At 46.3% G+C, this 58,456-nt stretch overlaps 2 protein-coding genes and 1 long non-coding RNA gene across 4 annotated transcripts; 1 reads left to right on the top strand and 2 right to left on the bottom strand.

Annotated features, from left to right (window-relative positions):
• Positions 1–3,397: 3,397 nt before the first annotated feature.
• Positions 3,398–36,917, bottom strand: IFT52 (intraflagellar transport 52). 2 transcript variants are annotated; one of them, XM_035006350.1, is made up of 14 exons: positions 36,765–36,917; positions 33,285–33,409; positions 32,543–32,630; positions 28,471–28,600; positions 28,124–28,199; positions 26,507–26,578; positions 22,125–22,251; positions 17,882–17,968; positions 16,466–16,534; positions 13,109–13,263; positions 8,627–8,714; positions 7,487–7,595; positions 5,315–5,460; positions 3,398–3,673 (listed from the first exon to the last, which is right to left on the bottom strand). In XM_035006350.1, the coding sequence occupies exons 1-14, from the start codon at positions 36,783–36,785 to the stop codon at positions 3,626–3,628; spliced, it is 1,341 nt and encodes a 446-aa protein (XP_034862241.1). In that variant the 5' UTR covers positions 36,786–36,917; the 3' UTR covers positions 3,398–3,625. The 2 variants fall into 2 exon arrangements, with proteins under 2 accessions (XP_034862241.1, XP_034862242.1); XM_035006351.1 differs by lacking the exons at positions 22,125–22,251; positions 26,507–26,578; positions 28,124–28,199; ... (2 more) ...; positions 33,285–33,409; positions 36,765–36,917 and adding an exon at positions 18,146–18,331.
• Positions 36,918–37,137: 220 nt separating this feature from the next.
• On the top strand, positions 37,138–38,509 carry LOC118011503. Its single transcript, XR_004679486.1, has 2 exons — positions 37,138–37,307; positions 38,294–38,509. It is a non-coding gene; the product is annotated as an uncharacterized LOC118011503 (long non-coding RNA).
• A 31-nt stretch (positions 38,510–38,540) lies between these two features.
• SGK2 (serum/glucocorticoid regulated kinase 2) lies at positions 38,541–54,743 on the bottom strand. The gene is made up of 13 exons (XM_035006352.1): positions 54,708–54,743; positions 54,266–54,315; positions 53,666–53,723; positions 53,380–53,463; positions 52,384–52,515; positions 51,192–51,304; positions 50,870–50,906; positions 49,778–49,864; positions 47,360–47,455; positions 46,271–46,426; positions 44,039–44,128; positions 40,003–40,202; positions 38,541–38,907 (listed from the first exon to the last, which is right to left on the bottom strand). Exons 1-12 carry the CDS (start codon positions 54,741–54,743, stop codon positions 40,038–40,040), a joined length of 1,104 nt encoding a protein of 367 aa, XP_034862243.1. The 3' UTR covers positions 38,541–38,907; positions 40,003–40,037.
• Between the last annotated feature and the right edge of the window lie 3,713 nt (positions 54,744–58,456).

Genomic DNA, 58,456 nt, shown 5'->3' with positions numbered 1-58,456 from the left:
GTAGATGAGTTGTATGAATAAAAACTCTCCAAAAGCTCATCAGCTAATAGGGTAAATGAGCAAACAATTAGATCTATTAGGGTAAAGATAAACTGTAGGTGCTGTGGGTGCCCCCCCAAAAGGGTCACTGAAGGCTCTTTAGGCCTTGGTGATTTAGGAATTTGCAAGGTAGCCAATGTGGGGAATAGTACTTCAGGCAGAGGGAACAGCCAGTGCATGCCAGGGAGAAGAAATATTAGTAAGTCCTCAGGGATTGGCAGTCATTTTTTACTCTTTTCTCACATCACTTACCTGATCCACCTGCAAATCATATTGGCTCTACCCTCAACCTCTACCTTCAAAATATATCCAGGGGCAAGAGCACATAAAAAGATGCTCAATACCATATCATCAGGGAAATGCAAATTAAAACCATCCAGTCATATGGAGCCGAGAAAAATGAGTGCATATGTCCACACAGAGATTTTTACATAGCTTTATTTGTAATAGTCCCAAACTGGAAACAACCCAAATGTCCACCAACAGATGACTGGATAAACAAATAATAGATATAAAATAAATATATCCATACAGTGGAATACTACTCAATAAAAAGGAATTATAATACAATATGAATCTCAAAATAATTTTTCTGAAAAAAGCCAGAGTGGATACTGTATGATATCATTTACATACAACTGTAGAAATTGCATAACAGAACCAATTAAAGTGAAAATGGTTACAGAAAAGGGATTACAAAGGGACACAAGGAATTTTGGATGTGTTCTATTTGTAAGATTCTGGGGGTCCCTCTTCGATCACTGGGAGAGGTGTGGGGAATCAACTCTGCCTGGGTTTGTCCAGATCATGCCAACCCCTGCTGTGTCCTCATTTATGCACCTGCATAGGATAAGAATTTGATCTTAGAAGCCACCGAATCCAAATTTCTTGCGTTCCTGTAAGGGGGAGGAGACTCCGAGACGAGCGCCAGGGCCCTGGGCTGCTTTATACACACACCATGTCCAGCCCACACCCCTGACCTCTACCCTGGGCTTTCTGGGCATCAGCTTTTGCAAACTTAGCTTTCTTTTTCAATGTGGCCACTTGTCCAGGAACCAAGCAGAGAAGGACTCGCAGGTTACGGAGTTCCGGCACAAAGTCGGGGATGGAACCGCCGAGGGACGCCAAAGCCTTGTCCAGCGGTGGTGGAAACCACCGCCACAGCCTGGCCAGGCCCCGCGGCCGCAGATGACACACGGCGGCATCACCGCCCTCTTCTGTGAAGATGGAGGGAAAATCAGGCTCTGGAGTCCATCTGGCAGTCTGCCACCGCCGCTGCGATTCCGGACGAGCGACGCGACCTGTTTCCAGGAGCCCTCCTCGTAAACGGGGCCGCACCAAAGCCCAGGCCCTCTGACTGCCGGGCGCGCGCTCCGTTTCGGGCGCGGCGCGGCGCGGCGCGGAGCATCGCGGGAGTCGCGCCGCCTGACGTCACCAGGGGGCGCCAGACGGGCCGCCGGGCTGTGGAGCTAAGGCAGCCTTGCCCCGCGCTACTCCTCGGGCGCAGTCACGCTAGCCCCGCACCCTCGGAGCTGTCGTCGTTGGGAGGCTTCCCCAGACGCCTGCTCTTTCGGGTCGTGCGAGGACGGGTGAAAGAAAGGACCAGGGGTTGAGAGCGGGGCAGATAGGTGGTCGACCTCCGACATCATGGCGGACGGGGGTAGGCGTCCCCAGTCGCCCCGGCCCAGAGCCCTGTTGACCCGCTCTGCCTCCACCTGGCCCTGACTCCCCGAGTAGTTCGGCAGCGCTGGACAGGCTCCTGACGCTCCAAGTTTCCTTCGTGCAACCTGTAACCATTTGCGACTCTACGAAGTTAATTTCTCTCCCAGGTAGATTGTGAGCTGTAGGAGTAGAGCGCTAGGATAAAACGATGGTGGGCTTCACGGTAAAATTTGGTATAAGCAAGATATATTATTATTTTCAAAGTAAATATTTCTTCCTGTCTCTTGAAGTCAGCGGAAGAAACTGATAACACTGGTAGCAGAAAGGGGAACTGAATTTACCCACTTCAGTGGCTGAAGAGGGTAAAATTCTTTTCAATATCTGTCAATTCCGTGCTTGGTATTACCTAATTTTAAAAAATTTCATTAGAGCATATTTGTAGCGCTCTCGAACATTTTAGGGAACAGAGTTTGAATAAAACCCCTCATACTTGGCTTTATAAACAAGAAGTTACCTAGCAAAAGCCACACCGTAGATCTATGAGTCATAAGAACCACAAATTTTCCTTCTTGGTCTTGGGGAGAGAGACCTTTGTCCCCAACACTTTAGCTCCCCTTTCTCATTATTCCTCTTCGTTTTGACACTCAAGTTTCTCTCATCAGAGACGTATTTGAATTCAACACATAAAATCTCCAATATTTTTATGCTGTTACCTGCTAGGACTGCTACCATCATCTTTGTGTGTGTGTGTGTGTGTGTGTTTTAAGAGTGAAGTTAAAACATTTGTTCAAGTCCATTAACTTTTCATGTTTGAATTTAAAAACACCCCAGTGTTTTTAAACTTTCACCAGTCGATTGAACTTAATTTCACTAATAGAGGACCAATCTGACATACACAGCACCAGCTATGAGATACTCTTGCCAAAAATGTCTAAATCAAAGCCAGTCAAGCCTTTAAACCGAACTTCAATTTGCAGGAAAGGAGATAATGGAGTAATAGACACCATAAGGAAACCATCAGAAAAATCCAGAATGTGGGACACCTAATAAGAATTTTTTTAAAATGACACTTCTCCTACAACAGCACCATTTCACATCCCCATTACTTCCTCTTGAGGTTATATCACACTCTCTGTAAATGGCCTTCCTTCCATAGTTGCCATCTGTATAGAACCCACTAGCTAAGCTGTTCCCATTGCATCACATCCCTTACACACTGGCATTAGTTCTGCAATCTTGTATCTGGCTTTCAGGGTTCCCTAAAGCTGGTTCCCAGTATATCCAGTACACTGCTGTGCATTTCCACATCAGCTGCCCCATTCCAGCAGGTACAGTCTCCCATTGACCTTGGGACAGATGATCATATTATAACCCAAATGATGATGGAATTCAGTGCTTCAAGAGCTCAGAGGAGGGTGACCTAGTATGGGTAGACACGACAGCCTCCAAGTGGTTGTGTCCTATGGACGGCTGGGAGACGAAGGGGTGAGTGATCCATGTAAGGAAGGTATCTGGTCTACTATTTTATCTTTTGCATTAGGCACATGGGGCAAACACCTTGTGGGTTGTTTTATATCCTGAGTTAGTCCAAAAGCTGAACAATATTCATAAGCTTGACAGTTATTTATGCCTTTGATAAAAGAGACTCAAATTCAGAACTAGAGTTCAAAGAAAAGACTTCAGTGAAAGACTTTCATAAATTATAAAAGTAGGGATTCAGTCAGGTTTAATTTTAAAAATGGAATGTATCTCACATAAGGATCTTGTTAGAAATGTTATATCTATCTGGGCACTACAGGAGATGCACCGACCTACAACTCATGGGGTAAAGAGTGTACAGACAATTTTGATAAGGAGTTGAAGAATTCAAAAATAGTTTACAAAGAGAATCAGGAGGCAGAAGATGCTTCAAGAGGCAGGGTCCTCAGAAATTGTTCTGGAATGCTGGTTCACTTGTATCAATGTCATGTTCCTGGATAAGGGAGTAAGACAGAATTTTAGTATTTCAGTATGAAATGTGAACTCTGGTGTTTTGCACTTTAAGATTCTGAATCATTAATTGGGACACAGGTAATCTCTGGCTTGAAGGCTGAATCCAGCTGAAGGATCAAGTTTTCACTATCAGGACAGGGCTTTTGACTACTGCCCACCATCCACAAGGAGTGGGGAGCAAATACAGTTGAAGGCACCAATGCAAAGACCACACCAGACTACTTACCTTGGCCCTAGGGGCCTGTCTCTGCCCTGCCAGCAGCGTGAGTACTGTTGAGAACCTACCGGAGCCCCATCCCACATTTCAGTGCTCCAGCAGTTAAATCAACTCCCTTCTGGGTTCCCTTCATGCCATTTATCTCAGAGCACTGTAATTACCCATATAGTATTCCTGTCTCCCCCTACAGCACGTGGCTCAGAAAGAGACAGCAAAGGCCGCATTCATCTTGTTCACTACAACAGCCCCAACATCTAGCACCATGAGTACGAGCAGAGCCAGCCCCTGCCAGTAGAGGATCTAACCTTTCCACTCAGCATCTAAACTAAGCATGTACATACGTACGTATGTATGTAGAATGAATGGATGGCATATATACATATGCACACACCCACATCTATGTATATGAAAAATAGTCTCTTCTCTTTATACTGTTTTATAGCCCTTCCCCCCCGCAACCCCATTTACTATATCCTGAATGTCTTCCAAGTCCTTAAACATTCTTCTAAACATTTTTAATCTTATGGATATACCCTAGGTACTTAACCAGTTCCCTACTGATGAAGATTCTTCTTCTATTAAAACAATGCTACCCTGAGCATCCTGGTTGGTAAATCTATACACGTTCAGGATTATATTACTACAACAAATTCTGAGGATTAGAATTACCGTGTCAAAGGTATATACATTTTGGGGGCTTTTGAACAATATTATAAAACAGATCTCCAGAAAAGTGGGACAAATTTATTCTCCCATCAGGAGTATATAAATGCCCATTTACCAATAGTGGCTGAACATTTAATTTTAGAAATCTCATCAGGAGATAGACAAAATGAAGACCAGGCATAATTTTAAAGTCCTTGGTCCTCAGTCCAGAGAATGATGATTTCCGACATAAGGTGCTGACCACGTGGCGGCTTCTCTAACCTTTGCTCAGGTCTCTCTAACCACACGGGTTGACACCACTGCTATGCCACAAACATGCCAGGCAAAGCCCAGCCTCAGGGACTTTGCACAGGTCTTCCCTCTGTCTGGGACACTTGTCTCCCAGCTATCTGCATGGCGAAATCCCTGAACACCTTCAGGTCTTTGCTCCAATGTCACCTTTGTAGTGAGACCTACCCTAACCATCCTCCCTATTTAATACTGCCACATTCAGCACACTTGATCCCTGCCCTACCTTTTTTATACCATCATCTTGTAGCATACTATGTTTAGTCTACTGTCTAGCTCCTCCAGCTAGAACAGAAGTTCCATAAGTGCAGGGATCGTTGTCTGTTTTGTTTACTTAGTAGATGCTTAATAAATCCTTGTGGAATGAATGAACAAAACACGAGAAGTCCAGTTTAGGGAAGATACCAGTACTCGAAGGGCTCCCACTTCAGTGGGATTTCTAGGCTCTACCTGGTTCAATTTCTTGAACTCCACCACTTGGAAGAAGATGTGCTCAAGGATATGTTTGGCATCTTGTTGGTCCTTTGGTAGTTTATTGGTTACTCCAAGAATGTCACCACATTTTCTGACATAGAATTCCAGGTCTTCTTCAGTACCTAGGCACAGTTGGGGCAGTCAGATGAACCCTTATCTCCTGTCCTTCCCCAAATACAAACTTACTGTGGTTTAAGTATCCCCTCGTCAGATTCCTTTGCCTCTCAAGATCACTCACCTTTTCCTAGGGTAATGTGACCGCAGGACTTAAACAAACTAAAGAGATCTCTGATGTGCTGCTTTTATAAATTAGGACAAAAGTGTGACACTTCTAATTAGAATAAAGCTGGACTTGTTCTGACTCTACTACTCCCAGAGCCAGCATTCCTACATTACAAAGAACAGGAAGAACTAGTAGGAAATCAAATTACCATTCTCTGCAGCAAGGACCATTATGAGAGGGGCATATGGGTATTTTAAATAGCATTTATTACAGCAATATTATAGAAAAGGAAATTGAAGAAGAAAAAAAATCACTCATAATTCCATCCATAACATATCTCTGTGCAGCCATCCCCAGCAGCCCGATATCAAGGACGGATAGCTATTACAGCCCTTCTTACACTAGACTATAATTCCTTTCTTTGTTTCCCCTTCTGAATGTACATTTTTAAAAATTATAGAAATGTAAATTTTTATTAGAATATTCAAACCAAAATTCTCTTGCTCTAACTCTATCCTCACCAATACCACCTAAGGTAATTACTGCCATGTGCGCTTATGAATTTACATATGTGTAAACAATTGGGATCAAACTACAGTAGCTCTGTAAGTTGCTTTCATCATTTAACGAGGTACCATGGACATGTCATATGAAAGCTTAGGCTCTGTATCTTTCTTTTAACAGATGTATGTATAATATTTCACTGTATTTCATATTTTTTAAAAACGGATCCCTCTACTGATGGGGCATTAGACTACTGCCAGTTTTTTTAATGCTACAATTAATATATCTATAGCTATATTTTTTTGTTTCTTTCTACAAGGATTTCAATAGGATAAATTGCTAGAAACAGAAGTGCTGAATCAAAGCATCTGACTCTTCACAGGTCTGTTATTTCTACTGGACCAATCACTATGTCTTGCTAATTTTTGAGTCCTCAGCACCTCCCACAATGCCTGACACAGAAGACAGATGCAGTGAAGGTGCTTCACACTGAACTGTTTTCATTTTTGCATACTCCTTCCTGGTCTTTGGGCACATACAGATGTTTTTCACATAGTTAGGAACCTCCTGAACATGCAACTTTCTATCTTGCCTTTCTTCACTTAGGATTCTCACTTAAGTTCTATCAGTGTCACTTCCTGGACTTTGGAAACCTTTTTTATAATGACATGTTGTCCCATCAAATGAATGTGACATAATTTACTACCATTCCTCTGCTAGTGAACACTAAGTCCAATTGTTTAAATAATTTTTATTCCCAATCTTAAAAATAAATAACATAGCAGTCATCTGTGTACCTTCACTTATCTCCTTAGATTAGATTCCCAGGAATTTAATGCCTCAAAATGGATGGGTAATTTTATGCCCCTGAGCACATGTGTGCAGGCCCATTTGCTTTGCTGGAGGCAGGGTATCTCAGGAGGAGCAGTGAGCTCGGAGTCAGGAGAACCACTCACCATGCAGCTGTGTGGCTTGGGGCCTCATGTCCTCATCCACATGTCAAGGCGGGCACACATAACTCCTTCCAGGATCCCTTCCAGTTTGAAGTCTCTATAATTCTTTTGGCCCTGACTTAGGTTTCTTATTTAACTGCTCCTATGACCAATGACCTAGATCTGCTAAGCGGCAGCCAGGGTCAGAATCCATCCTCTGGTTACTCAGTAGGTCAGAACTAAGGACCTACAGGGATTAAAGCTGAGACCTTGGCTTCTGCTTTGCATGTTCTAAGTCACTGAATTAAGTGGCCCAAGAGAAATGATCGACATCACTTATGTGAAACAAACGGAAACTGTCATTTTATGTTGCCATTCATATTTTGTTCCCCCTGAACAAACTCTAGCTTTCTCTCATGGCAGATTTCAGAAGTTCACAATTAAGTAAAACTTACAAAAGAAAACAAACAAAAATTTGGCCAAACTTACACTTATTGGTAATCTGAGCAAGGCGGGCCTTCTCAGAAGAGAACGTCTCATCTAAGTCAAATAGCTCCAGCGGAGGAGGTGGTAATTCCCTGAAACTGGGAGGGAAAACCTAAAAGGAAATAAGGTCTTTCATGAAAGAACATATGCAAAGCCATAACTGGCAGTGATAAGATGGAAGGGAAATGAGAAGCCAACTCCCAGCTCTTCCCTGGGATGAACCACCCAAATGCCCATCACCTCCTCCTGCCCTAACCCATTAGACCATATCAAGCGAGATGACTAGCCCAATGTAAAAAAACAAGCAGAGCCAGCACTAAACTAAAACACCCCTAAACCGATCAAACTGACATACCAGTTCCCATTAACTTGTGCAAGGACGAAAGCTTGGGGCTGATTAGGCTTATTTGTTTTGAACGTTTCTCTGTACAATGTGTTTCTCATTTACCCATGAGTTCATTAGGGACAGAAATTGGGGAAGCAGATCTATAGATTCATGTAGAAAGTGCTAAACCTGGAGCCAGAATTCACAGGTATGAGCCAGTGGTGTGCTGAGAAATGTTGCACTATCAGCTTTCAAGACAAAACACACAGGTCTGCTCTGTAGCCTTTGTCGTTTTCTGCAATGTAAATACTCCCACCATGGCCCACTTCAAGCTACCAAAATGAAGCCAAGTAGTTCATAACATTCCAGAATGTGGTGGGATAGGATGGTTTTGAAGGTAAGGTGAGTTCCTGCTGGACTGGAATGTTGAAAGTAACTTGTGAACACCTGCCCCCCCCCCGGCCCAGGGCGCTATGAATCTGTGCCATGAACCTGAGCACCTGTTGCCTGGAAAGCTGCAGTACAAACCATTTCCTCCTTTTCACCAAGGACTTCTCCTCTCATATAGGCCCTCCAACTACACAAGATGGGAAATGCTTAACAGCCACCAAAGTCCACACCCTTGATCTCTCGGTTGGGAGCTACAGCCAGTGGAAGGCCTTACAGAATACTAATGGTCTGGTCCCTGCCTGTTCAGAGCCAGAGCAATGTGACTCTGTGAGAACTGCTGTAACATAAGGTGTACATATCCACATGCTTGGCGGAAGAACCCAGCTGATGGCCTAGTTGGCAAGGTAAGGGCAAGCACACCTACTCACCGCTGGCTGAAGGGCTGGCAGCGGCGTCTCAAACTGAGGCTGGATGAGCTGGAGAGGTTCATGTTTCACATTTAGCTGTTCGTGGGCCCTGTGTTAATAAGAAGACACAAAAGCAAGGATCAACATGAGACACTGTGGCAAAGCGCCATCTAACTGACCACTCTGTGCTCTTCTCCATCAAATCAGGTGGTTCAACACTTTTGTAGAAAAACACACAAAATGCATTGTTATAGGTAATATAATGATCCTTTTGTGAATCTTCTCTACTGTATCGTATGGCATTAACTATATTGAGAACTGAAAGGGAAAGTTCTTTCAAGTTTCATATCAGGATTCTCCTAAACAGGCTTTTTATTTTTACCCAGTGGACAATGTGGATCTTGTAACTCACTCTGTTTCCTTGTTTTTACAACCAAGAGACAGGAGTCAAATCTAAAGTCGGCTTCTGGCAACTGAACAGATCTGTACAGTGTACACTTCTTTCTTTCTTTCTTTTTAATTATTTATTTTTAGTAATCTCAACACGCAACATGGGGCTGAAGCTCACGACCCCGAGATCAAGAGTCACATGCTCTTCCGACCGAGCTGTCCCTGTAATATACACTCCTGTGTGCTCATTCACTCAGCAAATATTTACTGAATATGTACCAGACAGTTTTATACATCAGGAGAACAGCAATGGTGAAAACAAGAGACCAAGGCAGCCTCCTGAACTTACATTCTACATGAGGAGAGCCACACAAGAAACAAAACCTAAGATGCCAGGTATCAATATGTATTGAGAAGAAAAACAAACCAGGAGAGATGGACAGAGACAGGGAGGAGGCATGGGGTACAGCCTGTCAGAGAAGCCCTGAGTGAAAGGGAGGGAGAAGTCATGTACTTACTTTCACAAGTATCCCAGGAAGAGGCAAGAGCAAGGAGACCAGGAATAAGGGTGCGAGGGGTTTTCACAGGACCTTGGGGCAGCCAGCATGGGCACAGCAGGGGGACAGTGCTAGTGAGGAGTTCAGAGTCAAGTGCTGATCTTACCCCTGTGTTTCTTTTTGATTGTGGCTTCCCCTCTGCCTCCATTCTCTCAAACTTTGCTTTTATGCTTTTGTACTGTACATAATTTTGTAAGCGGGCTGAACTCCTCTGGGAATGAGGCATATTAAAATATACTCACCTAATTTAAACTATATACACATCTGTGACCTTTTAAAATTAAGCTGAACAAGCAAATACCAAAGGGTGTAGACAAAGTTCATGCCTGCTTCTGTGGATGGGTGATTTTGGAAAGGAAAGAGGTCTGTGACTGAAGAAAGGCGCTTAGCTGAGCTTATTTCCATCACCTCCTCACTATTCCCAGGTGCCTGGGGAGAAGCTTTCCTGGCAGTGCAGAAGATCCCTATGGAGAGAACAGAGCACCTGTTGCATGTCACATATGCCTGACCCTGTGGTAGGCACTTAAACTTATTTCACTTAATGCTCAAAACAACCCTGGACTGGGGGTATAATCTTTTACGAAAAGGAAGCAGAGGTATAGAGATGAAACAGCTTCCCAGGGTCACATGGTTAAGAAGGAACAAAGACAAGATTAGAACTCTGAGCTGGCCAATCCCTGCCAACCAGAGGCCCCAAGACTCAGTCTATACTGAAGGCAGAATGTCGTTAAGGGCAGTATCTAAGCTAAAGGTCCCACCACTGGCACACAAAGAATCCTGCTGCCAAGCCCTGGCCTCTGCCATCCCACCCATGATTTTCTGCTTTCTGTCCCTACATGCAGCCGGCTATACTGAAGCCCTGTGGGAACAATAAAACAAGTCCCATTGCCTCAACCCTTTCTCGCTCAGCTCACCGCCTACCCAAATCTTCCTCCACCTATTAGCCAAGGGCAAGCGCATTCTTGATGGGGGTGGGGGATGGGTGGAGAAACTAATCTTAAAACCAAGAAAACCTAATTCAGAAAGCTATTTCCAGAACACTCTGGCCTGACCTGTGGCACTGCGTTTTTATCACTCTGTGTCTCAGTCCCCAACCCATCAGCCCGTGAACTCAGAAGGCAGGGACTCCACAGTCTCTTCCTCACCCCCACAGACATTGATAAATAGCAGATGGACGAATGAAGTTACTACAGAGCAACATTCTACAGACTACATAAATATTTAAAGACTAATCGAATTTTTACCCAGAAAAAAAGACACTGCATTCAAAAGATGTTACTAGCAAATATGAGAATACCTAGGAGCACCATATGGAAACTGGCCTGTAACTACTGTCCTTTGCTATGGTATGAACGATAAATACAATTAAAAGAGACGTCCAAGCTCCAAAATATCTACAATACTTGACTCTGCTGGCACTAAAATAACATGGTTCCAGTCAAGCCTGCATTCAATGCCAAAGCACAGTCACAGTGGCCTGATCTAATAAACCGCATCAGGAGAGAAGCAGACCAAACTAAAGGCAGAAGCTAGATGGACTGTAACTGGCTGAAGGAGCAGCCCCAGGTGCCTTGTTATTCTGAGAACAGCAAAAACGGCAGAGGAGGAGCCATGGGCCCACCTCCAGATCACCCCCGCTTCCCTGTTCTTTTGCCTCCCTTGGCTTCCTGGGACTCCGCTGAGGCTCATGCTCCCTTGCCCCTCCAGCTGCTTTTCCCCAGCTTGTCAAAGGCCCTCCTCTTCTGCCTTGAAAGCCAGGGCAGCTGTGAAGCCCTGTCTCTAGCCCAATCCCCACTCCAGGGCTGCTCCTGAGGGTCCCCAGCCCCTCCCCCACTTCTCTACTCACCTTATCTAGGCCTCTTCATCATCTACACTTAACCCTGGTGGGTTGGCCTACACTCTTCACTGGGCAACCTCTCAGCGCCATCAGATGGAGGCAGAGCAGAACTTCTTTCTCTCTCCTCTCCCCACAGCATGAGCACTAGTCGCCTGCACCGCCCAGACCCTCAAGGGAGAAACCCCCGCCCCTGACCTCACCGTCATAGCCTTCCATGCACGGCCCGTGGCTCCTGATTCTTTCTTACCAAACACCACTTGGAACCACAGGAACTGCTCCCACCAGTCCTGCCAGTCAACCCTCCAGTCCGCTGTTAACAGTCTCCTAGCCGGTTTCTTCACTTCTACTTTTTCTGTTTTCCAATTAATTATACAAACTGCTGCAAGGCATCGTTTTGTCTGGTTTCAGAAAACACAGAGTCAATCAAGTTTCTCTCCTAGAGGTCTTTACTAGCATCCCATTCACAAATCTGGCCTTTGCCCTGAGCCTCAGGCTGTTTGCCTTGGCTTCTTATTTCAGTAATGGGCAGGGTGTCTCCTCAAGTGCGGGCTGGAGAACACAGAACAGATTGTTGCAGGGCACTTCAGAGGACCAAGTTTTCAACTATTAAGTTGGCCTTGTTCGAAGTCAAGGCTACATGCAGTTCAAAGGGCAATTAGGAATAAACTTCCTTACCTGGACACGCGTGCACGTGTGAACATGCGGGCTTTGCCCATAGAAGCTACATCGTTGCCCAGCTGTCTCTCTGAACATCCCTGCCAGCTCCTGAAGCCTCTTTACCCCTGACGGTGGAGCACCCAGCATCGTGCCAAGCAGACACAAGGCCCCCCAAAAATGTTTGTTGAAATAACCAATGCCTAGCTACAAGGGCCCCCCTTTCATAAGTCTTCCCTGCTCACTGCAGTGAGTCAAATTCTCCCGCTTCATTATGCCCATGGCCTCCAGGTTTATATTTCACATTTGACATTAATACAATAACTTCGCCTCACAGTCTCTGTCCGTCTCCTCCATAAAACCATTAACCTTGGACATAGTGCCTGGCACAGGAGGAGCTCAGTCAGTATTTGGGGAACTTGAACCTAAAGACAGCAGTAGGAAGTCAGACACTCAGCCTTTGGTTTATTCAGATGTAGACCCCATGTCAGGCCAAAGATGCTGAAGATGTTGGCCTCGGTCCCTGTCCCTGTCATTAGGAATGGACAACAATGACGAGCAGGCAACAGGGCAGGCAATCAAACAGGGGAAAGCCTTGGTCTGAAAGGCATTCAGGCTCCCACCTTGGGAGAAGACCTGACCCTCCCTAAACCAGTTTCCTCAGCTGGAAATCTGGCAAGTGATTCAGAGGACAAACGAAGTACGGTGTGGAAGTAACAATGTGGGGTGCCTGCAGGGCACCTCGCCTACCCTATTCAATTTACTGGGGGTTCCTGGGGTATGGGACTCTCCATGCTAAAACCAGAAGTCCCAGGCAAACCAGAACACGTTGGTCACCCTAAATGCCTGATATGGAGCCTCGAACACAACAGGCTACCGCAGTTTCCTCTCCATCTACCCCCACCCCAATTTTCCCAACTGTCTTTGTTGGCCTCATCACAGACCTGAGAACATGTTTTGCACACCACATAGGCCATGACCCTAACTCCTGTCCCCAGGCTCAGGTTTTCAAACCAAACACTCAGAATGGAGTGCAGGGCAGCTCTGAGAGCTACAGGTACTGACTTGATGACCTTGGGGAGGGAGGTGGTATCCAGCTGGTAAATGGACAGGTCGAAGAGGGTGGTAAAGTCTCTTGGGTTCTCATCGCCCTCCTGGAGACACACTCGAAGCCTCTCTGACAGGGTGGCTGTGTCGGGCAGCATCATGTAGTCGGAAATCTGAAAGCCACAAGAGGGTTCAAACAGCACAGTGGGAGTGAGAATTTCGCCTAAGTCCGCAGTATTTCTACTCTCTTACCAAGAGATTTCACTATTCCTGGTCACTAACAACTAAACCTTAAACAAACCACTTCATGTGGAAAGAGGAACAAAAGTCACTTGGCTAAACCCCAATGCTGGCTAAATCCAACTCTGTAATTCCTCACGCGGTACTGAACACAGGTGGAGAAACAAGCACACTGACTGGCCTCCTTTTAGTTTCATGATCACTGATCTTGAGTGGTCAGCAATCAACTGTATTGCTAATTTTTAAAACTAGGTGGTGGCGAATACAGTGTCTATATACCATTTGTGTAAAACAAGGGGAAAGGAGATACACGCACATATTTACTTATATGTGTATAAAATATCTCTGGAAGAACATACAAGAAACAGCTAAGACTGCTGTCACTGGGGAGGGGAACAAAGTGGTTGGACAAAGACAGGGGGGAAACTGTTCATTGTGTATGCTTTTGAATTCCAAACTGTGAATCTATTACCTACTCAAAAAGTACATTTAACTTTAAATAAATGCATGCTGGCAACAAGAAGTTTATTCCTAATTGCCCTCTGGGGTCCCCACAACAATGTGTTCTATATTCTCCAGGGCCAGCACGGGAGGAGACATGCCTGAGCATTACAGAAATAAGCCTAGACAAACAGGCTCACTTTTTCTATATACCAAGAGTCAAAAAACTCCTCTAATCTTCAAACTTTTTTTTTTTAGATAAGGAACAGGAGAGGAACATAAATAAATAACTGCTTTTCCCTGCAGTCTTTGTGTTAGAGGCTTCACCCCGCTAACAGGATGGGGATTGGAGGTGAGAGCAATCACAGAGGCACTGACCGCACCAGGACACGCACCTAAACGCAGCAGGAGGATGGGTAAGGGCCCAGCAATCCCAAAGGTCCTGAGGCTGGTTCGCATCTCTGCACAGAGACCTGCTACACAATCCTAGTTCAGGAAACTATCAAGGCCTTCGATGTCCAGGCAGAAACTAAGAGGACTCCCAAGATCACTGGTTTTCATGACTTCCTGGCAGATTTGGAGGTTAAAACTTGTCATGGAAATCCCCTCAGCTCTTTATTGAGCTACATTTTATTAAGTATCATTTGAAACTGAACTGTTATTTGGGTTTGAAACCCACTCCAACATAAGATTCGATCCGAAATCACAGAAGTTTGGATATTCAGAATTTCTTACTTTGCAGTGTTACTGGGTCCAGAATTTTACTTTCCAGAGCCTTACAACACAAAGGACATTTGCGCCAGGTCTCCCGTGCAGAACTACATGAAACCACGTGCTTTTAGAGAAAGGCCATGGCGACACCATCTTCCTCTGGTGCCCTATTGACATGGCCCTCCAGAACCAGTCCCATGTCATAGGCAGAGCACAGTGAACAAGAGAGCAGCAGAAAAGCGATGGGCTCCAGAATCAGCCTGACATGGACATTAGTAATGGCTAGCCAGAGATCAGTCTCGGCAGGGACCTTGAAGAACGTACTTACTTCCACTTCCTCAGCTAGGAAACAGGAATGACAGAAACTGAGTAAGAGCAAGGCGGCCGCACAGACCAGGAGCCGATGCGGCTGCTTCCCTGACCCCCCACACTAACTAGGACTGGCAGCTGACCAAGTCACAATCCACTCAAGACTTGGGTCCTGTGAGATCTGAAAAGTGAATTCCTGACTGTCCTCCAATTCTTTTCTTAGGGGGGTTTATATCACTTTTTGGGAGGAATTTAAACAAAATATCCATACATTTCATGTTTCCACATGAGGGAATATTTTAGACACAGGGCTCTCCTGTTTCCTAACCCAAGTCAACGACTGGGAGGCCACACCCTCAGCTGAGGGAGGAAGCAGGCAGTAGGCCACCATTTCTGACCATCTTCTCGCCCACTCCCTGCTACCTACCCACAGCCAGGAAATCATTTTCCTGACACTTCAGAGTTTAAGAAACAGAGAAGCAGGGTGCCTGGGTGGCTCAGTCAGTTGAGCGTCTCTTGATTTCAACTCGGGTTGTGGTCTCAAGATCCGCGTGGGCTCTGTGCTCAGCAGGGAGTCTGCTTGGGACTCTCTCTCTCCCTCTGCCCCTCCTGCCTGTGCAATCTCTCTCTCTCTCTGAGAATAAATAATAAATAAATGAATAATATGAATAATAAATCTTAGAAAAATAAATAAAGGAATGAATGAACAAATAAATCTTAGGAAGGAAGGAAGAAAGGAAGAGAAAGAGAGAAAAAAAAGAAAAGAAAGGAAGGAAGGAGGAAAGGAGGAAAGAAACAGAGAAGCAATTATAGAACAAGTAGACTTTGAATCAAGAGAGCTGGGTTTGGGTCCCAACTCTGCAGTTACTTGCTATTTGGGCAAATTGCAATCTTGGAGAATTTCAGTTCCCTCATCTCTAAAATGAGAATAAGACCATCTCCTTCCCAAGGCTGTTGTAAAGATTACATAAGATGATTTATGTGAAGATATATGATACCTGGTGCTTGTATATAATAAATACAAGAGTTTTAAGAAGTCTGACAGCTATATCACTTCCTATACCTTTTAATTTGGTTAGTCAGTATACATCTATTAATTGAGGCCTCACAATCATCCTGTGAGACAGAGAGTACAGGTACTGGCATCCCCACTTCACAGATGAGAAAACCAAGATGAAAAAAGGCCAGAAATAGCCTGCTTGAGGTGCAAGGGCCAGAGTGGAGTGGGACCTGGAAGGCAAGCTACTGGCCCTATTCCCACACTGGTCTCACTCTCCATCGCCTGATAAATAGGATCCTAATGCCTTTAGGAATATTGTCCTAAAGACACCAAAATTATAGTTTAAAACTTAAATTTTGATGACCTTTGTTTATTCACAAAAATTATTTTTATATCCTTCGTATTTCTGAAAGAAGTATTTCTCTACAGATAATGATTTTGAAAGTTTGGCCAGGTAGCATATACATAGAGAGGGATTCCCATCCCAATTAATTCTATAATTTCTTAATTTATTATTTTTTATAATGTGGGCTTCATCACCCCTAAAAGCATCACTTCTTTCCATCTGTCTTACAGATAAAGTAAGAAATACATATTCCTTTGAAACTGTTGGAAGTGGTGCCTTTTTTTTTTTTTTTTCCCTTCAAAGTTTTTTAATGATTCACAGCCCCTACCTCTGGGTCCTCAGCATCTATCTGGTTTAGGTGGATGTCTCCCGTTGTGAGCCACTGGAAAACAACATCCTGTATTTAAAAAATAAACACAGAATTAGACACTTGGTTATTTGAGAAAACCAAGGCAGGACTAGAGAATTAAATCAACCAAGAAAAAATGATAAAGGGAAAGAGACTACATAGCAGTGTTTCAAAAAAGAGTAGCTACCCTTCTCTTGGTGAAATCATATGAAAATGTCAAAGTTTTCCTAACCCTAATGCCACTTTTACCATTGGAAATTGAGCATTTATCTTAGGGCACTTTCACTTTTAACCACAGGCCAAAATTTATTAAAACTTGCTCATGATCCTGAAACAACCCCTGTTTAAATGTGCCAATGACACTCTGAACTTAAGGGTAGACTATATCTAGATGCCCCTGGAATGTGTCTAGAGACTAGAATTTCATGTGGATTCTGCAGAAACAAGATCTTAATCAATCTCTCAATACAGTAACAGTGCTTAAGGCTGAAAGAATTTGTTTCATTAATGAAATAGTTCAGTGGGACCTTCTTCCTCTGGCTAGTGAGTCACAGAATCACACCAGTGTCCAGCTCTGGCATGCGCCATCTGTCATCCTTCACAAGACATGTTTCCTTCACACTATGCTGACAAGCAACTGCAGTGCCTTCCCCTATTCCCCACATCGACCAGTCCTGTCATAACCCCTCCCGACACCATGTGCCGGCCGGCCCCCTCCTCATTCCCCCCTTCACTACCTTCACTCAGGTCATCGTCCCCTCTTGGCTGGCTGACTCTGCCGACCTCCTAACTGGCTTCACGTTGCCTCCTCCCTCTCACCTTCCACATGCCTGACAGAGGAGTCCTTCTGAAACACATATCTAACTATGCCCAAGGCTGCTGGACATTCTACAAGGGCTCTCCATAGCTTCCTGCAGAAAGTTCAAGTTTCTGGGCTTTATACATGAGGCCCTGGTTGAGCCTGCTCCTCACCTTTCCTCCAAGATTGGCTCCCACCCCAAGCTGGCATGCTTAAAAACGTTCACCACATCCTTCTAAATTTACGTCTCTGTCTCTCACATTCTCTCAATGTACTATAAATGTTTTCAAAGCAGGGACTGTGCCTGACTCAACCGTGTATTCTTAGTGGCAGGCATATAATGGGTTCTGAGGAGCTGGTTTTATTTTTTACTTTTTAATTTTTTTAAAGTTTGTTTGTTTTAGTAATCTCTACAGCCAATGTGGGGCTCGAACTCATGACCCAAGATCAAGAGTCGCATGCTCTTTTGACTGAACCAGCCAGGTGTCCCTGAAGATCTGGTTTTAAATGAATAGATGACCTTAGCAGTATTTTTTTTTTAATGACATGAAAATCATACACATTATACATTAATGTAATGAAAGAGAAGAACCTACCATGATTTTGCTGTTTTCTTCTTTATCCAAATATTGGTCACTGAACATGTGACATGAGCCAAGCACTGCCAGCTTCCCACCTTGGTTCTGTCAATGACAAAGTAGTGTTAGACACTCAGATCCCAAAATGCACCACATGCATCCTAGTCCCCAAAAACTTATTATCAGAATCATGTGAGCAACTGTCAGTTATACTAAGTGCCAATTCACATCAGGATTTTAATGACCTAAAAATATCAACTATGATAGCAACTATATTCCCACCTGCTTCTCACTTTAGACACTTCTATATCCTTCTATTTGACTTTAACAAAAAGCAATGTGAATTGGTTCGACAGCATTTTCCCAGTTAACTCATAAATGAAGATTATAATCCTAAAGGAAAAAAGAATCCAAAGTCAATCTGTAAAGATATAAAGATATTTTATGAGTATCAAAAGACAGCATTCAGGGCTCCTGGGTGGCTCAGTTGGTCAAGCGACTGCCTTCGGCTCAGGTCATGATCCTGGAGTCCCGGGATCGAGTCCCGCATCGGGCTCCCCGCTCAGTGGGGAGTCCGCTTCTCCCTCTGACCCTCCCCCCTCTCATGCTCTCTCTCATACTCTCTCTCTCAAATAAATAAAATCTTTAAAACAAACAAACAAAAAAAGACAGTGTTTAAGATCCAAACAGAAAATTAATCCATGAGCATGAAAAATTCACAGAAGAGGACACCTGGGTGGCTCAGTTAGTTGAGTGTCCAACTCTTGATACTGACTCAGATCATGAGGTCATGATCTCAGGGTTGTAAGATCGAGTCCTGTGTCAGGCTCCATGCCCAGCACGGTGCCTGCTTAAGATTGTCTCTCTCCCTCTCTCTCTGCCCCTCCCCCCTTCCCTCTTTCTCTCTCAAAAAAGAAAAAAAAATTCATAAAAGAAATAACTGGTTAGTAAGAAAAAAATTTAGAGGCGCTTGGCTGGCTCAGTCGTTAAGCGTCAGCCTTTGGCTCAGGTCGTGATCCCAGGGTCCTGGGATCGTGCCCTGCATCGGGCTCCCTGCTCAGCGGGAAGCTTGCTTCTTCCTCTCCCACTTCCCCTGCTTGTGTTCCCTCTCTTGCTGTGTCTCTGTCAAAGAAAATCTTAAAAAAAAAAAAAAAATTAATCAGTAATTAGAAAAATCAAAACAAAGTACTTTTGCCTATCAGATTAATAAATATGAAAAAGATGACTACAAACAGTGTCAGGTTTCAACGAAATAAGTTTTTTCACACATTGCTGAAACTGTCAATGTATGCAACAGAACATATAAAACTCTATGGACAATTTTACAGTCATAATCACAGAAACTCAGAAATAAATTCAAATGTTCAGCCACAGAACCAGTGGCTAAGAATAAGAGAACCTTCTCCAGTGGTGAAGTCATATGCTACAAAGGGTTTTCAGTAACCTGGAAGAAGGTTTCTGTCATAACATGAGGCGCTTTTTATCTTTTTAACATGAGGTTAAAAAAAAAAAGTATACCATAAATTGTACAGCCACCCTAGCTTAAAGCCCGGTGAGGCAAATAAATTAAATGAGCTGCAAGAAAGAGTAGGAGAAAATGATCAAAATGTCAGTTTTGTAATGAGACATTCTTTTTTTCCCTTTCATCTCTGTAATTTTCAGTTTTCCTACAATGAGCATAAATTATTCTTGTAATGAGGAAAACAGTACAACGTTAAAACTACAAAATGAATTCAGTTTTTCTAGCAACATCACATACAGGATATAGGCATAGTTGTGACGGTACTACGTTAAGAATTACTCTCAAGCCAGACAAATAAACAAATTTCATAAATAAAACAAGATTTGCAAAACAAACTGTGACTTGTACCATATTAAAAGCAAATGGATCATAGGAAAAATAACACTATTGCTATAACATAACCATCGAAAGCACATCAGTTACTGAGAACAGAAAGTGAATTTGGTGAAATTCCACAGAAAGAGTGTTGAATGAACTCTGTTGCATTTGAACGTAAGTAAATACAGGAAGAGGAAAGGACTTTCCTTCTTACTACTACCCACAGTTAGGTCTGTATTTTTTCTTTAGTATTCTTTTTTTCCCCTACCTCATTTATTTCAAATGGACTATAGATCTTCCCTTAATCCTTTTATTCTGGACAGAGATTCTACCAGTGTCTTCAGTTTCTTTTTCCAGCTTTTGCCTATAATTTGTTCCAATTAAGTAAGAGTATATCTACTTAAGGACTGATTTGTTCCTTTGATATTAATGAGTTTATCCTAGTAAACTAAAGACCTAGAAAGGATCATGACAAGCTCAAGAAGGCAATGGCCGTGGGCGAGGAGGCAGAACACATCCCCCAACCCTGTGCTAGCCCCACCCTGCTTGGGGTGCCCTGCTTGGGGTTTCCAGGAGTATGGGAGTGGCCCCTCTAAGGCATCACTGGTTTATCTCACAAACTTAAAAGGGACAGGTAAAAACCTCTCAAAGATTGTGTTTATAAGGCAGGACTAAATGCTTGTTAGGAGGGGCCCCTGAGTGGCTCAGTTGAACGGTTGAGCATCTGACTCTCAATTTCAGTTCAGGTCATGATCTCAGGGTCCTGGGATCCACCGGCATCAGGCTCCCATGCTCAACAAGGAGTCTACTTGAGAGTCTCTCTCCTTCTCCCTGTGCCCCTACCCCCACTTGCATGTGCTCTCTCTCTAAGCAAATACATAAAATGTTTTTTAAAAAATAATAAAAGCGGGTGGGGGGTTGAGTTAGCCTGGTGATGGGTATTAAAGAGGGCACGTACTGAATGGAGCACTGGGTGTTACACGCAAACAATCATGGAACACTACATCAAAAACTAATGATGTAATGTATGGGGATTAACATAACATAATAAAAAATAAAAATAAAAAATAAAAGATAATAAAAGCTTCTAAGGAAAAGAAAACAGGCTTTAAATAGCTAGGCAATGAGCAGATGAAAATCTCATGCATTCTTGAAGAATCACCACAGTTAGAACAGAACTCTGTACCTAATAGATGTTCCATAAAAATCCACTGAGGAAGCTGGGTAAAATCTCTGTGCACAGTTAAAAAACAAAAAATAATAGGGGTGACTGGGTGGCTCAGTCGGTTAAGTTTCCAACTCTTGATTTCGGCTCAGGTCATGATCTCAGTGTTTCGAGATCAAGCCCCAGCCCACATCAGGCTCCATGCTGGGCATGGAGCCTGCTTGAGATTCTCCCTCTCTAAATACATACATACATACATACATACATACATAAACAACAAAATACTACCCAGAGGCCCCTTAAGATAGTTATCTCATTACTTTTGCGACTACAAACTGACCGTTTATATAAACCAATTATTTCCACATCTTGAATCATTTTATACTTTAATTTTAAAACAGTATTTCCAGTTGTTTGGGAGAAACTAATTACCATAATAACTATTATGAATTTTGTCTAAATATCTTCTTTCATAAACAGGATAGATATTTATTTACTTCCTAATAAAATGAAGTCAGACCTTTGAAATATGGGAGGGAAAAGTAATACCTAAATCCCACAAAGAAAAATAGGATGTGAGGAACTAGAGAAAAACTGGGAGGTCAGCTGGTGAATTCTAATCCTGGTAGACAAATAAAGGTGAATTCAGCAAAACATGAATTAAAAGGCAGTGGATGGGGCACCTGGGAGACTCACTCAGTTGAGCGTCCGACTCTTGATCTCAGATCTTAATCTCAGGGTCACAAGCACCAGTCCTGAGTTGGGCAGTGGATAAGTGAGGTCACAACGAGAGGGGCTATGTCCTCTGGGACCACCTGCTCCCACATTTTGTGGGGTCTCCAGGATGAGAACTGAGCAACTAGTCTTCTGGTATGTTGCCCTGGGACAAACTAAAATAACAGCAGTACAATTGTGTGCATTTTGGTATGGTGTGTTAACTCACCCTTTCCCTGGATGGATTCTTACACTGAGGGTAAGAGCCCGTAGTCATAGACGGTTATAATATAGGTAGCCTCATGCTACCATGGGATAGCTTTGGATTTAGAATGGTAAGAGCTAGGTTTAGGTCTTGACTCCATCGATTACTGGACAATCTGCTATTTACCCATAAATAAAGTGTAATTAACTGAAATACTACCTCACAGGGCTGCTGTAAAGATCGATGAGAACACATAAGAAACCCCTCTGGAAACAATAGTTTTTATTACTTTAATAATAAAAATAATGTATCCACCCACATCTAAGAAAGGCTGTACCTTCGAGTGATAGAAAGCCAGAATGGGTCTGTTAAGCGGGAAACAGACAGAGCCTGTGGACAGAACAGCCACTGCTGGTTTCATGACACTCAATGTGGCACCAAAAGGATAGACAAAGGTGAGAGCCCTGTAAGAAAGTAAAGAAACACTCAAAATTTTTAAAAAATGAATAAATTTTTTGAAGATAATTTCAGTGCTTCTTGAGCAATTCAAGACCTAACAAAACATTTTTTTGGGGGGGGTGTCAGGAGTAAAAAACCAAAGTTTTATTATATACACATGGAGGCCCAATAATGAAATTGAGACCCAAAGAAATGACCAAGGCAGGCAGCTTTTTATACCTTTTATACAGAAAAAATAAATGTGTGAGGAATTGACAGGATAAAGAAAATAGGTATTTGAGGGCTTTAGTTAGTAAGGAATTCTAAGTGGAATCTGGGCTGAGGTAGTAGATAAGTAAAAAAGTAGCAAGGTTTATTTCTATAGCTTTCACAAATTTAAAGTCCCTACCTCTGGTGATAAGGATGTCTATTACTTCTCTTTTTTTCTTTTTCAAATTTTTATTTAAATTCTGTTTAACGTACAGTGTAATATTGGTTTCAGGAGTAGAATTTAGTGACTCATCACTTACATAGAACACCCCAGTGCTCACCATAACAAGTGCTCTCCTTAATGCCCATCCCCCACCCACCTCTCTCAATCAACCCTCAGTTTGCGCTCTCTCCTTAAGAGTCTCTTACACTTGATCTTAGCCAAGAGGCCGAGAAGCGATGGAGTTTCCCTCTCTTTTTCCCCTTCCCATATGATCATCTGTTTTGTTTCCTAAATTCCACATATGAATGAAATCATACAGTATTTGGCATTCTCTGACAGACTTATTTCACTTAGCATAATACACTCTAGCTCCATCCATGTCGATTGCAAATGGAAAGATTTCATTCTTTTTGATGGTTGAGCAATATTCCATTATGTATGTATGTGTATATATATGTTTATCCATACACACCATATGTTTATCCATTCATCAGTCAATAGACATTTGGGCTCTCTCCAAAGTTTGGCTATTGTTGATAATGCTGCTATAAACATCAGGGAGCATGTGCCCTTCTGAATCGGTCATTTTTGTATTCTTTGGTAAATACCTAGTAGTGCAGTTGCTGGGTCCTAGGGTAGTTCTATTTTTAACTGTTTGAGGAACCTCCATACTGTTTTCCAGAGTGGCTGCACCAGTTTGCATTTCCACCTATAGTATAAAAGGGTTCCCTCTTCTCTGCATCCTCACCAACATCTGTTGTTTCCTGTGTTGTTAATTTTAGCCACTCTGACAGGTGTGAGGTGGTGGTATCTCATCACAAACACAAAACTTAAAAAAAAAAAAAACCACAAAATTTTGTCTAAGCTTTGGTTTGTCAACTTAAAAATTGGTATAACTCTAGCTACTAGTTTAATAAAGCACTTCAAAAATCTGAGAGCAAATTAACAACTTATAATCTATGTGTAAATGATTGTAACTGGAAGAACTAAAGAAACCCCTATGGAGGAGGAAGAAGAGGGGCCCTCATCTTAGAGCTGAACTGGAGCTATAAATGAGCCTGCTCTGTACGACAATGTCTTCCTGGTAAACATTTCCCTCTTCCTTACAGATGTGACTGGTATCATCTCCAGGAATGAATGGCTGTCATTAGAAGGCCATGTTACCAGTCGAGCCTTATATGAACACAGACCTGACATCGAACACTTCTACACACACCTGCCTTGGCCTCCTTCCCCCACTCTGTCCTAACAAACACTTAAAAGAGTATCTAGAGTGAATCAGTCTGACCTGGGGCAATGTACTCGTAAAAAGGGTGTGGGATGGAGGGGTAAGGGTGGGGTGCAGACCCTAGGGTGTGGCCAACCCCTGCAGGAGGGGCTAAGCAGCAAAATGGAGCTCTGCAAAGGTAGTTGTTTGAAGGGAGTGCTCTCAGAATGGAGAGAAACAGGAATCTTATAACAAAGCATGAAGTTAGAAATTGGGGGAGGGGAAGCACCCATGAAGAGCTCCCTATAAAGACAATGTGAATTTTCCTTTCTTAGACCATGAGAAAATTCTTTTTAGCTTAAGTTTAAAATGATTTCCTTCCAGAGTTAGTTTCCCCCTCACTTGAGTCAAGTCTCACCTACCCTCTGACTTCTTTGTCATATTGTGGGTGAAAAGGGGCACCTGCCCCACGTCCTCTATTCTCCCCTTTGAGCCCTGCCCCAGCAGTAGCCCAGGAAAGGGGACTGAAGGCCACGAGTCCCAGGCCAGAAGGAGAAAGAAACGAGCAGTTGCCATGGAGGAAGAAAAGGGATGTGGGGGAAATAGCTACATGGATGTCAGTGCACATCTTTGCCCCACACTTACCCCCAACTGCACGCCAAGGAGATGACTCTCAAGGAGGAAGGGAGAATGGACACTCGAGTCATACAATGGAAACTGTCAGCTATTATTTACACTCCTCTAGTCCTTTTATTATTACTAAGAAATCAATTAGACTGACATTTTGATAACACTAGGCATGAGGCTAAACATCCACCCAAAAACCAAAAACAGAATTTTTCCAAACTACATGTGAATGAGTAAGATTAGCTGGGTGAATAGCTGGGAAAGTGTATTCCTGGGACAGGGCACAGAAATGTGCAGGCCCAAAGGCGGGAATAAGCTTAGCATATTTAAGGAGCGGAAACAATGTCAGCGTGGCTACAGCTGAGAGACAGAAAAAGGGACATGATAGAAAATGGGCTAAATGAGAACCTCAGACTTCAACAGGTCAAGCTTTTTCAAAACACAAAGCAGGACTAGTTCTCCACATCTCAAAGCCCACCCAGAAACTGCTGCTTCCAGGATAACCTAGGAAACAGTCAACCAGCCATTTGCTCTTCACAATTACTAAGGACTTAATAACACAACAGCAGGTAAGGTACTATGCATGTAACTTATGAAGAACTTTTACAAGTATGGCCTCACTGGAGTTTCCAACAACTTTGTAAGATTCATATTGTCTCCATTACACAGACTCAGAAACAGAAACCAAGAGTAACTTGCCTGGGACACCCTGCAAGTAAGACATGAAAATAAAAACTTCTGGGATGCCTGGGTGGCTCACTCAGTTAAGCAGTTGCCTTCAGCTCAGGTCATGATCCCAGGGTCCTGGGATGGAGCCCCACATCGGGCTGCTTGCTCTGCGGGGAGTCTGCTTTTCCTTCTGCCTGCCGCTTCCCCTGCTTGTGTTCTCTCTCTCTGACAAATAATAAAATCTATTTTATTTTGGGTAGATAATAAATAATAAATAAATAGATTTTATTTATTTGAGAGAGAGAGAATGAGAGAATGAGAGAGAGAGCATGAGAGGGGGGAGGGTCAGAGGGAGAAGCAGACGCTTAACCAACTGAGCCACCCAGGCGCCCAACTGGAAAACTTTTGACCCAGAGATTCTAATGCTAAGAATCTAGCCTTGCTAAAATGTTAGCATAAATGCACAAAAATTGCATGTACAAAGACATTCACTACGTGCTTTATTTATAGTAACAAGTATAAAATTGTTTATAATAACAACATGGAGCAGAAGTTAAGAGTATAGGCCCTGGGGGGCGCCTGGGGGGCTCAGTCGTTAAGCATCTGCCTTCGGCTCAGGTCATGATCCCAGGGTCCTGGGATCGAGCCCTGCATCGGGCTTTCTGCTTGGCAGGAAGCCTGCTTCTCCCTCTCCCACTCCCGCTGCTTGTGTTCCTGCTCTCGCTATCTCTCTCTCTGTCAAATAAATAAATAAAATCTTTTAAAAAAAAAGAGTATAGGCCCTGGAACAGACTGCCTAGGTTTGAAACCAAGTTCTGAAACTTATTAGTCATGTGACCTTGGGCAATTAACCTCTCTGTTATCTCATCTATAACCTTAGTGTGTTGCTATGATGATTAAATAGGTAAAAATGCCTCTCTCTCTCTCACACAGACACACACAAATGCCTGTCATATAGTAAGTGCTCAATAAATGTTAGATTTAACTATTAAAACAAAGTATCATAAATGACCTCAATGTTCAACAATAGGAGATTGGTTACATAAACTGGGATAATTCCAATTTAATCTAGTCATTTAAAAGGATATGGTGCCTATCTATATTTTTATATATGAAAAAAATCTAGAAATCTAAATACCATAATGTTAAGAATAATTATCTTTGGGGAAAAGGGCATACATTTATAGTGGAGGACTTCTATTTTCTTCCTTTTGAACTGCTCAAATTGTTTTTTTTGGTGAGAATGACTTTTATAATCAGAAATGATAACTCCTCACTTTGAAAAAGGAAACTCTTCAAAATGACAAATGCACCCTCTTTAGGTAGCCTCAGAAAACACACTCACTGGGCATTGTTTCCACTGCTTTCCTCATCAATGATTCCAGGCACGGCCTTCCCTGCAGCTCGGCTAATTTCCCTTGAAGAAAAAAAATTAAATCTAGTAAACAAAAAAAATTTAGGAATTTCACACACCATTCATTAATAGTAAGTATGAACTAACTGCAAGGATTTTGCAGACTTATTTAAAATATAATTCTTAAAACTTAAATAAAGGTACACCTACACACCTATACCTCTTTGGGTAGCTTGTGAAAGTTAACATTTAAGTATGAGGATCAGGGGTGCCTGCGTGGCTCAGTCATTAAGCGTCTGCCTTCGGCTCGGGTCATGGTCCCAGGGTTCTGGGATCTAGCCCCTCATTGGGCTCCCTGCTCCGCACAAAGCCTGCTTCTCCCTCTCCCACTCCCCCTGCTTGTTTTCCCTCTCTCGCTGGGTCTCTCTCTGTCAAATAAATAAAATCTTTAAAAATAAATAAATAAATAAATAAATATGAGGATCAGTTCTTCTTTCTTGAGTCCTGAAGGAAGGATCAAAATTCTAGACCACATTCTAGACTAGACCCACATTCTAGTCCTATATGCTCGACTCTGTATCATCAGACCCAGCAGAGTGCCTGGCATGTAGCAAATTCAAGTGTGGAATGAGTAACTTTTTTTTAAAGTTTTTATTTATTTATTTTGACAGAGAGAGACACAGCAAGAGAGGGAACACAAGCAGGGGGAGAGGGAGAGGGAGAAGCAGGCCTCCCGCTGAGCAGGGAGCCCAATGTGGGGCTGGATCCCAGGACCCTGGGATCATGACCCGAGCCGAAGGCAGACGCTTAACGACTGAGCCACCAAGGCGCCCCGAGGAATGAATAATTTTGAATATAGGGAAAAGCCCACAGAGAGGGCACCTGATGTTGCTTCTCTCATGCATTCACTTCCCACTTCTCCAAAGCCCCTAATTTATCCTTTAAGATCCAGTGAAACAGAAAAAACTGACTTCATCCCAGGCTCCAGGGGTAGAGAATATCACCTAGCTATACCACCATCAGGGCATTCTATGCCCTCTGCCACAGTGACCAGTTCAGGATGGGCATGTGGCCTAGGCCAGCTCAAACAGCAAATCTTGGGACTACTCTTGCTGGAAATGCTGGGACCAAGGCAGGCTCTCTTGCCCTAGACAGTGTGGCATGTAGATATAAATCTGGGCACTACTAAAACTATTCAGCCCATACACACAGGAGAGCAGAGCCAAGAGAACTATAGAGCAATGGAACTGGAGCTCTGACAACATCATGAATTTTCAGTTAATCCACACCCAAAGCCTGCCCTATTTCTGGGGTTTTCAATTACATGAATCAATAAAATCTCTTTATTGTTTCATATTGAGAGGCTAGGGTTTTCTATGCTTGCAGCTGAACGCATTCTGACAAAAAGGTGAATGTGGAATAAGGTTTCAAAAGATGGGAGGAATATAATTTGAGGAATGAGAAGTAATATAATAAAATAAATTATAATATAGTAAAATAAAACAAAAGAGCAAAAAAGGAAGAAAGGCCAGTGAAAAGAATGTGTGAGAAGAGACAAGAGAAGATAGGAATCATTTGTAAAAACATTTCTGTTTTCAACACGCTTACCTATTCAGGACTCCGTTGGAAACTAGAGCTTCCTTAGGATGGAAATACTTATAATATACATTTCTAACCACAGCATCTTTAAGGGGAAAAGAGAGGAAGTTGCATCTTAGATTAGAAATAGGTTTGATATTATAGACACATATAAACTTTGACCTGTAAGGAACCCTAGAACTCTGTTCCAATTCCTCCCATTTTATGCATGGAAGAAGCCTAGCCCCAGAAGCCTCAGGACCATGCACCCTCAGCCCAGGGCTCTTTCCATTGTATTATTAGGTCCATACGGCTACAATATGAATAATAAATAGGAAAAAACAGCCTCTACTAAAATAACAATAATAATAAATTACCATTATTAACCATGATTCCATATTCTTCTAGAAGAAAGTTAATATTGGTGTCAAATCTGGATTCCCCACCCTCTCCTAGCATCACAAGGATATCACCGCCACCGTCAAGGTATTTCTTCAGGACTTCAAACTACACAAAAGAAAGAAACAATCTATGAATACACCCGAAAGACTTTTGTCCAAAGTACTATGAATAAGACCTTAACTACCTGAAAAATAAACAACTCTGTAAGGCACTTAAGTATAAATGTATATAAGATAATATAAAATTACTCTCTACATAGGATTTCCAAGCTTGTCTTTAAGCATAAAGTTCCAAAATACTCAAACTGAATTGACATTTTCCACACTATCTGGAAAGAAACCAAAAGTGGAAACCATTAGCTAAAGGAAGCTCACAGGTCATTGAGCAACAGTGCCGGTCTCAGCCTAGAGGAGACAGAATCAGCCCTGGTTGAAAATGATTGCTCCAGACCATACCCTCCCCTCACTGCCAGCCATGGACATCAGGATGAAGGCATTGCATTGCATACCACCCCCAGGGAGGAATTCTGTTCCAGTCATTGACTGATCAAGCCATAGTGAGAAATGCATGTTATCTGCTTATCTCCTGGGAGCCTCTCTCTTGCTTTCCCAAAACTGGGGAGGGAAGAAAAATCTAGCACTGATCTTGTTGACCCAGCCTGAGAAAACCTGGGGTGAGTGGTCTAAACCAATAGTCTCTCAACTTTTTCTCAAGCACCCTGTAAGAAAATGTGAACACACACTCTGATAGGTATATAAAGTATGTATATTTATATAATTATAAAACATCCTCCCAAAAAGGGAAATTTTCAAGGATAATAAAGATATGACAAATACAATTTCCTTCTGGCACCTCAGTGATTCACCACATACATCCCACTTTGGAAACACTGGCTGAGCCCAGCTCTGCAACAGCAAAGCCTCCTGCTCTCGCACACGCCCTAGATTTCCTTCTCTCCTCCAGCCCCCTCAATATAGAAAACATAGTGCAACAATTAACATCACCAAGGGGGTTTGCTCCCAAATGAGACATAACTTCACAGATCCTGGACTCTCCACAAGACTGTCCCACTCATGGGGATCCTACATACGTATTTTTAGCCTTTGTTTCAAAATGTCAAATATAAAGAAGCACTCTAGTGTATGTACTACTAACGCTCAAGTGTTAGCAAACCGAAATATACATACTCTTCTAGTGCCTACGTGCCCAAAGATTGACAATTTGAAGTACACATATTCTTTCATAAGTCATCTTCCTTTAACTTCTTTACATTACAGTTAAGACACTTTTTTTTTTTAATGGTCGTGGGTTATACTATCTAGGCTTCTCAATTCAGAATAAAGGTACATTTATAATATAGATAGCGGTGCCTGGGTGGCTCAGTCGATTAGGCATCTGACTCCTGGTTTCGGCTCAGGTCATGATCTAAGGGTCGTGGGATTGAGCCCCACATCAGGCTCTGTGCTCAGCATGAAGTATGCTTGAGATTCTCTCCCTCTCCCTATGTCTCTCCCCCCATTTGCACGTGCTCTCTCTCTCCCCCAAATAAAATAAATAAATAAAATCTTAAAAAAAATAATATAGATAGATGTTGAGCTGACAGAGTTGGGAAGCATGGTCTGGGCCAACTGGTGGTAAGTGAATACCACCACCAAGCAAATATGTAAGACAATGAAGCTGAAGTGGGAACAAAGAAAAACTAAATTCAGTCTAGCTTCTAGCTTGATTCTCACATCTAATATCAGACATATTATGTCCTGTCATAGAAGTTTCTGGAGGACAACATCAAAGAGGGATCATATAGTCTATGAGGGGTGAACTGACCCCTTTATTGGTCGTAGGAGGCCAGCAACAGTGCCCAGGAAGGCAGCGATCTCTGCCTGGAGGAAGACCTCTGCTAACCATCTGGATCAGCTTAATGGAAGAATAAAAACACAAGGGAATGTTGGTTCTTAGAAAGAAGTTAAACGTTTTTCTGCCTTTCCTTCCCACCTCACTCTACCTCTAAAGAGAAGGCATGGTGCAGGGAATGGTCTGGTGGGAGAACATTTTATTAGGCTAAATATGCCTCTCAAGGGATTCTATCTTTTGAAAGCCACTGCCTTCCACCCATAAGAGCCTGAAGTAAGGTTTGACCTAGTGCCTGTTCCCTGTTGGGAAAAGGACCAGGCACCGGTCTCGGATGCCCTGGCTTTTCTGAGGCTGCTTGTTCCTCAGCAAAGACCTGATCACCTCTCTCTTTGTCTTCACTAGGCAGAGAAGGGAGGTAGCAAGGGAGAAACTACTGGAGTGTGAGGCTAAAAACCAACAAGGAATATGGTATTCCTTCACATGTCACTGCCCACTGTGTGTACATTTCCCTCAGGGTCTCATTGGGTGGGGGCAGCTGGCCAACTCCATGTTCCTAATAGGAATTCCTGCTCCTTCTCTCAATTAACCTGATCAGTTATGTCTCTCTCCATGCCCTTCTCTAGAAGGTGGCCTTGCAGTCAGGTCAACAAAAAAAAGAACAATAGAAATGCTTCCGTAGACCTCCTCCCTGTGTCCCCACCCAAAGTCAGAGCAAAAGACCGTGGACTGCCCCAGTCTAAGGACCACACCAGTTCCACCCTGCCTCAACCTCCCTACTCCCCATAACCCTCCCTAAGCACCAAAGCACTTGCAAGTTTCTATGAGAAGAGCTCTTGCTGTGTTCTGGGGTTTCTGTTTAGTACACATAACATTTACCATCTTAACCATTTTTAAGTGTGCAGTTCAATAGTTCAGAACATTCACGTTACTGTGGTGCAATGGATCACCACCATCCATCTCCAGAATTCTTTTCATCTTGCAAAACTGAAGCTCAATACCTATTAAACAACTCCTCATTTCCTTCCTCACTCTAGCCCCTGGCAACCACGATTCTAACTTTACATGAATTTGACTACTCTAGGTACGTAATATAAATGAAATGATGTAGCACTGGGGTCTTTTTGTAATTGGCTCCTTCCATTTAGCATAACGTCCTCAATATACACCCATGTTGTAGCATGTATCAGAATTACCTATGTTTTTAAGGCTGAATAATAATTTACTGTATGTATATACCACATTTTGTTTATCCATTCATCTGTTGGTAGACTGGGGTTGCTCCTACTTTTGGCTATTGTGAATAATGCTGTTATAAACATGAATGTACAAATATCTCTTTGAGATTCTGCTTTCAATTCTTTTGGATATATATCTAGAAGTCGGATTGTTGGATCATATGATAATTCTATTTTAAATTTTTTATGGAACTGACATTCTGTTTTACATAATGGCTGCACACACATATTTTCCCTTTCCACCAACAGTGCACATGGGTTCCAATTTCTCTACATCTTTGCCAATACTTGTGTTCTGGGTTCTACGTTTATCATTCTTTGTCTGTTCTATGAAATAGGATAAAAAATAGCTTCATTTTTTTTTTTTTAAAGATTTTATTTATTTATTTAACACAGAGAGAGACACAGCGACGGAGGGAACACAAGCAGGGGGAGTGGGAGAAGGAGAAGCAGGCCTCCCGCTGAGCGGGGAGCCCGATGCGGGGCTCGATCCCAGGACCCTGGGATCATGACCTGAGCCAAAGGCAGATGCTTAACAGCTGAGCCACCCAGGCGCTCCCCAAATAGCTTCATTTTAAAAGGAATTCCCCCCCCCCCCGCATCGGGCTCCCTGCTGAGCAGGGAGCCTGCTTCTCCCTCTCCCTCTGTCTGCCGCTCCCTTGCTTGTGCTCTCTCTCTCTGTCCAATAAATAAATAAAATCTTTAAAAATAAATAAATAAAATAAAAGGAATTTTCCCATTTTCAAAGCAAAAATATGGCAAACAGGTATGGCTAGTATTTCATTAGCCTCAACTATGTGTCTGGCACTTTACATACATTATCTCAGTTAATGATCATAACTCCATGATGAAGAAAAAGGGAAGTGATTACCTTAAGGCAACACAGTGTACGGTGAAGAGGGATTTAAATCCCATGCACCTAACCATCTTACCGTATTTCTTCTTTTTGGGTATTTCTTACCTCAGCTGCAGTAAATTTTTCCCTTGGCCCAGCTGTAATCCACAGTTTCACCCCAATTAGCTTCTCAGATGTGATTTCATCTTTTAAGCTAGAAATATGATTTTTAAAGTGTTAGATCCATAATTCAAGCCAATTTAGGAATTATTTTAGCCTCTAGACTACATGGAACCAGAGACCGCAGAGGCCTAGAGATGAAGGGATTTAGAGGTACCTGGTACAGCCTCTCTCCCAAAGTAAGAATCCCCTCTATAGGCTTGTCCCCAAATCAGCCTCTGCTCAAATACTTCCTATAGGCCAAGAAGTCCAAATTAAACCATACAAGAGTATAAAGAGTCCTCCAACTACTAATTCAATCAGCTCTGCTATTAGCTGGTATGATTACATATCATTACCCATTAAGAAAAACCATTTACACACACACAAAGACAGAGAGGTATTCTCATCTTTCCTTTCCCTAAACTGAAGTACTCACCCAAGTTAAAATATAGAGAAAGACTCTAACCTCTTAAAAAGTTGTATATGTATAATTAGAATAATTTTTTGATTTGTGATTTGGGAGACAATATGCCAATTGCCAATTTTCAAAAGAAATGTTTTTATAATCATTTAGTTACTTCTGAACAATCCTTAAATTGAACTCCTCCTACCTAAATAACTGCTTACATAAGAAAATAAAGGCTTTCCAATTATTACCAGCAGGCTATTGTTATCACTTAGAAGGGAAAACAATATACATGGTCACCTCTGAATCTTCCAATTACTCCGAAGTCTTTTCTGCATGGATTTATAGCCATTGTTGGTGGTAAATACTTCTTTTTTGTATGCATTGAAAAGAATGGTGCTCCGAAGCTCTTTCTCCATGGTTACCTTATGGAAAAAAAGAAGGGATCAGAAAAAAGGAAAACAATAAACAATATCCCAAAAGACCCTAAATTGAATAGTCTTCTAATTTATCAAGAGAGGGCATACAGCTGCAACCTAGCTATGAAATCCCTATGATTCTCAAAGGTTGAGAGTGAAATGCATAATCACAGCCACAGAAATATAAGGCCAACTTTGGCTTTTGTCTCTGTTTCTTTTTTTTCTTCCTTTTTTATTTATTTGACAGAGAGAGAGAGAGCGAGAGCAGGTACACAAGAAGGGGGAGTGGGAGAGGAAGAAGCAGGCTTCCTGCCGAGCAAGGAGCCCATCCCAGGACCCTGGGACCATGACCTGAGCTGAAGGCAGATGCTTAACGACTGAGCCACCCAGGCGCCCCAGTGCCTCCCGTTTCTTGCCCTGGCCTTCCCACCAGCCTATTCTCACAACCCTGCCCTGCCATCACCCTATCTTTATGCCCTTAGACCATGTTTCCCACTTGATTTCTCACTGCTAACTACTGTTAAGTGTGGGGCACAGTCTTCTAGATTCTTTTTATACATATGTTAACTTACAATTTTTTTATGATATAGGATCCTATAATATGCACTATTCTGCAACACACTTTTTTTTTTTTTAAGATTTTATTTATTTATTTGACAGAGAGAGAGACAGCCAGAGAGGGAACACAAGCAGGGGGAGTGGGAGAGGGAGAAGCAGGCTTCCCGCCGAGCAGGGAACCTGATGCGGGGCTGGATCCCAGGACCCTGGGATCATGACCTGAGCTGAAGGCAGACGCCCAACGACTGAGCCACCCAGGCGTCCCTGCAACACACTTTTTTAACCTAACCTTATATCTTTCCATTTCAGTACACGTGGATCTACCACATTTTTTTTTTTAAGATTTTATTTATTTATTTGTGAGAGAGAGAATGAGAGAGAGCACATGAGAGGGGGGAGGGTCAGAGGGAGAAGCAGACCCCCTGCTGAGCAAGGAGCCCGATATGGGACTCGATCCAGGGACTCCAGGATCATGACCTGAGCCGAAGGCAGTCGCTTAACCGACTGAGCCACCCAGGCGCCCCTCTACCACATTTTTTAAAACTGCTACACAATATTGCATTTATGGATGTACCATAATTTAACCAATCATACAGATGAACATATTTTTTCAAAATTTTTGCTAGTAAAACAATTCTACAAACATTACCCTTTTTTTTTTAATTCTATTTATTTATTTAACTGACAGAGAGAGACAGCGAGAGAGAGGACACAAGCAGGGGGAGTGGGAGAGGGAGAAGCAGGCTTCCCGCCGAGCAGGGAGCCTGATGCGGGGCTTGATCCCAGGACCCTGGGATCATGACCTGAGCCGAAAGCAGACGCTTAACGACTGAGCCACCCAGGTGCCCCTACAAACATTATCCTTAAACATGATGTTTTTCTGCACTTTCCATATTTGTAGACTAAATTTCTACCTGTTGAATGGCTAAGTAAACTATTTCCAAATTGCCCTCCAAAAATTGTATTTTTTTTCCATTAATACTAATGTATTTGTTTGTAAGTAATCCTATTTCCAATCTTTTTCATCTTTGCTAGTAAAATGAGCAAAAAAAAAAAAAAAAGTCCCCACTGTTTTAATTTGCACTTTGACATTAGTAAGATGGCTATCTTTCACCGTGTGTATCAGCCACTTGTATTTCTTCTGGTTTTCTTGCTCATGTACTATGTTCATTTTTCTATTGGCTTTAATATTTTTCTACCTAATCATTAAATACTTTCATAAATGTACTTGTCTTTAGACTTAGCTTCTAGTACCTTTTTGGGTTTGGCTTGGTGGAATTTTGTAGGACATACAGAAGGTTTTAAATTTTACAGAGTCGAAAGTATTCATCTTTTCCTTTCTGGCTTCTGGACTGCATGACATATTTACAAGAGTTTTTGCTGTGCCAAGATTACAAATACATACAACAATGCTTTCTTCCAGTACTTTGTTATGTTGGTTTTTAAGATTTAAATTCTGGCCTATTTGGAACTTATTTTAGTGATCAAAATAAGGCTCATTATTATTATTTTTTTACTAGAAAGCTGCCGGACACCAAAACACCTTTTCTTCTTTTTTCAAAGACTTTATTTACTTATTTGACAGAGAGAGAGACAGCACAAGCAGGGGGAGCAGCAGGCAGAGGGAGAGGGAGAAGCAAGGCTCCCCGAGGAGAAGGGAGCCTGCCATAGGGGGCTCAACCCCAGGATCCCAGGATCATGACCTGAGCAAAAGGCAGACACTTAACCGACTGAGCCACCCAGGCGCCCCAAACTACCCTTTCAATGCTGATTTGAAAGACCACCTTGATGGGGCACCTGGGTGGCTCAGTTGTTCAGCGTCTGCCTTCAGCTCAGGTCATGATCCCAGGGTCCCAGGATCGAGCCCCGCATCGGGCTCCCTGTTCCTCCCTCTCCCACTCCCACTGCTTGTGTTCCCACTCTCGCTCTGTCAAATAAATAAATAAAATCTTAAAAAAAAAAAAAACAAAACAACCTTGACTACATAATAAATTCCCATAGGTATCTGTATTTGGATCTATTCTGAATTCCATTACATTCTATCTGCATGTAAGTTCCTGCTCAGTTCCATACTATTTTAATTACAACTTTATGTTATACTATCTGGTGGCGCTGCAGAGCTAACCCTCCTTATTGTCCTTACTTTTTAGAATTTTCCTGCCTAGCCTCACATATTTCTTTTTATTCCAGTTGAAATTTAAAGTCATTTTGTCATCTTTAAAAAAAGGCTCATGATCACAGCGCCACTATCTTTTCACGTTCCAACCATCCGTGTATACGCTTGTCTTCCCAATGTGTATATACAATATTGTACCCAGCTTTTCCCACTTTCCTAAAAGAAAAGTCTTCATGGTTAGGTTAGTGGTTGTACCCTCTCTTGCGTGGTTATGCCATAATGAACCCAACCACCGCCTTCATGGGCATCTTGATTTTGCTATCACAAACACACTGGAATTTACATACTTCTGCTTTTGCCACTATTTTTGCTGTAGGACAAATTCCTAGGAGCACGATTCCTAGGAAAAGGGTTTGAGACTAGATGTTACGAGTCCTCGTCCAATGATCTTTCAAACTCAGCAAGACGACTAAAAATCCGCCCAGTCGCAGGCGATCGGGATTCGAACCCAGTGCGACGTTCGGGATCCGGGCCTATATCCGCGGCCCCAGTTTACTTTACCCCCATGAATCTCGATTTTCCGCAAGACCGGCCCAGAGGCCTCAGGAACAGGCCGGCGAGGCCCTCGCCCGCTCCCAGGCCGCCCCAACGGCCCGGCCGGCTCATCACAGTCGGAGTCCTTCTTACCTGAGGCCCAGTGACCACCATCTTCACCTGACACCGCCCCGCATCCCGCGGCCAGGTATCCAAGGCCTCGTAGCAACGGCGCAGGTGAGGCGGCGCGCCGGGCAGGCGTGCTCTGCGGCGTGGACCCACCCCCGGAGCAACGTGATGACGACTGAACGGAAGGCGCCGTCCCACCTTGAGCGTCACGCGGCTGGAGGCCGGGGGCGGGGCTAATAGGGGAAGGTACCATTATGTTGGATGAGGGGGTAAACCCAAAGAGAACGTGAATTAACTTTATGCCAAAGACAAGCCCATCGCGCTTCGTCCTTTAATATCAAGTATTCTTAGAGACTGATAAAAATGGTAGGACCCTACGGCCCAAACTTCGCTCCACCCTGAGGGAGAAGAGCGAAGGCTTCGGGCGGGACGCGGCGGTAGATGCTCCAGCCTGGACCCCAGGGGCGCGGGTGCAGAGCGGAGGGGCGAAGCGGGGTGGAGCTCGGCGGCTTGGACCCTGCGCGGCGGCGGGGGTGCCCAGAACTCAGATTAGCGGCGCCGTGCACGGTGTGGAAGGGCTTCGGGGTCTTGGGAGCCCAGGAAAGCCTTCCCGGGGGAGGGTGGGCAGGATTAGTGGTGCGAATTGTCACTCGAGATAGTTCTTCCTCGTTGATTAGCCCCGCATCTCTGAGCGCCACCGTGCCAGGCCCGGGATATGGCCGTGAAGCCGCCCTCGGGGCCTCCCCGGATGGGGAGTGAGACCTTGGCCAGATCCTACAAAACAGTGAAAATATAAACGGTATTACTGAGGGAGCTGTGAGGGCCCGGAACTGGTCTGAAAGGCGCCCAGGATGAACAGAGAGATGATTGATATTCATTAAGAAGAGTAATATTCACTAAGGCAAGGGCTGGAGAAGGAGCCGCTATGCCAAAGAGGCAAAGCCAGATAGAGGTTGTCCTGCCATCGCCATCAAAATGAAAAGCCAGGCGCCGGTAACCACAAACAGGCCCCCCTTCCCTCCAGGGGAGCGCCCCTTGCCCGCCCTGAGAAAGTGTGGACTGCAATGCCACTTCCTCGCGGGTCCAAACCAGGAGCAGAGACATCCGGCAGTTTGGGTTTACATTTATGTTTGTTACAATCTTCAATAGGTACAGAGTAGTACCAGCTTTAGGAGCTTGAAACACGCAACTCGTTGCCTTTACTGTTGCTGCAGAGGTAAAAAGAGAAGAGGATGAGAATTCTCTTGATGGGGATGCTGTAATTTGGTGCAAAACTAATAAAGATGGAAGTGATGTGTTCCCATTGGAGAGGGTGTAGGCTGTGCCACTTGAGGGTTTGGACAGGTCTGGAGTTCCTTCTGCCTGATGTACGGTCAGTGTTCGTACAAAACCAAGTTCAATTCCCGGCTGTGCCTTGTACCAGCTGGGTGACCTTGGGCAGGTTGCTTAATCTCTCTGAATGTTCCTTATCTGTAAAGTGAGGTCATTAATTTCTAAATGCCGGTTTATTGCGAGAATTGTTTTTGTTTCTTTGTTTTTTATTTATTTGACAGGGAGCACAAGCAGGGGGAGCAGCGGAAGGAGAGGGAGAAGCAGGCTCCCCACTGAGCAAGGAGCCGGATGCGGGACTCGATCCCAGGACCCTGAGATCATGACCTGAGCCGAAGGCAGACGCTTAACCAACTGAGCCACCCAGGTGTCCCTATTGTGAGGATTGTTGATAATGCAGAACGTGCTCAATAAACATAGACGAAGCATGATCAGTTCAATATTATAGTTCTTCTTCATTTTTATTTTCTATCTTGGTGAAAATTTTGTGACTTTACCGTCTTAGACCACATGGAAGCATTATGTGTTTCACAACCCATAGCAGGTTGTGTACTTTTGACAGTACTCTCCTGTTACCTGACAACTACACTCTCGCTTTTGGCTTTGGGAAGTTGGGAGAATGTGGGCCTCTCCATCATGTTCCACATTTGTCAGTTAACAGTTGCTGTTATGATGGAAACCAAATCAGGGTGTTTCTTTCCAAGTCTCAGCACATGTCATAGGGTAACAGTAACTTTTCCTGACCCAGCTTGGATCTCCAGTAGGTCAATGTTAGTGTCATTGGTGTGTCTTCCATGGTCTTCCAGCGTCATCCCCCCGTTATTCCTGGGGCACGGAGCTGAGCAGAAATAAAAAGGAAGAGAAAGAGTGGGGTTAGGAGGAAAAGGCAATAAAATCGCCAGCACACACTGATGTTAAAGTTCTCTCCTTGTCCACAAGCCAAAAAGCCAATAAGCCCACCCTGAAGTAGCTGATGAACCACAGGTTTGTGAAAAAAAGACCACTTTGCCACTGAAATAAGGCAATATGATCCATCCTACTCGGTTTTGTGGGTACTGTTACCACAGTTACCACATGAAAGCTTCTAGTCCCTTCCTTGAGTCAAAATCTGGCACAGGTGCATCCGTGGGCCACATGCCTGGCCCTCGCAGCACAGGAGGCTGGGAAAGTCAGTATCTAGCATTTTCAGCTACTGTAAGTAGAGGTAATTACTCCCCTTCATCAGGGCTCACGAGCTAGGAGATTGCCCGGACATAGGAAAGGGTTCAGGTGTCAGGCAGGCAAACCTAATAACAATGTCCAGTACCACCCACAACAACAACAAAAAGATACCATCAACAGAGGAAAATTAGAGCATGTTGAGTAATAGCCTATAGGCTTATTACATCTCTGTCATTTTACACATGGAGATAAAAATCCAAACACCAAGAGGTTCTTTGGTAGAGAGATGCTGGTTGCCTACCCCACATTTCCCCCTTCTCCCTTAGTATTAGAGCCTGTGTTTTTAGGGGTAATAATGTGCCCAGCTAATAAACCACATATCCTAGCCTCCATCACAGGTAGGAGTGGATGGCTAATGAGCAGAAGCCATTGGTGGGGGCTTCTGAGGAAGCTCTGTCAAGGTGCTATTTTGCTCTTCCCTCCTTGCCTCCTTTTTCCTTGCCCAGGACACAGAAGCAGTGACCAGAGCTGCAGCAACCATTCCGTGGCAATGCGGCAAATCCTAATATTGAAAGCCAATCGCTGAGGATGGCAGAGCAGAAATGCAGAAAGCCTCTGAGTATCTGAAGACCTGTCCAACCAGCCTTGGACCACCTAACAACATTCTTCCTTTATGTGCTGGAAAAATATACGTAACCTTATTTAAGCCATTGTTACTTTGAGTCTCTGTTACTAGAAGCAGAAGGTAAGGAAGGTAATTCCTGAGGGATACCAGCTGTCTTCAGTGGCTACACAAGTGCTTCTCTTCTAGTAGTCCAAGATGGTCTCATCCTCTGGTGCATAGGAAAATCCCAGGAATGCACTCGAGGCCCCAGAACTACTGGCCACAGTGTCGGGAGTGCAGCCAATGGACTTTGAAACAGCTTCCTGGGTGAACTCGGGGTCAAAGTGTTTCAAGTCAGCAGGTCCTGCCTGTGAATAGAAACCAATGGTGAGATAGGAACACGGCGGGCAGAGCTGCCAAAGGAACCCACAAGCCCTGAGAGGGATGTTAGGCCTCCCCTCTGAGGGCCTCGTGGACACCCACCTTTACCTGTCACTTACGTATGTGTATGCATTAGTCATCTTATTCCACGTGGCCCACTAACCACATATCAATTCCTCTAACCTCCTGGCACCCTGCCTGCGCCACACCAACCCTCTGACAAGTCTAGTCAATATACACTTACTGAATGCCTACCAGGCACTGTTCATGGCACTGGAAATACAGGAGAACAAAATAGAGTGGGCCCCTGCTTTCATGGAGCCTATACTATGCAGAGGGTAGGAGGACTGATAATGAGCATGTACAGAAATAGATAGTCTGGGGTGTTGATAGGCCTTATGAAGAAGACTGATAATGAGCATGTACACAAATAGACAAAAAGACAATCTGGGGTGTTGATAGGCCTTATGAAGAAGACCAAATAAAGTCATATGGTAGCAGAGTGACTGGCTGGCTTTTGCCATCTTGGAGGAAGACCTGTGTATCAGCTTTAATGGTCATAAGTCCTCCATCCGCCATCCAGAGGTGGAGTCTAGCTCTCCATACCTTTAATATGGTATGGGTTTAATACGGGTTAGCCATGTGACTTGTTTGGGACAATGGCACGTTACCGGATGTGAAGCAAGCCAAGGCTTGAGAAACACACATTGGGAGTTGTTCTCTCCTGCTACACTTGGAACCCTGGGCCACCATGAGAACAAGCCCAGGCAAGCCTGTTAGAGTAGGAGAGGCCTCAGAAGGAGAATCCAGTTGCCCCAGCTGCTGGCCAACTGCCTGGCATTTGAGTGAGGCAGTTCTAGATCCCAGACATGAGAGAGCGCAGCAGAGACCAGCTGGCCTGGCACCGGCCAAAAAAACTCACCCAGCCAACCCACAGAATTGGAGTGAAATACAAAATTGTTTTAAGCCACCTCGTTTTGGGGGTGGCTTGTTAGGCAGCATGAGCTAAATGAATCAGACTCTTTGTGAGGAAGGCACAGTCTCTGGAGAATACTAGGCCACCGGGGTTTTCTGAAGTGAGCAGGTGAGCAAGTGGAAAGGTCTGCATATCCGCTTGAGTATGCAAGCCTCAGGTTGTAGAACCCAAAACACCATGGTTTCCAACTTCTCAAAAAGGCCACAGGGCACAGTGGTCCCAGCTCAGGGACCAGCGTTCTAAGACCAGAGTGTAGATCCTGGCCCTGGCTCTTGTTAGCTGTGTGGTCCTAGACAAGACAGATGTTTTCTGTTTTTTACAAATGATATCAATGCTAAAGATACTTATTCAAGGTCTCACAGTGGTAGGTGACAGAACCAGGAATCCACTCCCAGTATGTCTTACTTTAAAGTCCATTCATTGCATCCTATTACCTCCCTGTCTAGCATTTTTTTTTTATTAAAGATTTTATTTATTTATTTGACAGAGAGAGACACAGCGAGAGAGGGAACACAAGCAGGGGGAGTGGGAGAGGGAGAAGCAGGCTTCCCGCGGAGCAGGGAGCCCGATGCGGGGCTCGATCCCAGGACCCTGGGATCATGACCCGAGCCGAAGGCAGACGCTTAACGACTGAGCCACCCAGGCACCCACCTGTCTAGCATTTTTTATATTATTCTCTCTCCAGGGTCTTTTACACCCCCAGATAAAGAAACTTTTCAGCTACCTGGACTGAGTGTATCCTATCTGACAACTGTTGTCAAGACTCTGGTGCTCAAAGAGACATTCATGCACAGGTAATTCACGAAAGGCGAGGTGTAAATAGCAAACATTGGCAATGTTGAGGTGTGCAGAGTACACGGATGGAAGCAGCTTGACACTGCTGAACTCTTCGCAGGTGGCTGAGTAAACCTCCAATGTCTGCTGCAAATGGGGCTCCTTTCATGCATACTACCACCGCTAATTAATATTAGCGCTAATTAACAGCACTAATTAAACACTAGCCACCTTGACTATAAAAGAAATTAAAACAATATGAGATGCCATGTTTTACTTAACAAATTTGCAAAGCTAAAAACAGAAACAACTGCATGGGGCGCCTGGGCGGCTCAGTCGTTAAGCGTCTGCCTTCGGCTCAGGTCATGAACCCAGGGTCCTGGGATCGAGCCCCGCATTGGGCTCCCTGCTCCGTGGGAAGCCTGCTTCTCCCTCTCCCACTCCTCCTGCTTGTGTTCCCTCTCTGGCTATCTCTCTCTGTGTCAGATAAATAAATAAAATCTTTAAAAAAATAAAAACAGTAACAACTGCACCCGTTGCAGAGAGGAAGATGACAATTCTCCAGCCAATCCTGTTGACAGGAAGTGGATTTTACTCCCCACTGCACAGTTAAGGCAGTGGGAATCAAGAGCCTAGGGAGTGCCTGGCTGGCTCAGTTGGGGAGAGCAAGCAACTCTTGACCTCAGGGTCTTGAGTTCAAGCCCCACACTGGGTGTAGAGATCACCTAAAATTTAAAAAAAAAAAAGAAAAAACCTAAAAATGTTCACATTCTTTTGACCTGGTAATTCCCCACCTGGAATCCATCTTAGGAAATAATCAACCCAAGGCAAAGATACACACTTAAAGGTGTTCATTGGTACTTTTATGATAAAAAAAAAGAATGATAAATAACCTAAAGTTCACCATTAGGAGCATGGTTGAATAAATTATATCACCAACAGAGGGCTGAAATATTATGTAGCCATTTAAAATGATACTTAGAAAGTTTTATATGATTTGGGGGAAATAATGAGCTTGTTTCTAGCAAGAAAAGAAAGGTAAGGGGAGAAGATATCTGTATGTATAAAGTATGACCTATGTAAAAACACACAGAAAGACAGGAAGGAATATGCCAGCAGCAGTTTCTCTTGGGCAGCGAGATAATAAGCTTTTCCTCCCTGCTGCTTTAAACTCTTGTTTTACACACCTTCTATAATGAATACATGTCGTTTTTATTATCAGGAGAAAAAAACTTTTACAGGGCTTATCAGGAGAAAAAAACTTTTACAGGGCTTGGTTCCGTCTGGATGTGCTATGTGACAGAGAAGGGTTTATTTACTTATTGTTTTATTTTTTTTAAAGATTTTATTTATTGGGTGCCTGGGTGGCTCAGTAGTTAAGCGTCTGCCTTTGGCTCAGGTCATGATCCCAGGGTCCTGGGATTGAGCCCTGCATCGGGCTCCCTGCTCGGTGGGGAGCCTGCTTCTCCCTCTCCCACTCCCCCTGCTGTGTTCCCTCTCTCACTGTGTCTCACAGAGAGAGTGAGAGAGACAGAAAGCACGAGCAGGGGGAGCAGCGGGCAGAGGGAGAGGGAGAAGCAGGCTCCCCGCTGAGCAGGGAGCCCCATGTGGGGCTTGATCCCAGAACCCTGGAATCATGACTTGAGCTGAAGGTAGATGCCCAACTGACTGAGCCACCCAGGCGCCCCTATTTACTTATTTTTTTAAGACTTTATTTTTAAGTAATCTCTACACCCAACATGGGACTCGAACCTTCAACTCTGAGATCAAGAGTCACAATGTCCACTGACTGAGCCAGCCAGGAGCCCCCAGAGGGTGCTTTAAACAGTGTAAAGGGCTCTCCAATGAAGGTTATTGGTGCTGAGAATGAAGGGGGGTGGGCAGCGTGGCTCATCACACAGAGCTGGACCGGCAGTCAGGACTTCTGGGGTCTAGACCCTGTTTTGCCTCTAACCTACCGTGTGGCCTTGGGCCCTTGCTTTTCCCACCTATAGAAAGAGAGTCGGCCCGGATCCCCTCCAAGCTCCCACCAGCCCCCGAAATCCAGAATCTGGGAACACAGTGACTTCTTACCACATTTGGATTGAAGGGTGGAGTCAGCCTCTTGTGGTACAAGTCATCCCAGTTTATGGGGCTGAAGAATACATGGCTCTTTATCTCAAGCTGCAGGAAGAAGGTGCTGATCACAAGTAGCCCTCCCCAAAGCACTCCTCCCCACCCCACCCCCACCTCCCATGTCTGGGAGCTCTAAATCTATTGGCAACTGGCTGTCAAGCCCTAAAACCTTTACTGGGAAAGTAACTCATACTTCCAGCTGGTTTCCTGGGACAAAGGGCTGTTCTGCAGCCAGGTCTCTTCCCTTCACCACACCTAGAACCCAAACCCTTCTCCCCCATAGTATTCATTTATTCCTCAACCATTTACCGAGCGCCTACTCTATGCCAGCACCATGGGACGCTGTGGTGGTATGTCAGTGAACAAGAGTGCAGAACTTGCCTTTGGGGTTCCCAGAGGATCTTGCCACCCCACCCACCTGCCTCAGTGCATCTTGATTCTTCTAGAATGCAAACCAGAAAAATAGACCACATCAGCTCAGTAAGGAAGGTGAAGGAAGTAAAGCCTCAAGAAAAGCTGCAGGCTCCTGGAGGCCCAGAACTTAGGACTCAGCCCTGGGCCTCATTCACTACTTCTTTCCTCATCTAAGCCAATGTCAGCATCAAGCTCCTCCTGTCCCAGTGGGACCCTCTCTATCTGTGTTTCGCAAGGAATGATTCTCCAGATCCCTACATCGTAACCACTCCCCACCTCATGCCCTGCACGCCTCTTAAAAAGCCAGATCCAAAATATCTTGAGTACCCAAGAAACAGATAACAATGGTTGCCTTTAAACTAAGGAACTGGGTGACTAGAGGGACTTTATCTTCATATCCTTTGAGTTTTGATCTATGGGAATGTATACCTTATTTGAAAAATCATACATATTTTTTAAGATGCAAATTTCCACTTAGAAGAAGGGCACCAGTCTTCATAAAAGTCCCCTTCTTGGGTGCCTGGGTGGCTCAGTCGGTTAAGCATCTGCCTTCGGCTCAGGTCATGATCCCAGGGTCCTGGGAGGGAGTCCCACATCGGGCTCCCTGCTCCGCACAGAGCCTGCTTCTCCCTCTGCCTCTGCCTTTCTCTGTCTCTCATGAATAAATAAATAAAAAATAAATAAAATAAAAGTCCCCTTCTTTAAGCTGGCCAGGGATGGGTAGGCAAATGCCCTAAATGTTGTTACACTTCATGGTATCCAGCATGTGTGGCTATGGGTACCAACACTTAGCACTGGCCTAAGTGCTTTGCATAAATTAATTCACGTGATCTTTATAGCAGCTGTGAGCTAGGTTATTATTGCAGATGGAGAACCTGAAGCTTACATAGAGAAGTTATGCAATTTGCCCAAGGTCCTGCAACCAGAAAGGACTAGGAAGGTGGAGGAGGGATCTGAACCCAGGTAGTCTGTCCATGCATCACAACCACTCTGCTAGAAGAGAAAGCAAACTTCCAGGGAGAAAAGCACTGTGGTCTTCCTTTTATAAATTCAAATTATCTTTTGTTGAATAGAGAATGTAAGATTATTTTTCGAGTACTACTTTAATAAAAAAGAAACCATGAACTCATTACAGGAATCGAGAGTGAATTACTCATCTCTATATCCTGAATGCCCAGCCTGGCACTGGCAAAAACCAAGTCCAGTCCTCTCTCTGAACAGAAACCAGAGGAATTTCTTAAAACTGAAATTGAGTCTTGCCATACCCCTGCTCAAAACCCACCAAAGTGGACCACGCTTCTTGTTCCTGCCACAGGACCTTTGCATATGCTGTGCCCTGTGTTGTCACCTCCTCAGAGCGGACCTCCCTCACCATGCTAGTGTAAATCCACTCCCTCCCATTATTGTCTGTCTTGGCTCGTTGTTCATTTATTTCCTGGTACTTGTCACACTCTGCAATAATTATATACCATAATGTTTGTTTGCTGTCTGCCCTCCCCCGATCAACTTAATAAGGGCAGAGACCCAGGCCCATTGAATCGCTAGAACCTAACTCAATGCCTGGCACATAGTAGGTGCTCAGTAAACATTGGTTGAATAAAAGAACTGGACTGAAGGAAGCAATTAAGCAGTAGCAGCTGTGAATTGCCAAACGAAGGAGTTCGCAATGCCTGGTTTTGGAGGGCAGCTGGATGCACATCACTGTGCTTCTAAGCTGCTTCTGCAGGAAGCTGAGCGCCCCCATCAGGGACCGGTGCTCGCTAGCAGTTCACCTACAAAGTCTGATTTGGAGCCCAGCCGCTGCCTCTGGTCCTTGTGGAGAAGGCCGTGCAGGAGGTCGCAGGCAGCCACAGTCTGGCCCCCGGGGATCTGTAGTGGCTGGTACAGAATGTTCTCATACATCTGGGTCATGTCTTGGCTGTAGAATGGTGGCTGATGAGAGAGAGAGAGAGAGAGAGAAGCTGGAGGTTCATCCACGCTAAAGTGGGGAAAGGTCTCAGGGAGACTTAGAGCAAAGCCAGGTAATGGAAGGATTCAGCCAGATTGTGTCTTGTGCAGTGGGTCATGCCGCAGACTGGAGAGAGACAGAGACCTCGGCTTCCAGCACAGAGGAGAGGACTGCTGGGAAGGCTGAGAGGGGGCCTCCCGGGAGCACCCCCTCTCCCAGCTCTCTCAACCCAGCTTGGGCACCAACTCTGCACTTTGCAAAGTGAACCCTTTCCCCCTCATCATTCCAGCCCAGCCGCACAGCCATCTTTGAAGACGGGTAGTAATTTGTTGGATAAGACAAGGCTCAGAGAGATTAAGCCACAGGGCCAGGAAGAGAGCCAGGCCCCACTCCGTGCCCAGAGCCCACTCTTTCCTGAGGCTCTTCATCCTGCCTCCTCCGCTGGCTCTTCCTCTTCCTGACTCCCCACAGCCCGTTCTTTCATATCCCGCACGCTCTGTTGGCGAAGCCAGCCCAGAGCAACACCTCTGCTGGGGTAAGTCTACACAACGCCTATGCTGAGCAGGCAGCCTAGGACTGGCCCCAGGGCTGGTTCCACAAACTACCAGCACTGAGACCTTTCTGGACTTCAGTTTCCCTCTCGGTAAATAAGAACAACTCCGTTTCCTATAGTGGCAGTCCTCCAAAGGCTGTTTCTAGGTGCTAAGGGAGTAACATGCAGGACGGTGTGTTGTAAAGTGCTGAACTAATGCTATTAAAGAAACATGCATAATCCTGACATCATCTCTTCGAGGTTGGAGTAGAGAGATGGCTCATTCAGTTCCTTGAGGAGCCTGAGGAGGCCACACAAGGGAGAGATCCACCCCCATCTCTTCCCAGAGCCACATGTCCCTTGCAGATGGTTACACCCCACTCACCAGGCCTTGCAGCATCTCGTAGAGAACTGCCCCCAAGCACCACCAGTCCACTGCCCGATCATAAGGCTCTTTACGAAGCACTTCTGGAGCTAAGTACTGTTGAGGAGAAATACACGTATATGAAAGATACTCGGCCTCAGTCTCCCCAGTTGTAAGCAGGGCACTTAGAAGAAAAGATCACCAGGGGTTGATCCTGCTGTGATATTCACTTGGCTGTGCATATGTTCAATCAGCATCCCTTTGCCAAAGGCCAACTCTGTGCGTGACCCTTTGCCAACGTGCTGGAGACATAGGGGAGATCAGGCAGGACTGCCCTGTATAGTTGTGTAAGTGGGGCACCATACAGAAGTACCAGCCAAAAGGATATAGGGAGATGTAAGCCTGGCTGTGATTAACTCACCAAGCCATAATGCTAGTATAGGGCTATATCTGGCAACTTGATTAATGTTTAATAGAGTAACTTTTTCTAATTAATGTGCCCAAGGGAGTGCCTTTATCTAATTTGCACAAAAGCATCCAATTGGTGTCCTGGGAACAGGAAAGCCCTGTGAGTACTCACAGTGCACTGGGGAGACTAATGGTGAAGTGTAAGTAAACGTGGCCCATACTTGTCCTGGAAACCTCAGTGGCAGAGAGATGGGTAGAAATCAGGAAAGAGGTGGTGACGCGTGAGCTCATATTGACAGATGAATGCATGCCACAGAGCTGTGCCTTCCAACAAGAAGAGGACCCGAGGCAGAGCTGTGCTTTCTGCCAAACCCAAGGGCTTGGTGACCCCTTAGCCTGGCGTCTCTGCCACTAAGAAAAGGGGTCTCAGCAACCGATGGAGCCATTTTGAGAGACTGTGTGAGTGTGGGAGGGGCAGGAAGTCACCCAGACCTGAGTCCATGTAGGACTCATTTAACCTCCCAGAACCCTGATTTCCTCCTCCATAAAATGGGGTTGCAGGATCCCTCCCTGGGAGCTGTTTTAAGGCTCTGTGCTAATCTAGGTGTAATATGATATGTGTGTAGGCCTTGAACAATGGGAGCAACCATGGGTACTCTTGTCTGTGCTTCCGGGCAACACAACAGTGGCAGAGTTATGGAAGAGATGGCGTGTTGGGGCCCCATGTCTCCTACACAATCCAGGGTGTCCTATGCCCTGCTTCTCATCCTGGCAATGTCCAAGGAAGGGATGGCTGGGGTGTCAGGCTCTGGGAGACCAGCTCTGTCCAGGGGACACCCTGCCATATGCAAACACAGACAATGGCTCTTGCTCAGAGAGATCAGCAGTCCATCAGCTGCCCCAAAACCAAATGGAGGAGGCCCAGCTGAGATCTGAGATATAGATTTTCTAGCAGAGAACAATAGAGCAGCTAATGTCCTGTCCCATTTCAGATCAGGAGGAGCTTCCCTGTCCGACAGCCTCTGCCTCCCAGCCCCCACCCAGATATCTGTCAACTGGGAACCCCTTGGGGTCCAAGGTCCAAGGGTCAACACTGGTGGGAGTCCAGGGAAGGGTTTTCACCATAAGGCTCCAGGGAGGCCTTGGCAGGACACATAGACATGAATGAATTACTGCTGAGGCCCACAGATTTTAGCCCCCCAGGCTCTTGGCAGCTGGAAGAGGGGAGTAGACCAGCATTTTACATTTGCAAGCTCTGATCTTAACTGTCAGGCCAAGCCCTCCTGTCGCACATGGACTTCACCCTGTAGGGCAGGCTGTCCAATATGGCAGCCACTCATCACACGGCTACCGAACACTTGAAAGGAGATTGATCTCATTTCAAAGACTTAGTTAGAAAAAAAAGAATAAACTATCTCAACAATTTTATATTGATTGTATGTTGAAAGGACAATATTTTGTGTTTATTGGGTCAATTAAAATATATTACTAAGATGAATTCCACCTGTTTCTTTTTCTTTTTACTTTTTAAATGTGGCTACTGGGAAACTTTACATTGAGTGTATGGTTTGCATGGCTATTTCTATTTCTTTTTTTTTTTTTTTAAGATTTTATTTATTTATTTGACAGAGAGAGAGGGACAGCGAGAGAGGGAACATAAGCAGGGGGAGTGGGAGAGGAAGAAGCAGGCCTCCCGCCGAGCAGGGAGCCCGATGTGGGGCTCGATCCCAGGACCCCGGGATCATGACCCAAGCCGAAGGCAGACGCCCAACGACTGAGCCACCCAGGCGCCCCGGCTATTTCTATTTCTATAGGACTGCATTGCTGCAGAGCTTCCCTAGCAGCCCACAGAGCTGGTGCCATTACACGGACGAGGAAAGCAAGGCAGAGAGCACAGACAGCTCAGGGCAAGGGCTTGGGTGACAGGAGTGAGCCTCCCCCACCCCGGTGTAATCTGTTGGCTCTAAGCAGGAGTTGAAGCTCAACCACTCATGGCCTGGCCTCTGACCTCTCCTACAAGGTTTGGCTTACCTCAGGGGTGCCACAGAATGTGGATGTGGTCTCTTCAGGCTCTACCCCTTCCTTGCAGAGGCCAAAATCCGTCAGCACCACGTGTCCCTGAAGAGGAGGTGGGTGGGTGGTCTAAGCTAAAGGTATGGTCAGGCCTAACCCCAAAACCCAGATGCTTCACCCCAGGGCAGCAGCTGCGGAGTCAGCTATAGGCTCTGGCCCAGGCTATGGGCTCTACTTAGAGACCCAGAGCTCCTAGACTGGATGCCAGGAGCAGTACAAGGGGCAAGCTGGGGGGATAGCATTGCACTGTCTGCCCCCACCCCAGCTTATCACAGACTTAGACCCATGCCCTACAACACGGCAGCTCCAGGAATGTCCTTGCTGAAGGGGACTGGTGGTGGCAGCTCCCTTGACAGAGGGCTGGCGTCTCAGAAAGGAACCATATCTTGGGGCAGCTGGGCAGGTGGGTGGCTGGTGGAGGTCATGGAGTGAGTGGATACTGGGGGGCTCTGCTTAGATCCCCCCTTTAGGAGCTGTCATGCTCACCCCCCCCCCCACTTCTGGGACATTGCCCTCACCCAAAGTTACGCCCCTCCCCAGGGGCAATCCACACCCAGTGACTGGTCGATGCAGGGGCACAAAAGCCCAGCCTCCCTGCCTCAATTCGGAATGGGTCTAAAGAGTCGCCCCAGCTTGGGCCCTCCCCACCCCTGTAAGATCAGCCAAGGCCTCCTCAACTGCAACCACAATGCAGGTGGGCTTCCTCCTCTGCCCAATCCTGCCTCCCCACCCCCTTAAAACTGGATTTCTTAAGAGCATTCCCCAATAACCATCTGCACTCAACGCTCCATCTGTTTCCAGGGGACCCAGTCTAAGACATGGAAAGACTACAAAGTCCAAGAGCCTCTACCTGGCTCCACCCCTCCCCCCCACAGACCTCGTACATACACACACACACGTATGTGCACACATAGTCGAATGCATCCCTACCCACTTGCATGCAGGTACAATGCTTGCACACACACATAAGCACACAGCACACGTGTGCAGCTATGTGCGCCCCCGCGCACGCACACACACACACACACGCGCGCGTGCACGCACACCAACCTCGCAGTCCAAGAGAATGTTCTCTGGTTTCAGGTCCCTGCAGAAAACAAGAGAAACGAGCACCATGAGGTCTCACTTAGTGAGGAGAGCCGGGAGCCCGGGGTCCTGGCAGGAGGACTATTCCTGGAGGCTCACAGAGATGTGGACGGAGAGCCCAAGGAGAATGGGCACTTGATTCCAGAAAGGAAGCTCCTACTCTACTCCCACTGTTGCGCTGTCCTCCTCGGACAAAGGGCCAAGTTCCCCAGGACCTAGGGGTCCACACAAGCCCTGGCATTTGTGGGGAGGGGCCAGGCCTGGCTGAGCCACAGGCGGGCCTCACCTGTAAATGATGTTGAGGGAGTGCAGGTAGCCAATGGCGCTGGCCACCTCGGCGGCGTAGAACCGGGCCCGGGGCTCCAGGAACCTGCGTTCCCGCTGCAGGTGGAAGAAGAGCTGGAAGGGGAGGAGGTGTGAGAGAGGGTCTCCGGGTGGGGGGCTGCAGCTGCTAGAGTGCAGGGTGCGGGGCAACTGGCCGAGTCATCTGCTCTCTGAGCTGCGATGTACTCGGATGGAAACGGGCATTCTTGGGGCACCTGGGGGGCTCCGTCGGGTAAGCATCTGATCTGACTCTTGATCTCAGCTCACACCTTGATCTCAGAGTTGTGAGGAGTGCAAGCCCCATGTTGGGCTCTGCGCTAGGCATGGAGCCTACTTAAAAAAAGGGGGGGCATGCTGGCCCCCACCATACAGAGCAGTCGTGGGTGTCCAAAGTGTCAGCAGGAGAGGTTAATTCACATGGACTGAGCAGCTACCGGGTTCCAGGCTTGAAGCCAGACCCTTTCACATCTCTTACCTCATTTAATTCTCATGACTACCTTTAAAGTATCAAATACGATGCCAGTTTCACCTAAGAGGAAACTGGGAGGGGTCGGGTGACTTGCCCAAGGCCATGTAGCTCATAACTGGCAGAGCGGCCAATGGCCCTGGGTCATTCAAAGATGTGTTTTTCCTCCCCCCGGGGCAATAAGATGCTCAGAGCTGTCAAACTGAGCCCAGCCTAGGTCTGCCTGTGAGCCAATTGCTTTGGTCTGTATTGCTGGCCTTGGAGAGGCCTTTACCTCTACCAGGGGACTGTGCTTCTGGGTCACCCAGTGGCCTTGGGTCTCTGTTTACCCCAGGGACCAATCACCCCCACCCAGTGGCCTGTGGTATAAAAAAGGGGCATTGGAAATCTTGACCGCAGAGCTCCACTAACTCTGGCCTTACCCAGGTGTGCTGAAGTGAGTCTGGGCAGCCTTGCGTGCGGGCAGTCAAGAAATGCTGTGGCCGGGAGCCAAACAGACTTGCATTCAAATCCTGGCTCTGTCAGGGACAAGCTGGGCGGCCTTGAGCAAGGGAGTTACCTCCCGAGCCTGAGTTTTTCAGCTACAAAATGGGTCTGTTGTGAGGATGAGGGGAGATCATTCCAGAATCTGGTCCACACCGGGCACGTAAGAGCCCAGCCCAGGGAAGCCTCCCTGGGGTCCACCCACCTCTCCCCCGTTGACATAGTCGAGCACGAAGTAGAGCTTCTCAGCCGTCTGGAAGGAGGAGCGTAAGCCCACCAGGAAGGGGTGCTGTACATTCTTCAGCAGGACACTGCGCTCCGCCATGATGTGGTTCTGCTGTGGAGTCAGAGGCAGGGGTCCATGTCACAACCCGCCACAGCCCCTTGTACCCTGGCACAGCCCATGTGGCCTCACTCACTCCTGGGGCTGCCCTGCCCAGGACCTTCTCATGCCCCTGCTCAAATACCCACTGTGGCTCCTTAGTGCCCTCAGAGCCTAGCAGGCAGGATTCTGAATGGTCAGCCTCATCCCCAGCCTCATAGGTGCCCCTCCAGCCCCCGGGTCAGAGACCTCTGTCCCCCTCCCCTGGGGTGATAAGGTAAGCGGACGTGATTACTGCATAAAAGGAGCCACACTCATGCTTTTGTTCATGCTGTTTTTCCTGCCTGCGCACCCCACATTCGAGGCCAGCTGCCAGGCCACCTCCCCTATGTGCTATGTGCCCTCACGATGTCCTTGTTAACATTAATTCCCTCGCCTGAGTCCTCTGATTGATAGTCAATCCTCTCTCAGGGCCTGCTCCATGCCCCCTCAGGGGGCTGGATTAAAGAGACTCAAGTCAGCTGAAGAATCCACAACTCCGGGACGGCTGTGGCTTGAGGGGCCTTTGGAGAGTATAAAGTAAGCCTCCAACACCTCACGTCTAGGGAGGCTGGCAGTTAGACAGGGCAGAGGGCTTGTCAGCCATGGAGCCCTGAATTTCCCAGGGGAAGGTGGAGGGCTGGGACGGCGTCCTCCCAAAAGCCCTGTGGGTGAGCCAGTTGGCCCAGCTTCCTTGAGAAGGGTCAGCACCCTCAGCACCACCTGGGCCTATGTCTGCTATGACCGCAGCCGCGCCCAGCCCCATGGGTCCTTCAGAGCTGGGACCCATCTCAGGAAACCACCCTAGGCTGGGAAATGCCTGAGCACAAGTTCTGGTACCTCTTTCTTCTTTAAGATGGACTTTTTCTGCAGCACCTTCACTGCATAGAACATCCCGTCAGACTTGTGCTTGGCCAGCAGGACCTGAGCAGAAGCACAAACGCAAGGCCCCATGGGGGCCGACTCCTCTGAACTTCGGATTTCTCCATCAGCCCCTGGCTCTGGCCCCGAGTCCGTGATTCTGCAGGTTCTGAGCTCCCGCTTTGCACATGCAAGCAACAGGCAGAGGGTGGAGGAGGCCAGGGAAGGGAAGACCCAGGCCTCCCAACCTCACTGTGTCACTCACCTTCCCGTAGCTCCCTTTGCCAATGACTTTCAGGAAGTCAAAGTCAGTGGGCCTGGCACTGGGGGGTGGGGAAGAGCACAGGTCAGCATTTGTGAACTTGGGAAACCTGGCTCCTGAGATCAAATCCAGGCTTCTCTTTAACTTGGAAGCTGGGGAATAGAGGGAGCTTTCCAAGAGCCAAGCCTCCTCACCACTGAAGCATGCCATGTTCTCCCAGCCAAGAGGGCATGGAGGACTGGCCCCTGCCCCTGGGGATCCACAGTCAAGTAACCAACAGGCAAGTTGGGGAGAAAACCAGACACAACTGCATAGAAGGCAAGAGATCTGGCCCCCCAGACCTGAGAAGGGCCTGAAGGATGGGGAATTGCTAACAATGCAGACTTTAGGGTGCATTTGAGGCATGTGACTCAGCATGGGCAAAGGCTGGGGAATTAGTGGGAGATAAAGCTGGGGGACGGTCCTGGGTCCCAGGTGGCAGAGGGTCTTGATGGTAGACCAGAGAACTTGGATCTGATTCTCAAGAAGAGGGGAGCCGGGTATGAGAGGAGTCAGGTATGAGGGGAGCCAGGGAGGAAAGTTGCTTGAGAGACCAGAACTCACTTTGGGTTGGCTGAAGGTCCCAGGTTGATATTCCCATTGGCCCTTGAGGGCTAAAGACATTTACAGAAAAGTCAGTAAGATCAGCAGTGACTGTGTGTTAGGATCCTCAGCACCCCACTTTCCCTTGGCCTAGGCCCTGCTCCCTTTTCTACTAGCCTGCCTGCTTCCTCCTTCCTTCTTTCCACTTGTCTACCAACCCACCCAACCATCCACCATCTCATCTGCTTCTCCTAACACCCCATTTTCTTCTTGAAGCTCTTGCCCAACTCTGTGCCCTGTTTACCCTGCAAACGGCCCACTTCCGTGAGCTCACAGTGACCCCTGTCTGCCCCCCCAGTCCTGCTCCAGGTGGGCCCATCAGGCTGGCCTGAGCTTCCACGGATTTCCCCTGTGGAGGAAGTGAGCCCCCTAGTGGTGGGCGGGGGAACCAAGACCCACTCACCTGAGGACTAGGGGTCCCAGCCCCGCTAGAGTCCATTCTCTAAGCAGCAATCAGGTGGGCTCTGGGGACACAAGAGGGACCAGGCATGAGACAGCTGTTTTTGGGGAAGGAGTGTCATCTGTCTAGGGCTTTAGGCACTGCTGCGCTCTCCACTCCTCCCCAACCCTGTGCACCTGCCACAGTCTGAGCATCTCCCACCCAAGGCCAATGACCCCAGCAAGGGACAAGAACTGATGTACCCTGGACCCAGCTTCTCTAATCAGATATCTCAAGGGAGCCAGGGGGAATGGCCAAGGGTAACCCTGCCAGGCTGGATCTTTTCAAGGGTTGGGGACTGCCAGTACGGCAAGATCCCTGTGAGCCAGGGCAGCTCTGAAAGTCTAGGATGGCCAGGGCTGGAGGGCTGGGCTCCCCAGGCTCCCAGACAGGCATATGCAACCCTGAATTCCTGTGGACAGCCCTGAGCTGGGATCTGTGTTGTGTTGACTATTATCTCCCTGCCACATGGACTTCTAATTAATGCCCCTAGAATGGCAGCTGCCCTGGGGGCCTTGGAGAGAAGACCCACGCCTGGCTAGTGTCTGTCTGAAGAGTGTGACCAGCTGGTCTATGCAGCCAGAGGCACAGTGTCTTTCCTGCGCCCTGCCTGCAGGGTGAAGGAGGTTGGTGTGTCCGGGCCCTGGCTCAGGATGCCCACGGCACACCCCTGCTTGGAAGGCCAAGGCTAAGACCTGAGATCTCCCCCTAAGAACTCAGTTGCTCACAGAGGCTGCAGGTACTGGACATCCCAGGACCACAGCCTTGACCCGCTGGGGGACCTGGGCTGCAGCCTAGCCCCTCTGGATAAAAACCACCCGTCTTTACAAGGGAGGATCCTAGAGCAACCACCCCCATGGCCTTCTTGGGTGCAGACAAAGTGACCCCAGGGGAAAGGAGGGAATCCCCTAGCCCAGGCTGTTCCAAAAGGCCCAGCCCTGTGGGGCCCTGAGAGCACGAGCTGCAGAGCTGCCTGATTGGAAGTGTAGCCCGGCTTCAGCCAGCGCCCTGGGGTCCGTGCCCCCCCCCCCCGAGGGCCCACAATGCTGCCACACCTGCTCCTGGGCTGACCCAGTGGGCCCCTTGGCTGGGCCTTGGCCTCTCTGGCCCCACGTACCTGCGCAGCCCGAGGAGAGGCCACTGAAAGAGCCAGCAGTTGGAGCCGGAGGACAGGCCGTGGACAAGAGAGCCTCCCTCTGTTCTCCCAACAAGGGCCGAAGTGTTAGTGCCTGGCGCCGGCCCGGCCCCAGCGCCCAGCGCAGAACTGCCAGCAGCAGCCGCACGGGGGCTGTTGATGTCACGTGGGATCCAGCGGCGCTTAAGATGGGACCAGAGACCTCGGTTCCCTCGGGGACATCGCCACCCCCTGGGGGGTGGGGGGAAAGGGGTGCGCAACAGCTGCAGGAATGCCCTGCTCACGCCTGGGGCTTGTTCGAATGTGTGCCAGCGTGTGGCTCAGGCTGCATGCGTGTGCGTGTGTGCGTGTGTGTGTGTGTGCGTGTGCAGGGGGCTTGTCTAGAAGACATGCTCCCTGGGGCCTACCCAGGCCTGGTGTAGATAGATCATCATAAAGGTTCCAGCGAACTCATCCACGGCAGCTGAGAGCACTTTGCCTTCCAAGAATCTGCAGGTATTTCAGGGCACAGGTGTCTGGCCCAGTCCAGCCAGCCTTGGCCTTTGACTGCTGAGCACCTGGCCCTTCTTTGCTGGCTGCTCCAGGGCCCTGGTCCACTGTCTCCAGGCCAGGACTGGTTGGCCCACAGCTCCAGCTGTGTAACTGGCAGGAATTGGCGTCCTGACCAGCACCCTGGCTCATGAAGGCCTGGCTGCGTGGTGTAATACTTAGGTACTCACGGGGTCCCTTCCTCTCCCCAGGAGCTCGTGAGGGGTGTTCTAGGGGAATGAAAGAGTTGACAGGGCCTGACACAGCCCCTGCCTTTCTGGAACTTTCTGTGTGGCTACCATATGCCACACTTAGACCTCTGCAATTCACCACAGTGGAGGGATCCATGGGGCCAGGGCTAAGAAGGTTGCCCAGGGAGGGACCTGAGCCCACTGGCCTCGGGGGTTCTCTCTGGGCTCTGAAGAGCAGAGGACCAGGGGGTGCCAGCGAAGAAAACCCAAGTGAACAATATCAGAACCTTCCCTCTTTCAACAAAACAGAAATGTTGAACCAATACACAGATGGGCAGGATGTCATGTTGACAAAACACATACCCACAACAAGGACATTTCTTTTCAATAACAAGACCCTGATAGGGCCTTTATTCAGCAGCACTGTTTAGAACAGGAGAATAATGGTAACAATAATCATAACTGAAGTGCCCCGCTCAGAGCACCCGCCGGCTGTGGCACCCCCTCTCTTGACCTGACATCCCTTTTCAGGTACGGTTCCCCTTCTCTGTCCCCCATTTCAGTTAAACTCCTTGAAAGAGTTGTCTGGATTCAGTTTCTACTCCTCCTTTTCTCTCTCGAACCCATTCCAAAGAGGCTTGAACCCCAGCCCTCCACCGAGACCCTGGGCCCGTGATTCCCATGTTCCAGAGCCAGTGATGAGTTCCTCAGCCCCAGCTCGCCCAGCTTCTCAAGAGGATTGGGCACACCTGGTCTTCCCACTTGGCTTCTGGAGCTCCTGGTTTTCCTTCCATCTCACCAACTGCTTTCTCCATCCCTTCTGCTGGATCTGCCTCCTCTTTTGCCACTCAACGGTGGTCTGCCCCAGGGTTCAGTCCTCAGACCTCTATCTACACTTGTTCCTGAGTCGATCACAGTGGGTTCACGGCTATAAGTACCAGCTCTACTCGACAATTCCCAAACCTGTCTCCCTAGTTCTGACTCTCTCCTGCACTAAATCTGGGCTTATATATCTAACTGCGCCCTGAGCGGTTCACTAGTTGGTTTCCTGGAAGCACCTCACTCATAACACGTCCAAAACACGAGTCCTGCCTCACTTTCCTTCCACTCCGCCCCAGCCTGCTCCTCCCTCAGTCTTCCGTCTACCACCTGCTCTAAGATTCAAGCTAGCAACTCGGAATTCAATCTAAAAACATGGCACCTTCAGCCGCCTCCAGTCCACCATGAAATCCCATGGGGGGGTTTCTACCTTCACACTGAATCCAGAGAGCCATGTCCCTACCTGAGCCACTGTCACCACTTGCATGGATTATCCCAATAGCTGCCCTACTGTCTCCTGATTGTTAGTTTTACCCTCTACAGTGTTTCTCCACCCAAAGCCAGAGCGCCACTTTTCAACCGGAAGTCGGACCACCTAACCTGGCTGCTCAAAAACTCCGGTCACTTCCCATCCCACCTAGGATTAAAATCTACCACGGTCTTCGAGATTCCGTGTGACCTGGCTCCTGTCACCGTCTCCACCTTGGTCCCCATGCTCTCCCTCTCACCATGCTCCAGCCCCTCTGGCTTTCTTGCTGTTGCTCAGACACACCGAGTGCCCTCTGGCCTCCGTTCCCTGGCACTTCCTTTCCCCTCTGCCTAGAATGCTCTTCCCCCAGACTCCGGCATGGCTGGCTTCCAGGAACATCACAGAGGTCTCTGCTCAAATGTCCCCTCTCAGAGAGGCCTTTTCTGGTTATGAGTGACAGATTTTCCTGGTTTGTCTGGGACGGAGGGTTTCGGGGGATGTGAGACTGTGAGGGCTAAAGCTAGAATAGACCTGGGGCAAAGCAGGATGGCTGGTCACTGTATAGCACCGC

Source organism: Mirounga leonina, unplaced genomic scaffold, assembly GCF_011800145.1.
Source record: "Mirounga leonina isolate KUSES-001 unplaced genomic scaffold, KU_Mleo_1.0 Mir_150, whole genome shotgun sequence".
NCBI classification, from domain to species: domain Eukaryota; kingdom Metazoa; phylum Chordata; class Mammalia; order Carnivora; family Phocidae; genus Mirounga; species Mirounga leonina.
This window is presented reverse-complemented; position numbering and strand designations above follow the sequence as displayed.

Coding starts and splice junctions, on each gene's coding strand:
- IFT52 (XM_035006350.1), bottom strand. CDS start 36,785: ATGGTGGTCACTGGGCCTCAG. Junction 22,252..26,506: donor AGCAGTGGAAACAATGCCCA/GTGAGTGTGTTT, acceptor ACTTTCTTACAG/GGCTCTCACCTTTGTCTATC. Junction 13,264..16,465: donor TAGATGCTGAGGACCCAGAG/GTAGGGGCTGTG, acceptor TGTGGCTTTCAG/ATTTCCGACTACATGATGCT.
- SGK2 (XM_035006352.1), bottom strand. CDS start 54,743: ATGGACTCTAGCGGGGCTGGGACCCCTAGTCCTCAG. Junction 51,305..52,383: donor ACTATGTCAACGGGGGAGAG/GTGGGTGGACCC, acceptor CTCCCCTTCCAG/CTCTTCTTCCACCTGCAGCG. Junction 50,907..51,191: donor TCCCTCAACATCATTTACAG/GTGAGGCCCGCC, acceptor TGTTTTCTGCAG/GGACCTGAAACCAGAGAACA.